The following is a 72,089-nucleotide window of genomic DNA, read 5'->3' as shown; positions in this document are numbered from 1 at the left end:
AATGATGCTATATTCGTTGTCATCGACAAACTCACCAAAGTGGCTCACTTTCTACCTATCAAAGAGTCGATCAATGCAGCTCAATTGGCGGAACTCTATACCTCTCGAATTGTCTCTCTGCACGGTATTCCACAAGTGATCTCTTCAGACCGTGGCAGCATCTTTACCTCCAAGTTTTGGGATTCTTTTCAGAAGGCCATGGGCACCAACATCCGCTTCAGCACAGCTTTCCATCCTCAAACTAGCGGTCAAGTCGAGCGTGTCAACCAGATTCTTGAAGATATGCTCAGGGCTTGTGTGATCTCCTTCAGCATGAAGTGGGAGGATTGTCTTCCTTATGCTGAATTCTCCTACAACAACAGTTTTCAAGCAAGTTCGGGCAAGGCCCCATTTGAAATTCTGTATGGCAGGAAGTGTCGTACCCCTCTCAACTGGTCTGAAACCGGTGAACGTCAGCTTTTGGGTAATGACTTAATCATAGAGGCAGAGGAAATGTGCAAAGTCATTCGTGATAACCTCAAAGCAGCCCAATCCCGCCAGAAGAGCTACTATGATAGTAAGCACCGTGATTTGGCTTTCGAGGTCGGAGATCATGTTTACCTCCGCGTCTCTCCTATGAAAGGTACTCATCGCTTCGGTATCAAAGGGAAGCTTTCCCCCAGATACGTGGGACCTTTCAAGATTGTCAGCAAGAGAGGCGACCTCGCCTATCAACTCGAGCTTCCTTCAAACTTTGCAAATGTTCATGATGTGTTCCATGTCTCTCAGCTTCGAAAGTGCTTCAAGACTCCTGACCGCACCGTCAACTTCGAGGACATTGAGCTCCAAGAAGATCTCTCCTATCATGAGCACCCAGTTGCTATTCTTGAAGAGACTGAACGCAAGACTCGCAACAAGTCAATCAAATTCCTCAAAGTCAAGTGGTCACACCATTCCGACCATGAAGCTACCTGGGAACGCGAGGATCACCTCCGTTCTGAGTACCCGGCATTCTTTCAGTCCTAGATCTCGGGATGAGATCCTTTCGTAGTGGTGGAGTGTTGTAACACCCCGGATATGACTTTCCCAATTTGTACTCCAACTCTTGCCATTTCCGGCGTTAAGTTATTTTATTTTCTCGGGTTCGGGTCTTTGTATCCGTGTGTTGGTATCGTTGTCATGCATCTCATATCATGTCATCATGTGCATTGCATTTGCATACGTGTTCATCTCATGCATTCGAGCATTTTCCCCGTTGTCCGTTTTGCATTCCGACGCATCGTTCTCCTCCGGTGGTCATTTCTACCTTTCTTTCGTGTGTGGGGATTAAACATTTCCGGATTGGACCAAGACTTGCCAAGGGGCCTTTGTTTACTACCGGTAGACCGCCTGTCAAGTTTCGTACCATTTGGACTTCGTTTGATACTCCAACGGTTAACCGAGGGACCGAAAAGGCCTCGTGTGTGTTGCAGCCCAACACCCCTCCAAGTTGGCCCAAAACCCACCAAAAACCTCTCCATCATCTAGAGCATTCGATCACAATCGCGTGGCCGAAAACCGCACCTCATTTGGACTCTCCTAGCTCCCTCTATGCCTATATATAGAACCCCCTCCGAAATTCACGGGCGAAACCCTAACTCTCTTCCTCTCCTCGCGACCGGACAAAATTCCTCCGCCGGACACGTCCGGATCCACCCGCCGCCGCCACTTGTCGCCTTCCGATTTGCCGCTGCCTCCACCTACCGCGCCGGCCCGGAGAGCCCGCGGAAGGCCCTCCCGGCCCGCGCGCCTCATCGCCCGGCTGCTTCACCCGGCCGGCCCCTCCTCATCCGCAACTCCGGCGAGCTTGACGAACTCCGGCCGACGAACATCGGGAAGCGTGCTGTCCGGATCTGGATCTAGATCTGTTTGTGTTGACTTTTTGCCCGAAACCCTAGCTCATATGCTCCTGTTCATTGCATCGTAACTCCGCACCCGTAGCTACGTTTTTGGCATATAGCATATCAAAATGTTCATCTCAGAGAGTACATCATTTCATTCCATTGCATCATTTTCATTTGAGTTCATCTTGATGCCCGGAATGCTGTTAGAAGAGGGCTACTTGAGTTAATTGTCAGATCTGCTACTCCATTTAGATATTTGTCATTTTTGCCATGATTATTGTGTGCATGATATGCCCATGAGTTCTACATATATTTTGTTAAGGGTTTTGCCATCTTTCCGGAGGTGCAACCCATGTATTTTTGTGATGTGTGTGGTGACTAGCACAAGCTTGCAAAGTGAGGCACTTGGTAATTCTGATTTCAGGGACTTAGCATTTCCACTAAGTCCTTGAGCTGTTTATCTCATTATGCGATATGTTCATGTTGTTTCCTAGTGATCCGTGCCTCGTTTGAGGATGATCAGTAAGGATGTTTTGTTAATCTTGTAGTGCTCTATCCATCCATGTCTTTGTTTGCAATTATGGAGCACCCTAGCTTGAGTCAATCAAGCTCTACTTTTGCTACTTCGTGAATCTTGGCAGATTGTCTACTTGTTAGCGATTTTGCCGATGATGTTGTAGTTGATCCGTGCATTTTGTGTATTCTTGATGGGTGTATGCTTAGAGTATCATGACATGCTCCGTAGTGAGTGCATCGAGCTCGTAAACATGCCTACTTGAGTTATGTTTTCAGCATGCTCCAGTTTTCACTAAGTCTGAGAACTGATTATGTTTTTGCCATGTTCACATGCTTGCAATTGTATTTTCTGATCCCTTTTGGCTCAAGGTCACTAAGGGACTTTTGTTAAGCTCTTTGAGTAGCTCCATGACATGCTTTACTTTTCCATGTTCAGGTCCTGTAGCATGTAGTTTTGTTGCTCCGAAGAGTGCTACCTGATCTGAAATTCCAGACAAGTGTTAATTTCACTAAGTCTGAAATCTGTTTGCCATATGCATTTTTGCCATGCTTGTTTGAACCTGTTAATGGATGAATTGGCCGTAGCTCAGTGCTAGACTTTTTTTAAGCATCTTGAGTGCATCCCTTCCATGTATTTTGTTGCCATGTTTGGGTGTTGTGTCATGTTCATCTCATTGCATTTAGATGGCTACTTGTTGTAAATCGTAGACCGGTGTCATATTTGAATTGCTTGCCATTTCCAAACCGTAACTCCGATTCCGGCGTTCTTTATATCATTTTCTAGTGATTTCATCTCATCTTTCCAGTGGCACACTTGGATTTCCAATTTGAGGCCAGGTTCTTGCATTTCCTGTCACATCTTGCATATGCATCCCGCATCGCATCCCGCATAGCATATCATCTTTGCATCATATTGTTTGAGCCTTGCACGTGGTTGATTGTGTCCTTGTTGCTTGTTTGTCTTGTTTGGGTAGAGCCGGGAGACGAGTTCGCTAACAAGGAGCCCGTTGAGTTTGCTTTCGAGGATCCAGTCAACTCTGACAACTTTGCAGGCAAGATGATCATACCCTCGAAATCACTACTATCTTTGCTATGCTAGCTTGCTCGCTCTTTTGCTATGCCAATGCTACGATGCCTACCACTTGCTTTCAAGCCTCCCAAATTGCCATGTCAAACCTCTAACCCACCATGTCCTAGCAAACCATTGATTGGCTATGTTACCGCTTTGCTCAGCCCCTCTTATAGCGTTACTAGTTGCAGGTGAAGCTTGGAGGCCGTTCATTGTTGGAACTTTTGTTTACTTGTTGGGATATCATTATATTGCCATGTTATCTTAATGCATCTATATACTTGGTAAAGGGTGGAAGGCTCGGCCTCTCTCCTAGTGTTTTGTTCCACTCTTGCTGCCCTAGTTTCCGTCATATCGGTGTTATGTTCCCGGATTTTTGCGTTCCTTACGCGGTTGGGTTATAATGGGAACCCCTTGATAGTTCGCCTTGATTAAAGCTTTTCCAGCAATGCCCAACCTTGGTTTTACCATTTGCCACCTAGCCCCTTTTTCCCTTGGGTTTCCGGAGCCCGAGGGTCATCTTATTTTAAACCCCCCCCCCCCGGGCCAGTGCTCCTCTGAGTGTTGGTCCACCTCGTCAGCCGCCGGTGGCCACCAGGGGCAACTCTGGGCTGGCCTACCGGAAGTTTGGACAATCTGAGTGTGCCCTGAGAACGAGATATGTGCAGCTCCTATCGGGATTTGTCGGCACATTCGGGCGGTGTTGCTGGTCTTGTTTTAACCTGTCAAAGTGTCTTGAAGAACCGAGGTACCGAGTCTGATCGGAACGTCTCGGGAGGAGGTCTATTCCTTCGTTGACCGTGAGAGCTTGTCATGGGCTAAGTTGGGACTCCCCTGCAGGGATTTGAACTTTCGAAAGCCGTGCCCGCGGTTATGGGCAGATGGGAATTTGTTAATGTCCGGTTGTAGATAACTTGAACCTTAACTTTATTAAAATGAATCAACAGTGTGAGTTACCGTGATGGTCTCTTCTCGGCGGAGTCCGAGAAGTGAACACGGTGTTGGAGTAATGTTTGCGCAGGTTGCTCTCTAGTTATGCGTTCGCGCTTTGCCTCCTCTTCTCGCTCTCTTTTGTGAACAGGATAGCCACCATATTTGCTAGTCGCTTGCTGCAGCTCCACATATTTACCTTGCCTTACCTATAAGCTTAAATAGTCTTGATCGCGAGGGTGCGAGATTGCTGAGTCTCTGTGGCTCACAGATTACTATTACACCAGATGCAGGGCCTGATGATTCCGCTCCAGGTGACGCGCTCGAGCTCAAGTGGGAGTTCGACGAGGACTCTCAATGATACTATGTTTCCTTTCCTGATGATCAGTAGTGGTGCCCTGTTGGGGGTGATCGGGACCGTGTCGCATGTTGGGTTATCTTTTATTTTGGTGCCGTAGCCGGGCCATGAGTGTTTGGATGTAGTGTTATTTATGTACTTGATTGACGTGGCGAGTGTAAGCCAGCTATGTTATCTCCCCTTTATTATTTATGTTACATGGGATGTTGTGAAGATTGCCTAACTTGAGACATTGCTTTCAATGCGGTTATGTCTCTAAGTCGTGCCTCGACACGTGGGAGCTATAGCCGCATCGAGGGCGTTACACCAGGGCATCCTCAAGCTTAGGATTTTGGTTGTCCTTGGATTTTACCTTGGGGTTCCTTGGGAATCCCCAAGCTTAGGCTCTTGCCTCTCCTTGTTCCATAATCCATCAAATCTTTACCCAATACTTGAAAACTTCACAACACAAAACTTAAAAGAAAATCTCGTGAGCTCCATTAGTAAAAGAAAACAAACCACCACTTAAGGTACTGTAATGAACTCATTCTTTATTTATATTGGTGTTAAACCTACTATATTCCAACTTTTCTATGGTTCATACACTCAAATACTAGCCATAGATTCATCAAAATAAGGAAACAACACACGAAAACAGAATCTGTCAAAAATAGAACAGCCTGTAGTAATCTGTAGGTTTCGAATACTTATGGAACCCCAAAAATTCTGAAATAAGTTTCTGTACGTGAGGAATTTATCTATTAATCATATGAAAAAAGAATTAAATAAATAGAACTCTCCATTAAAAAATGGCAGCAAATCTCGTGAGAGCTAAAGTTTCTATTTTTTACAGCAAGATCGCAAAGACTTTCCCCAAGTCTTCCCAAAGGTTCCACTTGGCACAAACACTAATTAAAAGCATAAAACCACATCTAAACAGAGGCTATATGAATTATTTATTACTAAACAGAATCAAAAATCAAGAAACAAAAATAAAGTTGGGTTGCCTCCCAACAAGCGCTATCGTTTAACGCCCCTAGCTAGGCATAAAAGAAGGATAGATCTAGGTATTGCCATCTTTGGTATTGGGAAAGAAAAGCGAAAATTTCTTTTCTATAGCATTTATCTTTCTATTTTGAGAGAGCACGTGGCCATTAAGGGTGATGCAGCAAAGTAGCGTAAGTATTTCCCTCAGTTTTTGAGAACCAAGGTATCAATCCAGTAGGAGGCCACGCGCAAGTCCCTCGTACCTACACAAACAAATAAGAACCTCACAACCAACGTGATAAAGGGGTTGTCAATCCCTTCACGGTCACTTACAAGAGTGTGATCTAATAGAGATGATAAGATAATATTTTTGGTATTTTTATGATAAAGATTAAAAGTAAAGATTGCAAAATAAAAGGTAATAGAAATAGTTTGTTGACGGAAGATTAATATAATGGAGAATAGACCCGGGGCCATAGGTTTCACTAGTGGCTTCTCTCAAGATAGCATAAGTATTACGGTGGGTGAACAAATTACTATCGAGCAATTGATAGAAAAGCGAATAATTATGAGAATATCTAGTCATGATCATCTATATAGGCATCACGTTCGTGACAAGTAGACTAACTCATGCCTGCATCTACTACTATTACTCCACACATCGACTGCTATCCAGCATGCATCTAGAGTATTAAGTTCATAAGAACAGAGTAACGCATTAGGTAAGATGACATGATGTAGAGGGATAAACTCAAGCAATATGATATAAACCCCATCTTTTTATCCTCGATGGCAACAATACAATACGTGCCTTGCTACCCCTGCTGTCACTGGGAAAGGACACCGCAAGATTGAAACCAAAGGTAAGAACTTCTCCCATTGCAAGAAAGATCAATCTAGTAGGCCAAACTAAACTGATAATTCGAAGAGACTTGCAAATATAACCAATCATACATAAAAGATTTCAGAGAAGAATCAAATATTGTTCATAGATAGACTTGATCATAAACCCACAATTCATCGGATCTCGACAAACACACCGCAAAAAGGGTTACATCGAATAGATCTCCAAGAAGATCGAGGAGAACTTTGTATTGAGATTCAAAGAGAGATAAGAAGCCATCTAGCTAATAACTATGGACCCGAAGGTCTGAAGTAAACTACTCACAGATCATCGGAGAGGCCATGGAGTTGATGTAGAGGCCCTCCATGACCGATGCCCCCTCCAGCAGAGCTCCGGAAAAGGCCCCAAGATGGGATCTCTTGGGTACATAAGGTTGCGGCGGTGGAAATAGGGTTTCGTCGTGCTCGTGGTTGTTTTCAGGGTATATGAGTATATATAGGAGGAAGAAGTAGGTCGGTTGAGCCACGAGGGGCCCATGAGGGGGGAGGGTGCGCCCTGGGGGGGTAGGCGTGCCCCCTGCCTCGTGGCCTCCTCGGTTGTTTCCTGACGTCCACTCCAAGTCCTCTGGATCACGTTTGTTCTAAAAATCACGTTCCCAAAAGTTTCATTCCGTTTGGACTCCGTTTGATATTCCTTTTCTGTGAAACAATAAAATAGGCAAAAAATAGCAATTTGCACTGGGCCTTGGGTTAATAGGTTAGTCCCAAAAATAATATAAAAGTGTAAAATAAAACCCATTAAACATCCAAAACAGAATATATAATAGCATGGAACAATCAAAAATTATAGATATGTCGGAGACGTATCACGCACCACCTGTAAGAAACCCCTTCCCCCTGTCGCTCGCTCTCTTATCCCTCTTTGTCGCTCTACTCCCTTCCTCCAACCTCCCCCGACTTCTCCGCCGTTGTCTCCTGCACTCGTGAGTGGAGTATCCGGCGTATTCCCCGCTCCTATTTCTGCCCCACACCCCGCTTTCCCTCCCTCAACCTCCTCTCTTCTCCTCTGAAGCAAAGCCGACAACTATCTGCGTGGTTCCAAGGTGCGCGCGGCATCGTGGGGGGTGGTAGAACCACCACGGATTCGTGCATCGGGGTAGTTTGTAGAGGTACGAATGCTGCCTCCCCCCAATGCTTGCTCTTAGTTTTCGCTAGATCTGTCGAGCTCTCTCTATCTTCTGTGTTCTCTCACATCCGCCTCCTCCCTTTTCTTCTGATGGTTGGATGTGAGATTAGGTAGGGTTCTTGTATGTGTGCTGGGTGGATTCCATTTCCCCATGGTTAATTTTATCTATGAGATGCTTGTGTGTGCTATTTTACCCTTCAGTCTTGTGTGGATTTCATTTCCCCTTTGGTAATTTCACCAGTGAGATGCATGTAAGAAGGGTGTCGTGTGGTGGTTGCTGCTGGATATGATGTATTTACATCCATTAATGTTATTGATTTCGTAGTCTAGATTGTGTCTGTCAGATGCTAGTTAGTTTATGGGTACTATTTTTGCGGTGCTTGCCTAGATATGCTACTGTTCATCTTCATAATTGTTGACGTGTTTTAGTTGTTTTATCCTAGGGTTTGATTTAGTTGCTTTTTGTATTGTTGTTTGATTTTCTACTTGCTAATTAGATGTAATGTCTTCCCTGTTTTTTGTAGGTGGATATAGGGTTTGGACTACCATTCATCAAGGAGTGGTGTTGTCATGGCTTCAAAACCTTCTGCAGGTATGTAAATGTATATGCATCTTGTATTTTAAATAGGAGTTTTCTTTTATATGTCTGCCCATATCTTCACTTGGTTGTCTTGTTGGACTGCCTATGTTTAAAAGTGTGAACTTCTAACGTAGATGATGTGTATGCATTTTAATCTTAGTTGAAGTTAGTAGAGTGTTGCTTAGATTTTTTTTGATGAATTGCCAATGAACTATGTCACCAAGTGCGTTTGGACTTCCCAATGTTTCATATTTTATTATATATCTTTGTATTTTTGTTATCATTTTCATGGTATTGAGAAGTAGTTTGGTTGTGAAAAAGTATTTCTCCTCATGCTTCATCTTTTTTATGTAGTACTGCCTTGGGTCACATATTTAAACTTCCGGTTTTAATTATTTGTTTATGATGAAATTTGGTTGAACTTCTGTTTGTGCATTGTTTTACTGCTTTGTTATGTATTGTTGAACTTCTGGACATTCAGTTATATGTAGTACTTCGTTTGGTGTAGGTTGTTTTATCTTTAGTACGTAGATTATAGATTGCGCATTGTTTTACTGCTTTGTTAGGTATTGTTGAACTTCTGGACATTGGACATTCATGTATATGTAGTACTTCCTTTGGTGTAGATTGTGGATTAAAACTCAGCTGCCTTTTTACTTCCATATTGTAGTTGGTGATGAATTTAATAGTTCTGAAAAGATGCATGTGATCAAGATGGAGCTTCAGAAGTTAATACTGATGCTCCAAGATCTGATGTGGCTAAACCACCTATTATTCCTTTGACTGTAATTGCTGAGGTTGCTTTGATCCTTGAGAAAAAATTAAGCCTCACGGATCTTGCTTCTGCAGCTCTTGCTTCACCTAGTATGTGAAACTCCTTTTTTAAAATTCTCGAGCCATGTTTTTGAACTTGTTCTTGTCGTGTGTTTTGTATTTGTTCCTAACTCTTTTCCTTTTGTTTTTTTTGTGTTCTTGCAGATGTATCCATAGAGGAGGAACCTGTGAACACCATCAACGATGTACTATCTAACTTGGTGTGCCAGATAACACTGCTGCGGCGGAGTAGAGGGCTCCATCAGTTGAAGTTTGTGATACCGTTCTGAAACCTTTGTGCTCTCTTCAGATGTCAGAGATGCAGTCCCAGTCTGTTGATGGCACTGAACCTGTCATGCAAGATGAGGATGTGCCCCTTCAACTTCTTCTAGAGGATCAACGCAAGAGGAAGAAGCAAGAAGATTTGGATAAGAAGATGGCGGCCCACCTTTAGAAAGGTTCTCATGTTTCCGAATCTGGCGATCTTGCTGAGCTCATAGTTGGGCATGGCACTGTTGCTGAAGAAGATGTGTCGTGTGCCACTGATGGCATGGTTGCCCCTGTGAAGAAGAAATTCAAGAATACCGTGGTGAGGAAGCATTTAGTTGGTGAAGTTACTCCTCGGAGGAGCCCACATCTTTCAAAGGATGCACGACCAAGTGTGGGTGAACTTCCTGAAGTGGAAGGCTAAGCTCGCGGTGGTACGCCATGTCGTAGTTGTAAGGGCATTTCCTGCCTTAGAGTTTTGGTGATGATGACAACACACGTGTGGACTAATTCTGCGCCATAGATTTCTCAGGTACACATTGAGTGGCGCAAGACGTTTAGGCCTGCCCTCTATGTGGAAAAGATCGAAGAAGGAGTGTCCGACGTTTTTATTCCTTTGGTCATAGGATATCCATACTATTAAGAGGGAATTCACGTTGGAAGGTATTGGGTGAATCTCGTCACATACACATTCTCTGCACCCACCAAATACCCTCCATTCGAGGAGAGAGAGGTTTCCCTTTATCCTCTGCCCTGTGCAATTCTGACCATGGCGGTAGTACCGCTCCATTGAGCGGTTGTACCGCTGGCCGGTAGTTCCGGTCTTACCACTGCTCTAAGTACCGCTCAGGGGTGACTCCCTTATGTACTGGGTACAGTGGTAGACCGGTGGTGGAACAGAAGTTCCGGTTTGTCTTGACAAACCGGTACTACCGGTGTTCAGGGCAGTAGTACCGCCTTAGACTCCACCATCCAGGGACTGCTGGCCCAGCGGTAGCTCCGGCCTAACCATCGCTTTATCTATCGGCCTGAGGTGTAAACCTTCTGGATGAGATGCGGTAGTCGAGCGGTGGTGGAGCGGTAGTTCCTGTTTATTCTGATAAACCGGTACTACCGGGTGCGCCACCGGAAGTACCGCTCTGGTGCCCTAGCAGGGGTTTCCGCATTCATCGGTTGTACCGGTGTCTATTGCGGAAGTACCACTCCTATGCATTTCTGCACATAACGATTGGATCTAAGGGGACCCTATTTAAGGAGGTGCTTCTCCTACCTCCCACCTACCTTTTTCTTCTCTCTCTCCTCCATTACTGCCATTAAAGCCCTCTTGCTCGATCTCTCTCTCTCTCTCTAGCCACTCAAACTTGTTGATTTGCTAGGGATTGAAGGAGGCGACCTAGATCTACACTTCCACCAAAGGATATTTGATTCCCTCATACTTTCTTGTGTGGATTTTGTTACTCTTGGGTGCTTGGGCGCCCTAGACGGAAGAGGTCACTTCAGAGCCACATTCCATTGTGGTGAAGCTCCGGGGTTTCGTTGGGAGCCTCCAATTAAGTTGTGGAGAGAGCCCCAATCTTGTTTGTAAAGGTCCGGTTGCCGCCTTCAAGGGCACCAATAGTGGAATCACGGCATCTCGCATTGTGTGAGGGCGTGAGGAGAATACGGTAGCCCTAGTGGCTTCTTGGGGAGCATTGTGCCTCCACACCGCTCCAATGGAGACATACTACCTCTCAAAGGGAAGGAACTTCGGTAACACATCCTCGTCTTCACCGGATCCACTCTTGGTTATCTCATCCCTTTACTCGTGCAAGCTTATCTTGTGTTACATCCCTTGCTTGCTTCTGTACTTATTGTTGTTGCATCATATAAGTTGCTCACCTAGTTGCATATCTATACAACCTACTTTGATGCAAAGTTTAAATAGGTAAAGAAAAGCTAAAAACTGTTAGTTGCCTATTCACCCCCCCCCTCTAGTCAACTATATTGATCCTTTCAATAAGTATCATAGCCTCGTCTCTTTATTAAGGACTTTGCCGTCTGAAGAGTATGGTTCACACCGTAGACGGTGAGGAGGAGCACCCCGGTGTGATTCTGTCCTCGTCTATGGCCGATGGGGGAATCTCGGTCTCACGTGAGGAGCTCAATGTGGCCTTGGACACATTTAAAACCTCCATGACGGCTGAGGTCAAAGGCGTGCTCAAGGATTTTCTTGACAGCCTTAAATTGTCCACCTCACCTTTGGAAGTGGTTGATCCCACTAACAAGGTGACGGTTGCTAACTCCGACAAGGGGGAAGCTTCTAGTGATAAAGTTCCTTTGTCTAGTGGTAAAAGTGGAAATGGCATCTTTGCCCATGTGGAACCTCCACTTACCTATGGAGGACCGATTCCCTCCACTCATTTAAATCATGCCGGTTCTCCTCCTAAGATTGTGAAGAATGAGGATTTTGACGCTTGGGTCTATCGCTTTAAACGTCATTTAAATCATGTTAACACTAACCTTTGGAGAATCATTGAGCAAGGTTTCTATCCGCATGACTCAGGCAACTTCACCCCAAGAGAAGTCGTGGATCATCAATTCAATGAGAATGCTCTCATCATCATCCAAGATGCAATCCCTCCCAAAGATATTGTGCATCTCCGACCATTCACCGTGGCAAAGGAAGCATGGCACCATGTTGTTTCCCTTTACAAGGGAAGCGCAAGCATTCAACGCTCCAAGTATGAAGTGGTGCAAGATGAAGCCGATGAATTTGCTATGAATGAAGGTGAAGAACCTCGTGAGCTCTACCAGAGACTAACCACACTCACAGTTTCACTCCAAGATCATGTGAGCAAGGATACAAATGACAATTGGATCAAGCAGAAATTTCTCAAAGCCATGATGCCTTACCATAAGGCCATGTCCTCCGTCATCCGTCAAAGGCCGGACTTCCACACCTTGTCCTCAAGTGAAGTGTTGGATGAGTTTGTGGCAATGAGTATCTTGGCCAAGACCGCCGACAATGCGGTATTGCATTCTCAAAGAGCAAAGAATCCCAACCTTGCTTTGAAAGCCAAGGCAGGTGTGGAAGAAGAGGAGGAAGAGGAAGAAGAGGAGAGAAACCCCGAGGATACAAAACATGATTATCATGAGCACATGGCTCTCGCTTCAAGACAATTTTGGAGCAAGAAGAACTCAAGGCCTAACTTCAACAAGAGCAACTCAAGTGGCGCCAAGGGCAAGCAACGTGTGAGGACGTGCTACAATTGTGGCAATGTGAGCCACTTTGTTGCGGAGTGCCCCTATGAGAAGAGGGAGGACAATGGTGGCAAGCTCATCCGGAAGGACAAGGCCAAGTCTTTCCCCAACAAGAACCACTTCACCAACAAGGCTCCTCCCAAGGGATTGGTGGCACAATAAGAGTACAATGAGGATGATGATGATGAAGAAGATGGTGAGATGGTTGCCATGGCCTCCGTGGCCATTGCGACAACCCCACAGGTGTCCCTCTTCGACTCACCCAATGAGAACATCACCGCCAAGTGCCTCATGGCTAAAGCCACCAACAAGGTAACCCCCAGCATCAAAACTACCATCATTATTCATCCTTCTTTGATGGATTGCATTGATGAAAGTGGAGGGTCCAACATGGAGGAAAATGAGTTTGAGTCTTTTATGAGTAAGCTTAAGGGTAAATCCAAGAAGCACTTCGTTGCTCTCTTGGAACAACTTGGTGAAGCCAATGACATGATCGAGGCTCACGAAGACACCATCTCTAAGATGGATGGGCATAGTCGTGACTATGCCGATGAGATATCGGATCTCTCTAATGCTCTTGAGGAAGAGCATGGTCATCGCTTGGATCTCGAGGAGTCACACAACGATGACCATGCTAAATTAAAGATAAAGATCTTGATCATGCTCTTCTTGTGTCTCGTGTGCTAAATTCTGAGAAGGCCAAACTTGATGTTGATATTGCTAGACTCAAGGAGGAGTTTGATATACTTGACAAGGCTCACAAGGCCTTGAAGAGTACTCACGCTAGTCTTAAAGAGTCATGATCAACTCCAAGTGAGGCTAACCAAGGAGAAATCCACTTTTCCTCATATGGTTTTAATTTACAATGCAAATGCTACTAACCCTTGTTGTGAGTGAGGGAGTCCTGGATTAGGGGGTCTCTGGACAGCCGGACTGTTAGACTATGAAGATACAAGATTGAAGACTTCGTCTCGTGTCCGGATGGGACTCTACTTGGCATGGAAGGCAAGCTAGGCAATACAGATATGGATATCTCCTCCTTTGTAACCGACCTTGTCTAACCCTAACCCTCTCCGGTGTCTATATAAACCGGAGGGTTTTAGTCCGTAGGACACAATAACATACAATCATACCATAGGCTAGCTTCTAGGGTTTAGCCTCTCTGATCTCGTGGTAGATCTACTCTTGTACTACCCATATCATCAATATGAATCAAGCAAGACGTAGGGTTTTACCTCCATCAAGAGGGCCCGAACCTGGGTAAAACATCGTGTCCCCTGCCTCCTATTACCATCCTCCTTAGACGCACAGTTCGGGACCCCCTACCCGAGATTCGCCAGTTTTGACACCGACATTGGTGCTTTCATTGAGAGTTCCTCCGTGTCATCGCCGTTAGGCTTGATGGCTCCTTCTACCATCGATAGCGATGCAGTCCAGGGTGAGACTTTTCTCCCCGGACAGATCTTTGTGTTTGGCGGCTTCGCACTGCGGGCCAACTCGCTTGGCCATCTAGAGCAGATCGAAAGCTACGTCCCTAGCCATCAGGTCAGATTTGGAAACTTAAATTACACGGCCGATATCCGCGGAGACTTGATCTTCGATGGATTCGAGCCCCTGCCTTGTGCGCCACGCGGTCACGATGAGTACGACTTAGCTCTACCTTCAGACCGCATTCAGGAGATTGCACCGGCAGCCGCTTCGAACCTCAATTCGGAGCCAGTTGCGCCATCCATAGATGGGTGGATAGACCCTGTCACGGAGGCCGTATCCTCAGCGGCGATCGAGCCGGATATCGACCTTACCCTCCATGAGAGTCGTGTTGTCAAAATGCCGGATCCTTCTCCGGCCACGGACTCCGAACCACCTGCGCCTGTTCCTAGTGAATCCGATTGGGCGCCGATCATGGAGTTCACCTCCGCGGATATTTTTCAGCACTCGCCCTTTGGCGACATACTGAACTCATTAAGGTCTCTCCTTGTCAGAAGGATCCTGGCCGAACTATGTCCGGCAGTATTGGGATGCGGATGACGAAGAAATTCGCTGCCCACCCACCACCCACTTAGTAGCCACTATCGACGACTTAACCGACATGCTCGACTTCGACTCCGAAGACATCGACGGAATGGACGACGATGCGGGAGACGAAGAGGAACCACTGCCCACAGGGCACTGGATAGCCACCTTATCATACGATATGTACATGGTGGACACACCCAAAGAAGGCAATGGCGACGAGACAGCGGAGGATGACCCCTCCAGGAAGCAACCTAAGCGCCGGCGTCAGCGGCACCGCTCTAAGTCCCGCCAAAGCAAAAACGGTGATTCCGGCACAGGAGATAACAACACCCCGGACAGTGCCGAAGACAACCGCCTCCAGCAAGATCCAGCACAGGAGGATGGAGAAGCCAGCCCTCATGAGAGAGCGGTAGATAGAGAGGAAGATGATAATAATTACATACCTCCCTCCGAAGACGAGGCAAGCCTCGACGATGACGAATTCGTCGTGCCAGAGGATCCCGTCGAACAAGAGCGCTTCAAGCGCCGGCTTATAGCCACGGCAAATAGCCTTAAGAAAAAGCAGCAGCAGCTTCAAGCTGATCAAGATCTGCTAGCTGACAGGTGGACTGAAGTCCTGGCGGCCGAGGAATTTAAACTCGAACGCCCCTCCAAGAGTTACCCAAAATGCAGGTTGCTACCCCGACTAGAGGAAGAAGTGTATGATGCGGTTGATCGGCCACCTCACGGCCGCGACAGAGAGGCATTCCAGCCAAAAGCTCAGCCTGCACCCCGACGCCATTCAAATAAAAAGGCATGGGGAAATACGCCAGACCTGCGAGACGTATTGGAGGACAAAGCAAAACATGCAAGATCGATCTATGGATGACAAGGATGCGCCACTACGCGAGACGATAATCGTCACGCCGGATACAGCAAAAGTACATCCTGTCGGGCCGAACACAGCGGGCAAGACTCGTTGGAGTTGCGTCACGATATAGCCCAGTACAGAGGTGCCGCACACCCCTTATGCTTCACAGACGAAGTAATGGATCATCAAATCCCAAAGGTTTTCAAACCCATAAATATAGAATCATACGACGGCACAACAGATCCTACGGTATGGATCGAGGATTTCCTCCTGCATATCCACATGGCACGCGGTGATGATCCACACGCCATTAAATATCTCCCACTCAAACTCAAAGGACCAGCTCGGCATTGGCTCAATAGCTTGCCAGCAGAGTCCATTGGTTGTAGGGAGGATCTGGAAGCCGCATTCCTCGACAACTTTCAGGGCACTTATGTGCGACCACCAAATGCCAATGACTTGAGCCACATAATTCAGCAGCCAGAGGAATCGGCCAGGCAATTCTGGACACGGTTCCTAACAAAGAAAAATCAAATTGTGCAGAGGATCTAGCAGCTTTCAAGCACAACATCCGTGACGAGTGGCTAGCCCGGCACCTTGGTCAGGAAAAGCCGAAATCTATGGCAGCCCTCACGACACTCATGACCCGCTTTTGTGCGGGAGAAGACAGCTAGCTGGCTTGCAGTAATAACATATCAAAGAACCATGGTACTTTGGTTACCAAGGACGGAAATAGCAGGTCACGTCGCAACAAACATAAGCGCCGCATTAACAGCGACAATACCGAGGATACGGCAATCAATGCCGGATTCAAAGGCTCTAAACCCGGTCAGCGGAAAAAGCCATTCAAAAGAAGCACTCCGGGCCCGTCCATTTTGGACCGTATACTCGATCGCTCGTGTCAAATACACGGCACCCCCGACAAGCCAGCCAACCACACCAACAGGGATTGTTGGGTGTTCAAGCAGGCTGGCAAGTTAATTGCCGAAAACAAAGATAAGGGGCCACATAGAAATGACGAGGAGGAGCCCCGGCAACCGAATATCGGAGGACAGAAGAGGTTCCCCCCACAAGTGCGGACGGTGAACATGATATACGCAACCCACATCCCCAAGAGGGAGCGGAAGCATGCGCTCAGGGACGTATATGTGTTGGAGCCAGTCGCCCCAAAGTTCAACCCATGGTCCTCCTGTCCGATCCCCTTCGATCACAGGGACCACCCCACTAGTATCCATCATGGTGGATTCGCTGCACTGGTCTTAGACCCAATTATTGACGGATTTCACCTCACTTGAGTCCTTATGGATGGCGGCAGTAGCCTGAACCTACTTTACCAGGACATGGTGCACAAAATGGGTATAGACCCCTCAAGGATCAAACCCACAAAAACGATCTTTAAAGGTGTCATACCAGGTGTAGAGGCCCATTGCACAGGCTCAGTCACACTCGAAGTGGTCTTTGGATCCCCGGATAACTTCCGAAGCGAAGAGTTAATCTTTGATATAGTCCCGTTCCGCAGTGGTTATCATGCACTGCTCGGGCGAACCGCATTTGCGAGATTCAATGCAGTACCGCATTATGCATACCTCAAGCTCAAGATGCCAGGACCTCAGGGGGTCATTAAAGTTAATGGAAACACAGAGCGCTCTCTTGAAACGGAGGAGCACACTGCGGCCCTCGCAGCGGAAGCGCAAAGCAGTCTCTTAAGGTAATCCACTAGTTCGGCGTTCAAGGACCCGAACACCTTCAACCGCGCCCGGAGTAATCGGCAGCTGGACCGCCTGGCACGTCCCGAGCTCGCATAACAATGCGGCCCCCACCCCGGCCCCAGCCAAACAGCGAAATTTGTGCCATGCGTACATAATTACGCATTAAAAATACCATGGGCACAGGTGGGGAGGGGGGCACAACTACGGCACACCCCAAGACGCGGCTTAAACCACACTAGGGGCTTCCAGCTTTGTTATTTTTCTTTCAGGACGTTAATCTCTGGAAACCCTATTCGGCAGCATGATTGCCGAACACATGATGCAGCAACCAAGGAGGCAGAAAGCTACATCACACCACGGAACCCCCAGGTGGATTACGATAAGAGTGAAATACTTGCGTTAATACTATTCCTCAGCTTGCCCTTGGAGGGGACATAGTCCTACTTTTCACTTATTGCACCGCATGTATCATTTTGCTTTAACGCACCTTTTTGAATAAACAATGCATAGCATTAAGGCTATTATTGCATTCTTCTTTTTTTATATATATGTTCATTCATGACATCCAGCACCCGTACACTTTGGTACGGCCAAAACACCATGGGCTTAAAGTACCCCACAATATGGTGTGAGAGGTCCGAACACTTTCATAAGTGCGGCACCCCGAACTTATAACATTATATGCATTAGCTCCGAATCATGTCTTTGGTCAATAGTTGGGTTTGCCCGGCTCCCATGTTTTGGTACCTTACGTTCCGCTATATCTGCTAAGGTAGCACTGGGAGAACTACTGCGATTGTGCCCCGGTTCTGCTGGGCTAAGCACCTCAGTAGAGAAAGCTAAAACTGACTGTCATGATAAGGTGAGAGACTGGTCGCTGTTCAAGAGGTTTTCGAGTCCTTAAAGACTTATGTCGCTTAGAGCCAGGAGTCGTCCGTGTCCGGCTTAAGGCGTGTATCGCGCCCCAGATTCGGCCTTCCGGATACCAGGGGCTTCACCAAAATTTAAAATTGTAGAATTCTATGGCTAAGTGAGAGTGATAAAGCATTATTAGTCCGATTGCCTTGTTCGTCGTGCTGAGCGCCTCCCTCGAAGGACCCAAAAATGGGAACAAGAGTGCTCAGGTTTATCCCGAACACCCCGGCACTCGTGGCATGGGGGCAGAAGCCGACGACTAGCCATCTCTCAGATTTGATAAACAGCCGAACAGAAGGTAATATTTTAAATTCAAACAAGCGTTGCATAGCGCATATGAACAAGTTTTCATAACTACAGGATTACATGAGCGAATTCACTCAAATACTATATCTTTCGTACACTCATCCACTACGAGACGAGCACCATTCAGGACACCCTCATAGTACATCTCGGGGTGGCGATGCGCCTTGCCCTCCGGCGGCCCTTCCTTGATCAGCTTCACGGCGTCTAGCTTGGCCCATTGCACCTTCACATGGGCGAAAGCCCGGCGTGCACCTTTGATGCAGACGGACCGCTTGACGACTTCTAGCCGTGGGCAGGCATCCACAAGCCACCTCACCAGGCCGAAGTAGCTGTTCGGAAGGGCATCGCTAGGCCACAGCCGGACTATAAAGCCCTTCATGGCCTGTTCGGCCGCCTTGTGCGGCTCGACCAGTTGCTTCAGCTGGTCGCTCAGAGGCATCGGGTGTTCGGTCCCAGTATACTGAGACCAGAACAACTTCTCCGTTGAGCTTCCCTCCTTGGCCCGGTAAAACTGTGCGGCATCCGACACACTGCGGGGCAAATCTGCGAATGCTCCTAGAGAGCTCCGGATTCGAGTAAGTAACAGGTAATTTACTTTCACGTGCTTGCTTTGCATATAGAATGCCTTACCCGCCGCTATCTTCTTCATCGCATCAATCTCCTGGAGGGCCTTTTGGGCTTCGGCCTTAGCACTCTTTGCGCTCTCGAGAGCCGTGGCAAGCTCAGACTCTCGCGTCTTCAAGTCAAGCTCCAATGCCTCGTGCTTCGTCACGAGAGCTTGGACCTCTTGGTGCACCTCGCCCACTCGTGCCTCATGCCTTTCCCGCTCGGTGCGCTCCTTGGCCTCTTTGTTTTCGGCCTTGGATAGCGCTTGCTTCAGGGTCGCCACCTCGGTTGTGGCCCCGGGCAAATTCACGATGATCCTGTCATTTTGCAATCGCGTCTTCTTTTATATATGCATATCTATAGACAGGGTATTACTTACCCTTGTTCTCCCCAAGCTACCTCTTGGCAAGGCCGAGCTCTTTCTTGGACCCCTCGAGGTCCTGCTTCAATGCGGCAACCTCCGCAGTCTGTGCGGCAGCGTCCAACAGCGAAGCCTGCATACGCATATAGACATACTTGTGTTAGACTCCTACGATATTGTTTGATCCTATATTCGGCTTTTCTTTTTGAACATCGAACAGAGCATCAGGGGCTACTGTCTATGCGGTAATATTTTTCCTATATTTCAAACACTTACCTCAAAGCCTGTTAGAAGGTTGGCACAGGCTTCAGTCAATCCGCTCTTGGCGGACTAAACCTTCTGGACCACCGCACTCATAATAGTGCGGTGCTCTTCGTCGATGGAAGCGCTGCAAAGCGCTCCCAGCAGATTGTCCGGTGCCTCTAGTTGGACAGAGGTCACCGGCACAGGCGTCTTGCCCCTTTTGGAAGGAGGCCGCCTGCCTGAGTCTGGAACCATTGGAGGTTCCGACGCGGTGTTCAGCTGAGGGCCGAACTCGGAGCCCTCGGGAGCCTTACTCCCTCTGCCCCCGGAGTCCGGAAGGTCGCCTTGAGGTGCCTCCGGGACTGTCTCCCCTCGACCCGGTGCCTCTTGAGACAATACCTCGGTGTTGTCCGTAGGGAAAGGGGAGGTGGCGGTCGGAAGTGGATCGCTATCCATATCCGACGAGCCCAGGGAGCCGTCCGACGATACATCGATACGGGCTCGTGGCGGTCTGCATAATCATAATTCGGTGTTAGGAGAAGCAGTGCGACAAAGGAATGCTATGAGTTACTCTGGTATTCGAATACTTACGACTTCGCTAGGGGCTTGGCCCTAAGCAGCCACCCGTCTTCGCCTTCGGCGGCGGTGGTGGAGTAATCCGGAAGGAAAGTCCTTCCCTTCATGGACCCTTTGCCCCCCCCCCCAGTAGGGGCGTCCTTCCTTTTCTTGTCTCCCCCGACTGGAGGGGGAGCATCTTCATCTTCCTCCTCGTCTTTAGGGGAGGAGTGCGTCGCGGAGTTATCGGACGATAAGCCCGATGATGCCTGGCGCCGGGAACTCTTTCGGGTTCCCTTGGCCTTCTTGGTCTTCTCCGGCACCTTATAAGGGGCCGGAGTCAGCATCTCCGCAAGGAGAGCGTCCGCAGTATCTTCGGGCAGCGGGGCCGGATAGTTAATTTGCCCCGACGTCTCCACCCAGTCCTGTCAAAGGCATGGAGATCAGACCCCGCGCATGATTAAGCTAGGGGAAATAAAATATCCTACCAGATGTATAGAACTCACCGAATGCGCTCGGCGCTTCGCGCTTAGCCCGCGGTCCTCGGTGAGAGAGGAAGGGACCTCTGCGCCCTTGAACATCACCTTCCAGACGTCCTTGTGCGTCGTGTCGAAGAGCTCGCTCAGAGTCTGGTGCTGGGCCGGGTCGAACTCCCACAAGTTGAAGTCCCGTTGTTGGCACGGAAGGATCCGGCGGACGAGCATGACCTGGACTATGTTGACAAGCTTGAGCTTCTTGCTTGCCATGTTCAGGATACATTTCTGGAGTCCGTCCAGCTCCACCGATGAACCCCACAATAAGCCCTTCTCTTTCCAGGAAGTGAGCCGTGTGGGGAATCCGGATCAAAACTTGGGGGCAGCCACCCATTTGGTGTCGCGCGGCTCGGTGATGTAGAACCATGCCGATTGCCACCCCTTTATGGTCTCCACGAAGGAGCCTTCAAGCCATATAACATTGGGCATATTGCCCACCATGGCTTCACCGCATTCTGCTTGTTGGCCGCCCACCACCTTCGGCTTGATATCGAAGGTCTTTAACCACAGGCCAAAGTGGGGACGGATGCGGAGGAAAGCCTCACACACGACGATGAACGCCGAAATGTTGAGGACGAAGTTTGGGGCCAGATCATGGAAGTCCAGCCTGTAGTAGAACATGAGACCACGGGCGAATGGATGGAGGGGAAACCCCAGTCCACGGAGGAAGTGGTGGAGGAAAACTACCCTCTCATGAGGTTCCAGGGTAGGGACGATCTGCCCCGCAGCGGGCAGCCGATGCGCGATATTCACGGCTAGGTATCCGGCTCCCGCGCAGCTTTTTGATGTGTCCCTCCGTAACGGAGGAAGCCATCCACTTGCCTCCCGCTCCAGACATGTTTGGAGAAGGTTGAGGAGAAAGATGTGGACTTGGGCGTTGGAGCTTGAGTGCGCAAGAGTGGATGAGCAAGGAGGAAGAAGGCATGGGTAGAAAAAGGTTAAACCTTGTCCCTTTATAAGGGCGGCCAAAACTATACGTCCCCACTAACCTGGTAAAACTCGCTTATCCCCCAAGCGCCATAATCGATGGCGCGGTTGGGTTACCCACGCCCGTATTGATGAGAATCCCGTAATAAGGGGGACACAATCTCTGCACTGACAAGACGTGTCAAAAAACCGCCTCGCGTTATGTGCGGGGCCAGCTAAAGGAAACGGTTCGAATAATCACCGGGCCATGGCATAATGTCGTATCGCCAAAACAAGTCAGCAAATTAGATTTGTGGAAATATTATTCTCTCTACGGTGGTATGTGGAACTTATTTTGCAGGGTCAGACACTATCCTTGTATTCAAATTCTACTGTGGTGTATTCAGAGGAGGAACCCGCCTTGCAATGCCGAAGACAACACTGCGCGCCGGACTCATCGTCATTGAAGCCTGTTTCAGGGGCTACTGAGGGAGTCCTGGATTAGGGGGTCTTCGGACAGCCGGACTATATCCTTTGGCCAGACTGTTAGACTATGAAGATACAAGATTGAAGACTTCGTCTCGTGTCCGGGTGGGACTCTACTTGGCGTGGAAGGCAAGCTAGGCAATACGGATATGGATATCTCCTCCTTTGTAACCGACCTTGTGTAACCCTAACCCTCTCCGGTGTCTATATAAACCAGAGGGTTTTAGTCCGTAGGACACAATAACATACAATCATACCATAGGCTAGCTTCTAGGGTTTAGCCTCTCTGATCTCGTGGTAGATCTACTCTTGTACTACCCATATCATCAATATTAATCAAGCAGGACGTAGGGTTTTACCTCCATCAAGAGGGCCCGAACCTGGGTAAAACATCGTGTCCCCTGCCTCCTGTTACCATCCGCCTTAGACGCATAGTTCGGGACCCCCTACCCGAGATCCGCCGGTTTTGACACCGACAGTGAGCATGTGCATGTTGTTGAGGAGAATGCAAAGTTGAAGGAGCAACTTGAGAATGGCCTTGTGTCGTGCATACAAGGTGAAAAGAACCTCAACGATCTTTCGAGAAATCAAAAGGAAGTTGTGGCCAAGGAAGGGATTGGGTTTGCACCCAAGTCCAAGAACAAGAAGAAGAATGACAAGGCCAAACGACCTCCTCCTCTCATGCAAACTTTTTTCAAAGAGGGAGAGGGTGCCTCTAAGGAGAAGAAGAACAATGTGAAGGGTGGTGGTGTCAAGAAGGGCGATGCCACCCCTTCCAACAAAGTCAGCGACTCTAACCCTTCCTATGTACTATGTCGTGCTAGTGATGGACATGTTTATGCTAAATTTGTTGGTTCTCCTCATGAGTACATTGAATGGTCTATTTGGGTTCCTAAGACCCTTGTCACTAACATCAAAGGACCCATTACAAAATGTGTACCTAAAACCAAGCATTGATCTCTTGTAGGTGTTTGCTTCCGGCGGGGGATCATGGTTGCTTGATAGTGGAGCCACTAATCATATGACCGGAAGCAAGGATTTGGTGGTGGACGTGCAAAAGATTCCATCTATCCCCACTAATGTCGAGTGGGGTGATGCCTCGTCCTCTAAGGTATTGAGGCTTGACAAGGTTGTCATTTCTCATGATCTCATGACCGAGAAGCTCATGCTTGTCGAGTCCCTTGCATATAATTTACTTTCTGTTTGTCAACTTGCAATCATGGGCTTTGCCACTTTCTTTGATATTGATACGTGGCCCTCTTGTGGAGAAAGACTCTTAAAGTAGCCTTTGTTGGGCATGTCGAGAACGGTCTCTATGTGATTAACTTTTCGAAGCGACACACTAAGACCGCGACATGCCTAATGGCTAAAGTTGACGTGGGATGGCTTTGGCATCACCGTTTAGCCCATGTCAATATGAGATCTTTGCAAAGTCTTCTCAAGGGTAACCATGTATGTGGACTAAAAATGTTAATTTTTCCAAAGATCGTGCTTGCAGTGCTTGCATTGAAGGAAAGCTACATGAGAAGGCTCACCCTCCCACGACTATCATTTACTCAAAGAGGCCTTTGGAGCTCCTTCACTTGGATCTCTTTGGGCCTCCATCCATTGATAGTCTTGGGGGTAGAAAGTATTGCTAGGTGATTGTGGATGACTATTCAAGATACACTTGGGTGTATTTCTTCGAGAGGAAGAGTGAGACCCAACAAACCGTCATTGACTTTGCAAATGAAGCTCAACGTCAACACAATGCAAAGATCTTGACAATAAGAAGTGACAACGACACCGAGTTCAAGAACTACACCTTGGATGAGTTTCTTAGTGATGAGGGGATCAAGCATCAATATTCCGCACCTTACACCCCTCAACAAAATGGCGTAGCAGAGAGGAAGAACCGGGCGTTGATGGATGTGGCAAGGACCATGATGGAGGAGTTAAAGTCTCCATACAACTTTTGGGCCCAAGCCATCAATACTGCGTGTCATGTATCCCATCGGCTCTATCTCCGCAAATGCTTGAACAAGACTCCATATGAGATACTCACCGGTAACAAGCCCAACCTCAAGTACTTCTAGGTGTTCAGGTGTAAGTGTTTCATTCTCAAGAAAGGTGTTTGCTTGTCTAAATTCGAGGCTAGAGCTTACGAGGGCATATTTGTTGGTTATGCTACAAACTCCCATGCTTACCGTGTCCTCAATAAGTCCACAAGGCTTATTGAGGAGATGTGTAACGTGGAGTTTGATGAGAATAACGGCTCCCAAGTGGAGCAAAGTGGTACTTGTGATGTAGGTGATGAAATTCCTCCCCAATCCATAAGAAGAATGGGTGTTGGTTTTATCCTACCCATTGAGGAACCCCTTGTGGCCGAAGGAGAAGGACAATGTTCCACTCAAGTGGAACCATCACCAACCCAAGACCCACATGCTTCCGAAGAACAAAGTGAAGGCCCTCAACCTCATGAACAAGACCAAGGGCAAGATCAACCTCAAGATGGCGGTGTACCACCAAGTGATGCCCAAGGTCAAGTTCTCTCCTCCGAGCAAGTTCAAGATCAAGAGCAAGCTCAAGACGACGCTCAAGATGATCAAGTAACCGCTCCTCAACTCACTACTGAGGAGGAATTGGAGCGTCGTGCCGCCAAGATTGCATCCAAGCTATCTACCAAGGGTCATCTCATGACAAATGTTCTTGGAAGCATACGAAAGGGGGTAAGAACTTGTAGACAATTGGCAAACTATTGTGAACATCACACGTTTGTCTCTTGTGTTGAACCCCAAAAGGTCTATGAGGCGCTCAAAGATCCGGATTGGCTTAATGCGATGCATGAAGAACTCAACAACTTTGAGCACAAAAAGGTGTGGATATTGGTGCCAAGGACAACGGGGAACCATAATGTCATTGGAACCAAGTGGATATTCAAGAACAAGCAAGTTGCGCATGGAATTACTGTCCACAACAAGGCTCGCTTGGTAGCTCGAGGCTACTCCCAAGTCAAGGGTATCGACTATGGTGAAACCTTTGCTCCCGTTGCTCGCCTTGAATCTATTCGTTTGTTGATTTCTTATGCTTCTCATCATAACTTCAAGTTGAAACAAATGGATGTGAAGAGTGCTTTTCTTAATGGTCCTATTAATGAGTTGGTGTATGTCAAACAACCCCCGGGTTCGAGGATCCCTATTTTCCCGATCATGTACCAACTCGATAAGGCACTCTATGGCCTTAAACAAGCCCCATGTGCGTGGTATGACCACCTTACCGAGTTGTTGCAAGATCGTGGGTTTGAAATTGGGAAAATCGACACCACTCTTTTTACTAAGAAGGTCAAATGGGAGTTGTTTGTGTGCCAACTATATGTTGATGATATTATCTTTGGTTCTCCTAACAAATCTTTCAATGAGGAATTGGTCGCTCTCATGACCTCGAAGTTCAAGATGTCCATGATGGGAGAGTTGAAGTTCTTTCTCGGGTTCGAAATCAAGCAACGAAGAGAAGGAACCTTCATCAATCAAGCCAAATACACTAAGACATGCTCAAGAGATTCAAGCTAAGTGATGTCAAGCCGGCTTCCACTCCAATGCCCGTCAAATGCCAACTTGACTTAGATCCCAATGGTAAAGCAGTGGATCAAAAGGTGTATCGCTCCATGATTGGCTCCTTGCTTTACCTTTGTGCATCTAGACCGAATATCATGTTGAGTGTGGGAATTTGTGCACGGTTTCAAGCCGCACGTAAGGAAAGCCACTTTGTGGCGGTGAAGTGAATCTTTCGATATTTGGCTTATACCCCAAACTTTGGCTTATGGTACCCAAGAGGAGCGAGCTTCAACCTTGTAGGCTATTCGGACTCTGATTGGGCAGGAGACAAAGTGGATTGGAAGTCAACTTCCGAAGGGTGCCAATTCCTTGGTTGCTCTTTGGTGAGTTGGTCTTCTAAGAAGCAAAGTTTTGTGTCTCTCTCGTCCACCGAAGCGGAGTATGTGGCCGCCGGTAGTTCTTGTGCACAACGTCTATGGATGAGGCAAACTTTAAAGATTACGATATCATTTGTGACAAAGTGCATCTTTGGTGTGACAATGAAAGTGCCATCAAGATATCTCTCAACCCGGTGCAACACTTCAAGATGAAGCTTATTGAGATTCGGTATCACTTCATCTGGGATCATATTAGGCGAGGGGAGGTTGAGCTCAACTATTTCAACACTCATGATAACCTTGCAGACATATTCACGAAGCCTTTGGATGAAGCAAGATTTCGCGAGTTAAGGCATGAGCTCAATATCATTGATTCGAGCAATGTGGCTTGAACCTTTGCACACCCCACCATACTCATCATGACGTCTTGTCCTAGGTCTAAGCATGGACATAGGGGGAGTATTGTTCTCTCAATGAACTCTTCCTCCCCCCCCCCATTATGCATAAATTGATCAATTCTTTCACATTAGCCATTTTTGATGGTACTTGTGCTTCAAAGACGAGTTTTGGTCATGGGCCCAAGGATAATTCTTCGCGGCGCCTGATAAATCTCCAACGTATCTATAATTTTCGATTGCTCCATGCTATATTATCTACTATTTTGGGCAATATTGGGCTTTATTTTCCACTTTTATATTGTTTTTGGGACTAACCTATTAACCGGAGGCCCAACCCAGATTTGCCGTTTTATGCCTATTTCAATGTTTCGAAGAAAAGGAATATCAAACGGAGTCGAAACGGAACGAAATCAACTGGAGAAGTTATTTTTGGAAGGAAACCTGCCGGATAGACTTGGACCCTATGTCAGAAGATGAAGGAGGAGCTCACAAGGGTAGGGGCGCGCCCACCCCCTGGGGTGCGCCCCCTGCCTCGTGGCCCCCCCTTCGGTCCATCGATGTACTCCTTTCACCCATATATACCCACGTATCCTAAAACTTCCAGAACGGAACATAGATTGGGAGTTCCACCACCAGAAGCCTCCGTAGCCACCAAAAACCAATCTAGACCCTGTTCCGGCACCCTGCCGGAGGGGGGATCCCTCTCCGGTGGCCATCTTCATCATCCCGGTGCTCTCCATGACGAGGAGGGAGTGGTTCTCCCTCAGGGCTGAGGGTATGTACCAGTAGCTATGTGTTTGATATCTCTCTTGTGTTCTTGAGATGATACGATCTTGATGTATCGCGAGCTTTGCTATTATAGTTGGATCTTATGTTTCTCCTCCCCCTCTTCTCTCTTGTAATGAATTGAGTTTCCTCTTTGAAGTTATCTTATCGGATTGAGTCTTTAAAGATTTGAGAACACTTGATGTATGTCTTGCCGTGGATATCTGTGGTGACAATGGGATACCACGTGCCACTTGATGTATGTTAAGGTGACCAACTTGCGGGTTTCGTGACATTGGGAACCTATGCATAGGGGTTGGCACACGTTTTCGTCGTGATTCTTCGGTAGAAACTTTGGGGCACTCTTTGAGGTCCTTTGTGTTGGTTGAATAGATGAATCTGAGATTGTGTGATGCATATCGTATAATCATACCCACGGATACTTGAGGTGACATTGGAGTATCTAGGTGACATTAGGGCTTTTGTTGATTTGTGTCTTAAGGTGTTATTCTAGTACGGACTCTAGGGCTGTTTGTGACACTTATAGGAATAGCCCAACGGATTGATTGGAAAGAATAACTTTGAGGTGGTTTCGTACCCTACCATAATCTCTTCATTTGTTCTCCGCTATTAGTGACTTTGGAGTGACTCTTTGTTGCATGTTGAGGGATAGTTATGTGATCCAATTATGTTAGTATTGTTGAGGGAACTTACACTAGCGAAAGTATGAACCCTAGGCCTTGTTTCCACACATTGCAATACCGTTTACGCTCACTTTTATCACTTTCTACCTTGCTGTTTTTATTATTTCAGATTACAAAAACTATTATCTACTATCCATATACCACTTGTATCACCATCTCTTCGCCGAACTAGTGCACCTATACAATTTACCATTATACTGGGTGTGTTGGGGACACAAGAGACTCTTTGTTATTTGGTTGCAGGGTTGCTTGAGAGAGACCATCTTCATCCTACGCCTCCTACGGATTGATAAACCTTAGGTCATCCACTTGAGGGAAATTTGCTACTGTCCTACAAACATCTGCACTTGGAGGCCCAACAACGTCTACAAGAAGAAGGTTGTGTAGTAGACATCAAGCTCTTTTCTGGCGCCGTTGCCGAGGAGGTTAGTGCTTGAAGGTATATCTTTAGATCTTGCAATCGAGTCTTTTAGTTTCTTGTTTTATCACTAGTTTGGTTTATAAAAGAAAATTACAAAAAATGGAATTGAGTTTGTTTCATACGCTTCACCTTTTTAATATCTTTCGTGAGTATGATGGAAAGGATAATTGTGCTCAAGTGCTAGAAGAAGAAATCTATAAACTGTTTGGCACTAAATATTTGAATGATGAGCATGATTGCAATGTTGTTAGTACGAATTCTTTGTACATCCATGATGCTAATGATGATTGCACTAGTTATGATGAAAATGCCTCCTATAAACATGTCAATTTTTGTGGAGTAGACTGGGTTTGCAAGTACACACCAAATAGGGAAGATAGATATTGCAAGAGGCATAAGTACTTAGAAACCAAATTGTTGCAAGAAGAGCTAGATGAGTGTGCTGAAAATTTAAGATATCTTACCCATACTTGCGAACTTTGCAATGAACATGGTCATTTAAATATCAAATGCAAATTGTTCCATGACCGTATCGTGTCCAAAAATTGTGATGACTTGATTTCCCTTGCACATCATAATGAACTTAGTTTTCTCTTGGGTCATGAAGAAATGAAACGTATAATTGAGGGTATTCCAAAATTTAATCTCGATAAACTTCTTGGTTTTGATCTAGAGAAGATTTATATGTATTGTGCGGTGAATTGCATTGAAAATCCTTATATTGCCAATTACATAAAGAAAATAAAACAAATAGAAGATGAAGAGAATACTAATGAAAGGGAAGTGACTTCCCAATATCCTCCTATTATTTCTTATGATGAATCAGGTAATGAGGAGGAGCCTCCTATTCAACCAATCTCATTAATAAGGAGCTCCAAAAAGAGGATTGAACCCACACATGATGTGGTGAAGAAGAAGAAAAGAAAAAGGAAGAGAGGTAAAAAGATATCTCTCTCAAATAATGCTGCTCCTATTAATATTGTGCCTCATGAAAATATAATTGTGGAAGATAATGATACTTCTTATGATCTTGAAAATCTTTTTGGCACTTGCTTGGAAGAATATGATAATTGCTATACTATTGGTGCTATCCATACTATTAATAATGAGAGTGATTTTGCTTATGATATGAAAAGGCCCAAGCTTGGGGATGCTATGTTTGATGAAGATGATGTTTTTGAGAATATATTTGCTGCAATTAATGTTTGTCCCAAGCTTGGGGATGCTATGATTAATGAAGATGATATTTTTAGTCTCCCAAGTTTTGATATGCAAGTTTATAATGATGATAGCATGCCTCCTACTTATGCTGATTATTGTGATGATACTTATGCTATAAAAAGTAGTGATTATATTTATAAAACTTGTCATGATTATGATTACCCCTTCTCTGAACATTACTCTTTTAATGTGGAAACAATTTATAGTATTCAAGTCTCTTATGATACTCCCACTATTCCGATTAAGAAGAAATTTGCTTATATGGAGAGTAATAAAATTTCTATGCTTGAATGCTTTAGGTGCTAGTTATATTGTTGAATTCATTCATGATGCTACTGAAAATTATTATGAGGGAGGAACATATTCTTGTAGGAACTGCAATAATATCAAGTTTCCTCTCTATGTGCTTAAAGTTTTGAAGTTATGCTTGTTTTACCTTCCTAAGCAAGTTGATTCTTGTTCCCACAAGTTGTTTGCTCAAAAAATTCCTATGCATAGGAAGTGGGTTAGACTTAAATGTTTTAGTCATATTCTTCATGATGCTCTCTTTTATAATTCTTATCTTTTATATGAGCATCATTGAAATCATCATGCCTAGCTAGGGGCGTTAAGCGATAGCGCTTGTTGGGAGGCAACCCAACTTTATTTTTGTTCCTTACTTTTTCTTCCTGTTTAGTAATAAATAATTCATCTAGCCTCTGTTTAGATGTGGTTTTATGCTTTTAATTAGTGTTTGTGCCAAGTAGAACCTTTGGGAAGACTTTGGGAAAGTCTTGTTGATCATGCTGTAAAAAACAGAAACTTTAGCGCTCACGAGAATTGCTGCCATTTTTATTTGGAGAGTGCTATTTAGTTAATTCTTTTTGCAGATGATTGATAGATAAATTCCCCGGGTCCCGAAATTTATTTGAGAATTTTATGAGTTCTATAAGTATACGTTTGATCCAGATTACTACATACTGTTCTGTTTTTGACAGATTCTGTTTTTCATGTGTTGTTTACTTATTTCGATGAATCTATGGCTAGTAAAATAGTTTATAAACCATAGAGAAGTTGGAATACAGTAGGTTTAACACCAATATAAATAAATAATGAGTTCATTACAGTACCTTGAAGTAGTGTTTTGTTTTCTTTCGCTAACGGAGCTTACGAGTTTTCTGTTAAGTTTTGTGTTGTGAAGTTGTCAAGTTTTGGGTAAGGATTCGATGGACTATGGAATAAGGAGTGGCAAGAGCCTAAGCTTGGGGATGCCCAAGGCAACCCAAGGTAATATTAAAGGATAGCCAAGAGCCTAAGCTTGGGGATGCCCCGGAAGGCATCCCCTCTTTCGTCTTCGTTCATCGGTAACTTTACTTGGAGCTATATTTTTATTCGCCACATGATATGTGCTTTGCTTGGAGCATCAATTTATTTTGTTAGGATTTGCTTGCTGTTATTTAGAACAATATTTTGCGTCTTCTATTTCAATAAAAGTGGCATTGATAGCCTTTACTATGCCTATGTTACAAGTATACATGTTGCTGTTTGAAAACAGAAAGTTTACAGCTGTTGCAATAATTCCCTAGAAAGGTAAGAATGTGATAAAATGTTGAAACCTTTTGAATATTAAGCTCTGATAAATTTACTACAGTGGGAATTTTCTTTCATAATTTTTGGAGCTAGGGAAGTATGGATGTTGCTGCATTCTTTACAGACTATCCTGTTTAGGCAGATTGCTGTTATGTTTGCATTGTTCGCATATGTTTGCTTCTTTAATGATTCTATTTGATGATAGGACTATTAAATATGCACACGCATTTAGTATGAAATGTTGAATAATAATTTTAGTGATTTTCTACAGTATAGTATGATAAGGTTTTTGCAATGGTTTATACTAACTTATCTCACGAGTCCTTGTTGAGTTTTGTGTGGATGAAGCTTTTGAGATTTAGGGAGACCGTGATATGAGAGGAATTAAGGAGACACAAAAGCTCAAGCTTGGGGATGCACAAGGCACCCCAAGATAATATTTCAAGAAGTCTCAAGCGTCTAATCTTGGGGATGCCCCGGTTGGCATCCCACCTTTCTTCTTCAAGAATTATCGGTTAGTTTCGGTTGATCCTAAGTTTTTGCTTCTTCACATGATGTTTGCTATTCTTACAATGTCATTTTATTTTGCTTTGCTTGCTGTTTGAATAGAATACCAAGATCTGAAATTATTAAATGTTAGAGAGTCTTCACATAGTTGCATAATTATTCGACTACTCATTGATCTTCACTTATATCTTTCGGAGTAGTTTGTCATTTGCTCTAGTGCTTCACTTATATCTTTTAGAGCATGGTGGTAGTTTTATTTTGAAGAAATAGATGAACCCTCATGCTTCACTTATATTATTTTGAGAGTCTTAAATAGCATGGCAATTTGCTTAAAATCCTAAGATGCTAGGTATTCAAGAATAATAAAATTCTCTTATGAGTGTGTTGAATACTAAGAGAAGTTTGATACTTGATGATTGTTTTGAGATATGAGGATGGTAATATTAGAGTCATGCTAGTGGAGTAGTTGTGAATTTAAGAAATACTTGTGTTGAAGTTTGTGATTCCCGTAGCATGCACGTATGGTGAACCGTTATGTGATGAAGTCGGAGCATGATTTATTTATTGATTGTCTTCCTTATGAGTGGCGGTCGGGGACGAGCGATGGTCTTTTCCTACCAATCTATCCCCCTAGGAGCATGCGCGTAGTACTTTGTTTCGATAACTAATAGATTTTTGCAATAAGTATATGAGTTCTTTATGACTAATGTTGAGTCCATGGATTATACGCACTCTCACCCTTCCACCATTGCTAGCCTCTCTAGTACCGCGCAACTTTCGCCGGTACCATAAACCCACCATATACCTTCTTCAAAACAGCCACCATACCTACCTATTATGGCATTTCCACAACTACTCTGAGATATATTGCCATGCAACTTTCCACCGTTCCGTTATTATGACATGCTTCATCATTGTCATATTGCTTTGCATGATCATGTAGTTGACATTGTATTTGTGGCAAAGCCACCGTTCATAATTCTTTCATGCATGTCACTCATGCATCATTGCACATCCCGGTACACTACCGGAGGCATTCATATAGATTCATATCTTGTTCTAAGTATCGAGTTGTAATTCTTGAGTTGTAAGTAAATAAAAGTGTGATGATCATCATTATTAGAGCACTGTCCCAGTGAGGAAAGGATCATGGAGACTATGATTCCCCCACAAGTCGGGATGAGACTCTGGACGAAAAATAAATAAAAGAGGCCAAGGAAGCCCAAATAAAAAAGGAAAGAAAAGAGGCCATAAAAAAGAGAAAAGGCCCAAATAAAAAAATAAAAAAAATGAGAGAAAAAGAGAGAACGGGCAATGCTACTATCCTTTTACCACACTTGTGCTTCAAAGTAGCACCATGATCTTCATGATAGAGAGTCTCCTATGTTGTCACTTTCATATACTAGTGGGAATCTTTCATTATAGAACTTGGCTTGTATATTCCAATGATGGGCTTCCTCAAAATGCCCTAGGTCTTCGTGAGCAAGCGAGTTGGATGCACACCCACTAGTTTCTTTTGTTGAGCTTTCATACATTTATAGCTCTAGTGCATCCGTTGCATGGCAATCCCTACTCACTCACATTGATATCTATTGATGGGCATCTCCATAGCCCGTTGATACGCCTAGTTGATGTGAGACTATCTTCTCCCTTTTTGTCTTCTCCACAACCACCATTCTATTCCACCTATAGTGCTATGTCCATGGCTCACGCTCATGTATTTGCGTGAAGATTGAAAAAGTTTGAGAACATCAAAAGTATGAAACAATTGCTTGGCTTGTCATCGGGGTTGTGCATGATTTAAATACTTTGTGTGGTGAAGATAGAGCATAGCCAGACTATATGATTTTGTAGGGATAGCTTTCTTTGGCCATGATATTTTGAGAAGACATAATTGCTTTATTAGTATGCTTGAAGTATTATTATTTTTATGTCAATATGAACTTTTATCTTGAATCTTTCGGATCTGAATATTCATATCACAAGTAAGAAGAATTACATTGAAATTATGCCAACTAGCATTCCACATCAAAAATTATCTTTTTTATCATTTACCTACTCGAGGACGAGCAGGAATTAAGCTTGGGGATGCTAATATGTCTCCAACGTATCTATAATTTTTTATTGCTCCATGCTATATTATCTACTATTTTGGGCAATACTGGGCTTTATTTTCCACTTTTATATTATTTTTGGGACTAACCTATTAACCGGAGGCCTAGCCCAGATTTGCTGTTTTATGCCTATTTCAGTGTTTCGAAGAAAAGGAATATCAAACGGAGTCGAAACGGAACGAAATCAACTGGAGAAGTTATTTTTGGAAGGAAACCTACCGGATAGACTTGGACCCTACGTCAGAAGATGAAGGAGGAGCTCACGAGGGTAGGGGCACGCCCACCCCCCTGGGGCGCCCCCCTGCCTCGTGGCCCCCCCTTCGGTCCACCACGTACTCCTTTCACCCATATATACCCACGTATCCTAAAAGTTCCAGAACGGAACATAGATCGGGAGTTCTGCCGCCAGAAGCCTCCGTAGCCACCAAAAACCAATCTAGACCCTGTTCTGGCACCCTGTCGGAGGGGGGATCCCTCTCCGGTGGCCATATTCATCATCCCGGTGCTCTCCATGACGAGGAGGGAGTAGTTCTCCCTCGGGGCTGAGGGTATGTACCAGTAGCTATGTGTTTGATCTCTCTCTCATGTTCTTGAGATGATACGATCTTGATGTATCGCGAGCTTTGCTATTATAGTTGGATCTTATGTTTCTCCTCCCCCTCTTCTCTCTTGTAATGAATTGAGTTTCCCCTTTGAAGTTATCTTATCGGATTGAGTCTTTAAAGATTTGAGAACACTTGATGTATGTCTTGCCGTGGATATCTGTGGTGACAATGGGATACCACGTGCCACTTGATGTATGTTAAGGTGACCAACTTGTGGGTTTCGTGACATTGGGAACCTATGCATATGGGTTGGCACATGTTTTCGCCGTGATTCTCCGGTAGAAACTTTGGGGCACTCTTTGAGGTCCTTTGTGTTGGTTGAATAGATGAATCTGAGATTGTGTGATGCATATCTCATACCCACGGATACTTGAGGTGACATTGGAGTATCTAGGTGACATTAGGGTTTTGGTTGATTTGTGCCTTAAGGTGTTATTCTAGTACGAACTCTAGGGCTGTTTGTGACACTTATAGGAATAGCCCAACGGATTGATTGGAAAGAATAACTTTGAGGTGGTTTCGTACCTAGCATAATCTCTTCGTTTGTTCTCCGCTATTAGTGACTTTGGAGTGACTCTTTGTTGCATGTTGAGGGATAGTTATGTGATCCAATTATGTTAGTATTGTTGAGGGAACTTACACTAGCGAAAGTATGAACCCTAGGCCTTGTTTCCACACATTGCAATACCGTTTACGCTCACTTTTATCACTTGCTACCTTGCTGTTTTTATATTTCAGATTACAAAACTATTATCTACTATCCATATACCACTTGTATCACCATCTCTTCGCCGAACTAGTGCACCTATACAATTTACCGTTGTATTGGGTGTGTTGGGGACACAAGAGACTCTTTGTTATTTGGTTGCAGGGTTGCTTGAGAGAGACCATCTTCATCCTACGCCTCCTACGGATTGATAAACCTTAGGTCATCCACTTGAGGGAAATTTGCTACTATCCTACAAACCTCTGCACTTGGAGGCCCAACAACGTCTACAAGAAGAAGGTTGTGTAGTAGACATCAGCGCCATATCTGTTGACTCAAACATAGGTGGCTTCGGCCACCGCCCTTGTGCAAATAGTGTTTTCCTTGTTGTATGTTTTCTTTTGCCTTGCTCTTTTGGTTTTCTTATATGTTTGAATTCTCTAAAGAGTGGATTTTATTGTTTGCTTCTTGCACTCTTGAGAGACTTCATCATCATAATTTAGTGTCGTGCTTCCATCCTAAGCCTTCTCCTCCCAAGCCATCTTTTCCAAATGTACACAAGTTTGATCTCTTTGTGCATGGGCTGATGCAACTTGGCAGTACAACCGGTGGTCGGGGCGGTTCTACCGGTCCTCCACTATGTTGTGTAGTCCCAGCGGTACTTCCAGTCTTGCACGAGCGATTCACTGCTCCTGCCCGCACCTGTGCCACTGGCCGGTACTACCGGTATTTGGAAGCGGTACTACCGCTGCTTCTGGAGCGGAAGCACCGCTCTCGAACATCGGGTAGCTATAGGATCGGTACTAACGCTCCTCGGAGCGGTACTACCAGCTGACATCTGGGGCTTATATAAGGGGCGCGGGCTGAAGGGGTTTTCTTTTTCCCCTTCGCGCTCGTCCCTCCTCTAATCCCTAGCCGCCGGTTGCTCCGCCCATCGCCCTGGAGCATCCTCAGGCCCTCCGGATCGGTCGGCCCTTCATCGGATCCACTCCGTTGAGGTCTCCTCCTCTTCGATCTACTCCCATGGATACCGGCAATGCCCTGTTTCTTCTCGTTCTTCGGGTTCCTTCTTTTGAATCCTTTCTCCGGGGCATTGCTTGTACTCCCGCATTTTTGGCCAAATGTTTGTGAGAGAGATCCGTATAAACTCCTTAAGTTTCATGTGTGTAGGTAGAAGTAGGAATAATGCATCTAGATTCGACATAGGGTGGTTCTCGTTCTTCCACTCGGCAGATTCGCTCTCAGCGGTACTACCGCTCGGGCGGTTCTACCGGTGAAACAACCGGCTTCTCTAAACCTATATGCACTGTTCTTCTTATACTTACATACATGAGATGTATTCCCCTACTCTTGTGTACATTATTCTCATCTTTGCTAGGGTTTTTGTGTGCTCTCTGTGTGCGTTTGCAGGTGGCTCTAGCTCTCGTGCTGCTCGGAAGCCTCAGAACACCAAGAAAAGGGCCCGTAGGGGCAAACCTTCGGATGACAGTGAGGATACTCACGAGGTGGTGATCCCTACCAAGTCCACTCGTTAGGAGAAGTCTACTGCTGCCAAGCAACGTGTTGCGTTGCCAATGCACAAATGGAAGATGTCAGAGTGGCAAAAGTTTCGTTTCCAGGATCCCTACACTACAGCACCGAATCCTCATTGGAACAACCCTCAGTTCCGGAATGAGTTACAGATAAGGATTGCGTCAGAGATTTTCGAGCGTCACAAGAACAAGTTCACCCGGATGTGGTCCATTGACATCGATCATTAGGGGAACAACCTTGACTACTTTGGAGAAGCTCTGGAGATCTGTGAGGAGTTTGATTTGATCAAGCTCATGACCGTGAATTGTGACTTCAATGTGCAGCTCATCCATCAGTTCTATGTAGAGTCCACTTCGGCTCTGATGATGAGCGCCACCTCTCCTTTATGTGGCGTGATGAGTTCTTTCATGTCCCATGGAGAGCCTTCTGCAATGCTCTTGGCTTTGAGGATACCGGGGTGGAGGGCCAAGGAGGCCTCCGTCCTCACGACCGAGCTCACCCCATGGATAAGGTGAAGCTTGCCCCTCTGTACATTCCTGGACATGGTATTGTGGGTAAGTCTAGTGATCTTCTGCCCGTCTATGACATTTTGCATCGTGTGTTCCACTGTGTCCTGCTTCCCAAGGTTGGGAATCAAGATGATATCACCACAAGGTACCACATAGATCGGTACCTTCCCAAAGTTGACAGTCTGTAGCAATCTGGATATTTCAAATACTTAGGTAACTTCAAAAATTCTGAAAAAAATAGGAGCACGTGATAAATTTGTATATTAATCTTCTGCAAAAGGAATTGGTATTTTATCACGCACCTGTTAAAAATGAGAATTATTTTCGTGAGCGCAAAAGTTTCTATTTTTCAGCAAGATCAAGTCAACTATCACCCAACAAGATCCTAAAGGCTTTACTTGGCACAAACACTAATTAAAACACAAAAACACAATCATAATAGTATAATAATTGTGCAAACACTCAAGAATAGAAAGGAAAAGACAAAAATAAATTTTATTCATTGGGTTGCCTCCCAACAAGCGCTATCGTTTTATGCCCCTAGCTAGGCATAACGCAAACATTCAAGTATTATCATCTTTAGTTTTATTTTTCTTAGAGGTGTTTTCCTCAGGAGGTTTTTCAAAAATAACATAAAACACCTTATCCATAGAGACTTTAGCACTATCATGTTGCTTACCATCATATGCCTTTTGATTTCCGGCAACAATCCAAGAATAGTGTTGATTAACATCATTAAAAACTTGTTGCATTATATCTAAAATAGGGACTTACTTCTTAAGATTTTCATCAAAGATTTGATTATCCCCAAGCAAATGTATTAGCACATAATCACTATTATAAAGAATTTCATCTATAACTGGTTTTTCATAATTCATACCATAGAAATCAAAAAATTCCCTAGCTTCCCGCATTATGTAATCAAATTCATTCATAAGAACAAGGGTAGCCAACTTTTTAGCTTTGGGATTCTTTATATCAGGTAGCTCAAAAAACAATCTTTGCAGTGTAGGATGTTTACGGATAAATTTATTTTCAAGTTTCAGAACTAGTGCTAAAATAGCTTCCGCATAAGATTTAGTTCTCTTAAGTATAGGAACATCTTCAAGACTTAAATTTCCAATACAACTGAAAAATTCTTGGATACGTTCTTTTACTATAATATTCCCTTGCCCCAAAACAAAAGTTTTAGCATCCAAATTGCTAGATCGTACAATTTTAGGAGTTAGGCCATCGTCTGTTTCTGCCATACCAAAGTCACTCATGGTGAATTTGACAAACAAAAGTTCCAATGAAAAACGCGAACGAAAGAGAGGGCGAATAAAACGGCAAATTTTTATGAAGTGGGGGAGAGGAAAATGAGAGGCAAAAGGCAAATTATGTAAATTGCAAGGAGATGAGATTTGTGATTAGGAACCTGGTAGATGTTGATATGTCTCCCCAGCAACGGCGCCAAAAATTCTTTTTGATGTGGCTTGAACTACGTCAGTATTTCCCTAAAGAGGAAGGGATGATGCAGCACACCTACGGTAGGTATTTCCCTTAGTGATGAGACCAAGGTTATCGAACCAGTAGGAGAACCACGCAACACCACGTAAACAGCTCCTGCACACAGAGAACAAATACTTGCAACCCGACGTAAGAGAGGGGCTGCCAATCCCTCACGGGTAAAAAGATAGGTAAAATTGTAGTAGGTTGGATAAGTAGATCTCGCGGGAATGCGAGATAAACTAAATAAATAAAAATTGCAGCAAGGTATTTTTGTATTTTTCGATTAACAGATCTAAAAATAAAAGCAAATAAAAATAGATCACGAAGGCAAATATAATAAAGAAGAGACCCGGAGCCGTAGATTTCACTAGTGGCTTCTCTCGAGAAAAATAGCATATGGTGGGTAAACAAATTACTGTTGGGAAATTGATAGAACTTCAAATAATCATGACGATATCCAGGCAATGATCATTATATAGGCATCACGTCCAAGATTAGTAGACCGACTCCTGCCTGCATCTACTACTATTACTCCACACATCGACCGCTATCCAGCATGCATCTAGTGTATTAAGTTCATGGAGAAACGGAGTAATGCGATAAGAACGATGACATGATGTAGACAAGATCTATTTATGTAGAAATAGACCCCATCTTGTTATCCTTAATGGCAATGATACATACGTGTCGTTTCCCCTTCTGTCACTGGGATCAAGCACCGTAAGATCGAACCCATCACAAAGCACCTCTTCCCATGGCAAGAAAAAATGATCTAGTTGGCCTAACTAAACCAAAGATTCGAAGAACATATACGAGGCTACAAGTAATCATGCATATGAGAGATCAAAGAACTCAAATAACTTGGATAAAAACATATATCTGATCAAACTCAAAGTTCATCGGATCCCAACAAACAGACCGCAAAAATAGTTACATCAAATAGATCTCGAAGAGACTATTGTATTGAGAATCAAAAGACAGAGAGGAAGCCATATAGCTACTAACTACGGACCTGTACATGTACAATGAACTACTCACGCATCATCGGAGAGGCACCAATGAGGATGATGAACCCCTCCGTGATGGTGTCTAGATTGGATCTGGTGGTTCTGGAACTTGCGGCGGCTGGAATTGATTTTCGTTGACTCCCCTAGGGTTTCTAGAATATTAGGGTATTTATAGAGCAAAGAGGCGGTGCGGGAGGCCACCGAGGTGGGCACAACCCACCTGGGCATGCATGGGCCCCCAAGCACGCCCTGGTGGGTTGTGCTCCCCACGGAGCCCCCCTCAAGTACTTTCTTGGCCCACCGTGTGTCTTCTGGTCCAGAAAAAATCACCAAAAAGTTTCACAGCGTTTGGACTAGGTTTGGTATTGGTTTCCTGCGAAATAAAAAACAAGAAAAAATAGCAACTGGCACTGGGCACTATGTCAATAGGTTAGTCCTAAAAAATGATACAAAGTTGCTATAAAATGATTGTAAAACATCCAAGATTGATAATATAACATCATGGAACAATCAAAAATTATAGATACGTTGGAGACGTATCAGTAGGACTATCTAATAATGTCACATATATTTTGCTTATAGCAGTGTTGTTGAACTTATGTGATACAAGTACTTGAACTTGACAGGCAGTAGTTGGAGTATCTAATAATGTCACACAAAATTTTCTAATAGCAGTGTTGTTGAACTTTTGTGGTACCAGTGCTTGAACTTCACAGACATAACTATATTTTTCTGAACATGTTACATGTATTTTTCTTACAGCAGTGTTCTTGAACTTCTATGATTCCTGTATTTGAACTTCACATCCAGAACTATATTTTTCTAAACACGTGACATATAATTTTGCTTCTTGTACTGATGTTGGACTTCTGTGCTACCAGTGTTTGAACTGCTTGGTTTACATTATTTTCAGTTAAAACCAGTATACCCAATATACACCCAAAGCTGAAAAGATGATGAAACTTGTTGAGTTTTTTTTGAACTTACCTATTAGAATGCAAGTTGGGTGTTTGTTGTTCATGCACCATACAAATGTATCGAACAACCACTTGAATGACTTTGCATCTTCGTCTCTGATCAGGGCAACATCAAATATCGTTGACTGCAAATGGTGGTTTGTTCCAACGAACACTCCGAGAGGCATATGAAATTTGTTAGTCCTATAAGTTGTGTTGAATGTTACGCAATTGCCAGAAAATGTTTTAATTGCATTGTGTTGTCTACTTTTATGTCATAGAAAAACTCATCATTGATGGCCTTCATGTCTTGAAAGAAAAATACAAGTTTCAATACATCATCCAGATCATCTTTCCTTGCATTCATAGCTTTCCTGCAAATTATATGCAAACATGCATTTGTTATTTTTCTAGCAAGGGTGGTGACTTAGGATGCTATGTACATTGCAGTATGTGCATTTTTCAATACTTACTGGTTTAGTAGGTCTCGTCCAGTCATGCTCAGGAAGTAGCTTCCATCTTCATTTTCTGATAGCATTGACATGATTGTTGTATGTTTGACATCATGGTACTGCAAGAGCTTAACGTACTCCGAAATAGTGGGGTCATAATTCTTGTGTGAGTGCAAGAATACCAGCATGTCATCAGTTTCGATGAGGTGGTGATTATGATTGTACTCAATGTCCACTACCACACATGTGTTCTCCTCTCTCACGTTCACCCTCATTCTTGCATTGCAGCCTATCCTCTGTGATATTTTGTTTCTCTTCCTTTTAGCTTCTGAAATAAAAGTTGTGTGTTTCCCTTGGAACACGCAAACAAAATACTTGTGATTCTCATTCCCTCCCATCTTCCTGGTTCCAAAACCAACGTGTTTGGCGTATCTGTTGTAAAATTCCCTGGCTTTCTCTACATTCTTGAATGGCATCTTTAGTCTTGGTATGTGACGCCCCCAATCGACTGTACACTAATCATATATGCAAACGTGTACGATCAAGATCAGGGACTCACGGGAAGATATCACAACACAACTCTACAAATAAAATAAGTCATACAAGCATCATATTACAAGCTAGGGGCCTCGAGGGCTCAAATACAAGAGCTCGATCATAGATGAGTCAGCGGAAGCAACAATATCTGAGTACAGACATGAGTTAAACAAGTTTGCCTTAAGAAGGCTAGCACAAACTGGGATACAGATCGAAAGAGGCGCAGGCCTCCTACCTGGGATCCTCCTAAACTACTCATGGTCGTCGCCAGCGGGCTGCACATAGTAGTAGGCACCTCCCGAGTAGTAGTAGTCGTCATCAATGGTGGCGTCTGGCTCCTGGGCTCCAACGTCTGGTCGCAGCAATTGAGTATAGAAAGGGGGAAAAGAGGGAGCAAAGCAACCATGAGTACTCATCCAAAGTACTCGCAAGCCAGGAGCTACACTACATATGTATGCATTGGTATCAAATGGAATAAGGGTATCATATGTGTACTGAACTGCAGGATGCCGGAATAAGAGGGGATAGCTAGTCCTATCGAAGACTATGCTTCTGGTAAACTCCATCTTGCAGCAGTAGAAGAGAGCAGAAGGTAAGTTCACCAAGTAGCATCGCATAGCATAATCCTAACAGATGATCCTCTCTTCGTCGCCCTGTGAGAGAGCGATCACCGGTTGTATCTGGCACTTGGAAGGGTGTTTTATTAAGTATCTGACTCTAGTTGTCATAAGGTCAAGGTACAACTCCGGGTCATCCTTTTACCGAGGGACACGACTATTTGAATAGATCAACTTCCCTACAGGGGTGCACCACATTTCCCAACACGCTCGATCCCCTTTGTCCAGACACACTTTTCTGGATCATGCCCGACCTCGGAAGATCAACACGTCGCAGCCCTACCTAGGCACAACAGAGAGGTCAGCACGCCGGTCTAAATCCTATGGCGCAGGGGTCTGGGCCCATAGCCCATTGCACACATGCACGTTGCATACGCGGCTGGTGAGCAGACCTAGCCTCCCTTATACAAGAGTAGGTGTTCCAATCCAACCCGGCGCGCGCCGCTCAGTCACTGACGTCACGAAGGCTTCGGCTGATACCACGACGTCGAGTGCCCATAACTGTCCCCACGTAGATGGTTAGTGCGTATAGGCCAGTGGCCAGACTTAGATCAAATACCAAGATCTCGTTAAACGTGTTATCTTGAAGTAACCGCGAACACCGACCAGGGCCAGGCCCACCTCTCTCCTAGGTGGTCTCAACCTGCCATGTCGCTCCGCCTCAAAGTAACAGTCGGGGGCCGTCGGGAAGCCAGGCCCACCTCTATCGGGATGGAGCCACCTGCCCCTTCAGCCCCATCTTCGAACAATATCATAAGTAATGTAACAATATAAGTATATATCATATGCCCGTGATCACCTCCCAAAGTGATCACGACCCAGTAGTATAGCATGGCAGACGGACAAGAGTGTAGGGCCACTGATGGAACACTAGCATCCTATACTAAGCATTTAGGATTGCAGGTAAAGGTAACAACAGTAGTAGCAAGGACAGGCTATGCATCAGGATAGGATTAACGGAAAGCAGTAACATGCTTCACTACTCTAATGCAAGTAGTAGAGAGAAGAATAGGCAATATCTGGTGATCAAGGGGGGGCTGCCTGGTTGCTCTGGCAAGGAGGTGTCGTCAACACCGTAGTCGGACTCGGGGTCGCCGGCAGTCTCGGGGTCTACCGGAAAGAAGTAACGGAGGGGGAACACAATAAATAACAGAGCAATCAAAGCATCACAAAGTGTAACATGGTATTACACGGTGCTAGAGGTGACCTAACGCGGTATGAGGTGGTACGGGTGAAGGGGGGAAACATCCGAGAAAAGATGCCCGGTGTTTCGCGTTTTCGAACAGATGAACCGGAGGGGGAAAGTTGTGTGTTCACTATGCTAGGGATGCGTGGCGGACGAACGGGCTGCGTATCCAGGTTCGTCTCGTCGTTGTGAGCAACTTTCATGTACAAAGTTTTTCCATCCGAGCTACGGTTTATTTTATATCAATTTTAAAAGATTTAAATCATTTTTAGGATTTATTTAATTATTTAATTTCAACATTATCCAGAATAGTGATTGCTGACGTCATCATGACGTCAGCTGTCAACAGAGGTGTTGACTAGGTCAAGCTGACGTGTGGGTCCCATCTGTCATTTACACATTTTAATTATCCAATTTTATTAACATAATCAGTATTAATTAGGGGTGGGCCCCACTATCATTGACTATTTAATTAACTAACAGTAGTTAGGTTAATTAGTTATTTTGTTAATCTGATTATGATTAATTAGTTTAATTAATTGTGTAGTTTTATTAATCAAGGTTAATTAAGTTAATTAAGTTAATTAATTATTTTATTTATTATTTATTTTAATTCTTCTTTTCTTCTATATTTTTTTCCATTTTCGTTCTGGGCGGGGCCCCTTTGTCATAGGGCCAGGGGGGCCTTGGCGGGGCGGGCCCACGGGCGCGGGCGCACGCGAGCGGGTACTCACCCGCTGGGCGAGACGAGGCCGATGGGGCTCCAACGGCGGGGCAAGCCGGGACCACGACGGGCGGAGGCGAGGCGCGCAGGCAAAGGCGAGGCGGGACGACGCGGGAGGAGTGGCGCGGGGCGATGCGGCAAGGAGCGGCGAGGCACGCAGGCGATAGGGGCGGAAGGCCACGCGGGGCAGGGCGAGCCCATGGGCGGAGCGAAGCGGGACGGCGGGCGACGCGGTGGCCGCGAGCAGCAGCAGGGGGTCGCGAGCGAGCGGTGCAGGCGGAAGCGGTGACGAGGGGCTGCGGGAGGCCGGGTCGAGGCCAGCGACATAGGCAAGGGGCGGCAAGGCGGCGAGCAGAGGAGGCGCGGTGTGGCGAGGCGACCCGGAGCGTGAGCTTCGGCACGCGGGCGCTGCGGGCGCGGTCCGGACGCGGGCGGCTGGGCGAGTGGAGGCACGACGGGCAGCGGTCGCGCGCAGGGCGAGGTCGCGGCCGTGAGCGCGAGCACGAGCGCGCGCGGGCGAGCGGGGTAGGAGAGGGTAGTCGGGGCTCACTGCGAGGAGTAGGGACTTGGCAGCGGTGCTTGGGAGGAGGACGGAGACGCGCGATGGTGACGGTAGGCGGCTCCGGCGAAGAAGTGGCCGGACGAGGCGGTGACGGTGTGCGGCGGCGACATGCGTGGACGGTGTCCGGTGAGGAGGAGGGCGTCAGCGAGGTAGAGGTGGGGCGGTGGCGCCAGGGGCGCCCTCGGGGGCGTGCGGCAGAGGGGTGGGAAGGGGGCGCTCGTCGATGCGGGGAGGGGGCGCTCGTCCCTGATCCAGATCGGGACGAGGAGAGGAGAGACGTGGGGAGTGGGAGGAGTGGGTTAGGGTTCGGTGTCCCCTGGGGGGTTAGTAGGTGAGGTGGGATGGGCCGGTCCGGCTGGGCCGGCCTGTAGCTAGCTGGGCCATTCGGCCCAGGGAGAGGGCTTCTTTTCTTTTGTCTTTTTTTGTTTTGTTTTCTGTTTTCTTTTAACCTTTAATATATTTTAGTTTAATTAAAGTACAATAATAGTCCCTAAATTAGTATTACTAAACATCCCACTGGCACAAGCAATATAGCACATTTTAGAAAGTAGTTTCTATTTGTTTATTAATTTACGGGCAATTAATTAATAGTTCCACCACTATTTTGTTTATTTTAGTGCATTTAACTACTTTATAACAGTGTGTCTTCTCCACCAATATTTATTATGAATTACTTGCTACATTTAGAACATATTAGTTTTGACTTTTGAAATTTTTTTCTAGTTTGACTTTATTTCAAATTTGAATTTGAAAGAGTTTTGAATCATCGTGAGATTATCAACAGTAATCGTGGTGACGTGACAACATTAGTAGAGGTTTACTGTAGCTTGATTATCCGGGCGTCACAATTCTCCTCCACTACAACAAATCTCGTCCCGAGATTTAAGAGGTACAGCAAGGGGGAAAGGTCTGGTTACGATATTCAATGAATCTTCTCGGTCTTGGTTGCCCTTCTAAAAAAAGTAGAACCCTCTTGTTGATGTCTTCATTTCTCTGCTTTAGGTCATCATGATGAAGTCTTCATCCTTTTCTTCGGGGGTCTCATCATACTTATGAAAAATGATCAAGGTTATCTTCAGAGGAACTGACCTCTACAAGGTCACGTATTTGGTAGAGAACATTAGGGAGGGTGACGAATAGTAACTCTCAAATTGAAACTTAAGAAATTATCGAGAGTAAACTAAGGAGGTGCAAAATAGAAGTTTCAAGCGCTTAGGCAATCGTTCGTTGCCTAAAACGAAGTGTGAAAGAGGGTTCAAAGCAATGGGAATAAGTATTGCGTCTGATACCATAATAGATCACTAGGCAGGTGGCCCGTGAATTACATATGAAGTCAAGCGTGGGGAATAACTTTGACAATAGGTTGTACTGGAGAGTCAGGTTTCTATCCTGGGGAACTGTGGGTTATGGGCCCACCATGTGGGTTAAAAGTAGGAAGGGTGATGACATCTTGCACGATCATGTGAGCAAGGCATGTTAGAGGATAGTCTGTCGGTTATGTCAGCAACACCATCGGTACCAAGGGCGAGGGACGAAGAGAACCATTTTCCTACTCGTTGAACGAGGTGGACCAGTAGGCAAAATTCTCGTCCATCGGCGGTTACCGGAATGTCATCAACAAAAGTAACAGGGTCTTTCTGACAGAGTTGTACACTGAGGTGTTTACAAAAGCAGGAGAATATTATTGCTTAGATCATATAGTCCTCAAGAAAGGTTAAACCAAACAATGGAAAGGAAAATATGATTATCAGATTAAACCGAATAATGGAAAGGAAAAATGTGTTTAAACACATATTCCAGGGGTATATCCTTCCCAAGGACAAGCAAAGATTAAATCATGATATTCGTGCCAGGATATAATGTAAGAAACCCTTTCGATAAGGGGAGAGAATTTTCATGACACTACCCATACAATGGTGCATGGATAATAGAGCAAGTAACATTTAGCATTGGGCTTCAAATGTTCTTGTTGAAAATCGGAGTACCACAAACATGCTTCGAGATAGTATCGACATGGTATCCAAGCAAAGGTCAGACTTCGGATACACAAAGGATCCATCAAGAACAACTTGTAGAATAAGTTATAAAATTTCCTCATGGAAGAATGGTTAACCCTGCTAAAAAGGAAACTAAAACATTTGGTCCTCTGGTCAGGTGTGCTAGGCACGACATCACCTTACCGGGTCATATAAGGACCAACGTTATGACTCTTGAAAAATGTTTCAACCATCATATCTGACCGAGGTTCAGATCCGATTGGTGTCAGGATACCTCAGACATTAGGATGCCTGAGAAGAAAAGGTGCAACACAAATTGACGAGTTGACATAACAAGATTCTCAGAAATAAAACTATGGAAGCGAGTTTCAAAACAAGAGTTCATCATTAAGACAAAGAGAGGATGAGGGGGGCAGATGGACTCCGCGACAATCCTCGAGATTTCCAAAAAGGTGGTTTTCCATAGTTATGTGAACAAGGAGATAACACTTGCCAGTTCAAATGATGTAATGATGTATGCTCGAGGAGAACATACACAATTAAACATTGGTTGAAAGGTGCACCCAAAATATTGGCTCAGGTAGCATGATCAATGTTAGACTGGTGATTCAATAACCAATAGTCTAATATTAAACTATTGACCATTAACTTCAAAGCAATAGGGTTGCTAGAAGTAAAGAATCCAAACATCACCGTTCAATTGATATCTTGGAAGGGGTCAAAATGTTGATGATGATCACAACAAATTTTGTCGAGAGGCTCCATGAGGATGCAATCGCTCGGCGATGACATCAAGCCAAGGGAATGGTGAAGCAAAAAGTTATTATAACCATGCCATCTCAGAATTTAGAGTTGTCTCTCAAGACAAACAATATGATGGTGAAAGTTTGATGTAAGCTTAGAGCACTGTCGGGATTGTGTCCCGAGGATGAAGGACATAGGTAGAATGGTCAAGCAGTCAGCCTGACAATGATGATGTGGTCAATCAGCTAGGAATGGCACGATCGAGTACAAACTCGTATGCATTGAAGATTACTAAGAGTTGTTGAATCACAGTGCGGACTCGATTCAGTTATCGATGTCTTTGAGTGTTAAATTACTCAGAGCCCATGAAAAATTGGAATCAATGAGAATGTAGCACTTGATGAAGAACTCATAAGAAGTTATGCAGTTCCGTGACAATCTTGAGATACCAGGGGGTAATACTCGACGACAAATCAAAGTAGAGGTTGGTCTGGGGTATTACTCCGCAGAAGACAAGTGCTTAAACTTGCACGAGAAATAGTATTTAAAGGAGAACATGGTCGGAACCACGATTGCAAAAGGCCAGATCCCAGATATAAGATGAACTTATACCAAAGGAATAATTAATTAAGAGAAGCTTTAATGATAAGATCTACATCATGTCCATGGGCATGAACGCAAGGTTCAAGGTCGACTCCCACTTCTTCAATGCATAACCTTTCATTCACTGCTCTAGTTAAAAATGATTTCAGTGTCAAAACCTACCTGGTGAATTACCAGAGGAGTATGACCCGTGAAAATTTTCGGGTTCACACAGATTAAGAAAGGCATAGGTTCAACCCGTCAGGGTATCGTGGAATCATATACCACAAGCTTCAATCGTAAATAACACCAGCTCGAAAACAGAGCATGGTTGAGAAAAACAGAGGATATAATTCACCAAAAGCATTATGTATCCAAGGAAAGGCTCACAAGGTTATTGAATAAGGAGGACACTGTCGAATAATAATCCAATAAAGGATCTGACGGTCCATAGCGGAGTTGATGTGAGCATCGGCACACTATCAATTGAAGAAAGGATGCAAGGGCATCAGATTATAGAACACCTGGATGATTCGGTGCTTAGTTATCAAAGGAATTATGATTCCCAAATAGAAGGATCAGAAGCAGACGCTCTGATCAAGGGTGGATAAGTACAATAGACCTAAGGGTACAATTGACGACAACAGATTGGTCGAGAACAAGCTCATGTTCAAAAATGGTGTCTGAGCCAGAAAGATAATTTTAAAGGATCAACTGATAATTGTGTGCATTCGCACTCATGTTGAATCAATAGGATCAAAACTACGATGTCTAAGGATACTAATGAATATTGCCAGACATATGGAAAGCATCCATAATGCAAGCAGACAAGTATTGCAGAGCAATAAGCTACTGAGGATTCTTGGAGGATCGAATAGTATTTCAAAGACCATTGTGAAACACATGAACAACTGGGGGAGTGAGCGGATACTCGATAAGTGCGGGAATTATCCATAGGGGTATTCAGGTGACAAAGAACAGCAAGGCAATAAGCTCAAAGGATTATCAAAACAACGACAAGTATTTCGGGGTATCTTCTAATAACAAGACCAACTGAGGATGAATGTAAGAATAACAACTGCAAGTAGTTATCCATAAGGGTTGACGGTGGAAGGGGAATTGTAAACATGATGAACACAAGTTCTCGGGTTAACAGCGGAGAGTATCTTTAGGGTCTTCACGTACAGCAGACGATCATTAGTAATAAGGGGCTCTCCGGGTGAAAGTGATAACGAGATCCTAATGTTAGATTTAGCAAAATTCATTTAGCCCGAATAGAAGAGAGTTCAGAGTCCCAGAGTAAGGATCGAGGAGTAAAAGATCCTAATACCACCCAGATGGCGACGTGGGCCCGTAAGGCACACAACCATGTTAGTAAAAGTTTTGAAATGTCTAGACTCAACTTCGGCCAAGGAGTGTGGAAGGGGGATTCCTACAGGCGGTCGGCTCTGATACCAACTTGTGACGCCCCCAATTCGACCGTACACTAATCATACATGCAAACGTGTACGATCAAGATCAGGGACTCACGGGAAGATATCACAACACAACTCTACAAATAAAATAAGTCATACAAGCATCATATTACAAGCTAGGGGCCTCGAGGGCTCGAATACAAGAGCTCGATCATAGACGAGTCAGCGGAAAAAACAATATCTGAGTACAGACATGAGTTAAACAAGTTTGCCTTAAGAAGGCTAGCACAAACTGGGATACAAATCGAAAGAGGCGCAGGCCTCCTGTCTGGGATCCTCCTAAACTACTCCTAGTCGTCGCCAGCGGGCTGCACGTAGTAGTAGGCACCTCCCGAGTAGTAGTAGTCGTCATCAACGGTGGCATCTGGCTCCTGGGCTCCAACGTCTGGTCGCAGCAATCGAGTATAGAAAGGGGGAAAAGAGGGAGCAAAGCAACCGTGCGTACTCATCCAAAGTACTCACAAGCCAGGAGCTACACTACATATGTATGCATTGGTATCAAATGGGATAAGGGTATCATATGTGGATTGAACTGCAGGATGCCGGAATAAGAGGGGGGTAGCTAGTCCTATCGAAGACTACGCTTCTGGTAAACTCCATCTTGCAACAGGAGAAGAGAGCAGAATGTAAGTTCACCAAGTAGCATCACATAGCATAATCCTAACCGATGATCCTCTCTTCGTCGCCCTGTGAGAGAGCGATCACCGGTTGTATCTGGCACTTGGAAGGGTGTGTTTTATTAAGTATCCGATTCTAGTTGTCATAAGGTCAAGGTACAACTCTGGGTCGTCCTTTTACCGAGGGACACAGCTATTTGAATGGATCAACTTCCCTGCAGGGGTGCACCACATTTCCCAACACGCTCGATCCCCTTTGTCCGGACACACTTTTCTGGGTCATGCCCGGCCTCGGAAGATCAACACGTTGCAGCCCTACCTAGGCACAACAGAGAGGTCAGCATGTCGGTCTAAATCCTATGGCGCAGGGGTCTGGGCCCATCACCCATTGCACACCTGCATGTTGCGTATGCGGCCGATGAGCAGACCTAGCCTCCCTTATACAAGAGTAGTGTCGGATTTCGGGTTCCGGCAGACCCTTGAGGTTCGAACACTGGGGTGCGCGTGGAGATTGCGCCTCCTACCTACCTGCACCCCTCCGCCTTGCTAGGATCTGAACTAAGGAAAGAACAACGCAAGAGACACAAGGTTTATACTGGTTCGGGCCACCGTTGTGGTGTAATACCCTACTCCAGTGTGTGTGTGGTGGATTGCCTCTTGGGCCGATGATGATGAACAATACAAGGAAGAATAGCCTCGCGAGGGTCTGTTCTTGGCTGGGGTGATGAACTACTGGGAGGAGCTCAGTCACCTTTCTCTCTCTCTCTCTCTCTTTCTGATCTTCTCTCTCTCTCTTTCCCTGCCTCTGCCTACTCTCCGTCTTGTTTTTTTTGCTCTGTGGGTGGCTGGTCCTATTTATAGAGGCCCTGGTCCTCTTCCCAAATATCGAGCGGGAAGGGAGCCAACAATGGCGGGCTAATTTGAAGGGGGACAACTAGTATCAACTATCCTGACAAAAGTAGTCTTCGCCTGTGCAAAGCTCCGGTGATGATGTCGTCTTGGGCTCCACGGTGACCTCTGTCTCGTAGTCCTCCTGGTCTTGGTCTCGTTGCACCAAAATGGCAACCTTTGCCTGATGCCTCGGTACTCCGCGGCTGCGCTTGCCCCCTTTGCACCAAAGGGGAAGGGAGGACGCTGCGCGGGCTGGCACCCCCGGTCGTCATAGCTTGCGTCACGGGCACCTCGTGAGGTGCCCCGCCTTGATCTCTCCGCCTCCTCGTGAGCCAGCCTGACGAGGCCGCGCCTGAGGAAGCTCCGCGTCGTCCGCCCCGCGAGGCTTGTCCCCTCGCGAGGGTCTTGGGTTTGTGTTGGTGAAGATGGGCCGCGCTGGGCCCCCCTTTGAGCCACGCCGCAGGCAGGCAAGTCTGGGGACCCTCGTTCCCAGAACACCGACAGTAGCCCGCGGGCCCAAGGCGCGCCCGGACTTGGCCGTGTAGGGAGGCGGAAGGGCAAGGGCGAAGCGCCGCGGGCCCTAACAGCCTGCGGCCTTGGGCGCCGCGTGGCGGTTGATTGGACGTGGGCGTCTCCACTTCCCCATGGCGCCTCGGCAACTGCACGGATTGGACAAGTCCCTGCATGCAAAGCGGGTCATAATTACCTGCGATCGTGGGGGCCGTTGGTTGGCCATCGCCAGTTATAAGTACGGACCGGCGTGCGCCCCTCCAGTTCATCCCTCCTTGCTTCTCCCTTTCTTCATGGCCCCGTCAAGGAGGTTCTCGGCCGCAGAGAAGGGGAAGGCTCACCAGGTTGAGCCCGCCTCTACCCCACCCAAGCACGGCCGAGGGCGCCCTCGTAAACATCCTGTGGCCACCACGGTGGCTCCCCGCGGCCATGGAGGCGATCTTCAGCACAGCGATGGGCGGATTGCTGCGACCGGGGGGGGGGGCGCTCCGGCTGCGCGTCCCCCTAGGCCGCGCTTTCGCGCTGCTGAAGTGCTACCGGAGTTCGTCGTGTGGTCGGCGGGGCCGACCAGCACTCGGCTTCCGCTTCCTTGCTTCCTCCTTGGCGAGCTCCCGGCCGGCGCCCCGGGCAGCCTCTGGCTTCAGGCCGACGGCTGCTGCAGCCGGGCCTCATGGGTCTCACTGGAGGTCTCCGCGACCGGGAGCCTGTTCCTGGCCCGCGGCTAGCAGACGTTTGCCCGCGCGTGTGGCCTGAGCCATCGGTGCACCCTACACTTCAAGTTCGATGACGATGCCACCCTCTACGTGAGGGTGTTTGGGAAGATGGTCGCCACGCAGGGTGTTGCCCCGAGGGTGACGACCGCGGCTGGGAACCCAGCTCCAGCGATGATGGAGAGGGCAGCGCTCGTGCGGCCGGCAGCGCTCAGGGTTCCTCAAGCTTCTCCGGTTCTTCTTCAGGCGGTGACTCTTCTAGCGGTGGCCGCGGTCAGCCTCCGCGCCGCCGTATCTGCTTGGGAGGTGGCAACGTGTCCGCCCACCGTCGCGCCCTGGTGAAGCACGAGAGGGAGTCCGCCTGAGCTTCGGAGGCAGCTCGGGCCTTCCCTGCGGGCCGGTGTGAGGCGAGCTGCACCAGATTTGTTCTTTCTTTTTCCTTTTCCCTGCGTAACAAAGACAATAGTGTGGAGCCCCGCGGGGGCGTGTTTGGGTTATTGCTGTTAATCATCGTTTTGCTTTCGTTACCATACCTTCCGGCTACGTGCCCGAGCGTGGATAGTTCCCGGCCCCGGCCGTGGGGGGGCGACCGACCCAGGCCCTTTGTTTGTGTCGCGGTGCCCGTGGGGCACGGACTGGAGGGGTGCTCCTGTAAGGGGCCCAGGTCGCGAGCTCCTTGAATGACTAGGATAGGAACACTCGCGAGGGCGCTCAACTGCCCCCCTCGTGAGGCCTTGCACAAGAGAAATCGAGGCAAGAGAGTGAAAAGTCGAAGAACCACAAGCCAAAGACGGCAACAACTTCAATAAAACTTCGAATGAGAAGGAACAAGCCAACTGCGGAAAGCAAATGAAAAGCCGCGTCCGGCACCTAATCTAGTCTTCGACATCTTCTCACCAGCGCGGAGCTAAGTGCTGCCACTAGGCATGGGAGGGAGCCCCAGGGCCTGAGGCCGGCGCTCCTGAGACTCCAGGGCGTGTATAGCCCCAACTCATTATTACGTGAGAGTGTCACGGGTGGCGAGCTTCACAGGTGTTGGCCTTCTTCACAGGCTCCAGGCCTTTTCACAAACGCGATAGCTTCACAGGCATTCGCCTTCTTCACAGGCTCTAGGCCTTTTCCAAAACGCGATTGCTTCACAGGCATTCGCCTTCTTCACAGGCTTTGGGCCTTTTCCAAAACGCGATAGCTTCACAGGCATTCGCCTTCTTCACAGGCTCCGGGCCTTTTCCAAAACGCGATAGCTTCACAGGCTCTGGGCCTTTTCCAAAACGCGATAGCTTCACAGGCATTCGCCTTCTTCACAGGCTCCGGGCCTTTTCCAAAACGCGATAGCTTCATAGGCATTCGCCTTCTTCACAGGCTCTGGGCCTTTTTAGGGGTAGAACCTCCGGAGGTGCTGGATGTTCCATGCATTCTGGACTGGCACCCCCTCCGAGTCTCCAAGCCCGCGGAGCCGGGCCTGGAAACATGAACAACTTTGAACGGGCCCTCCCACATGGGAGAGAGCTTGTGCAGCCCCTCCCTGGAGAGAACCCGCCTAGGGACGAGGTCTCCTACCTCGAGAGTTTTGGGGTGGATGTTGCGGCAGTGATATCGCCGCAGTGCTTGTTGGTACCTCGCCGCTCGTAGCGCGGCTTCTTGGCGACGTTCCTCCCCCAGCACGAGGTCCATCCCCCGCGTGGCGTCCTGCTGCGCCTCGTCAAACGCCAAGACCCGCGCGGAGCGACGTCTGACCTCGTGAGGGAGGACCGCTTCGGCTTCGTAGACCAGGAAGAACGGGGTCTCTCCAGTCGGCTTGGTCGCGGTTGTGCGGATGGACCACAACACGGACTGAAGCTCGTCGTACCAACCTCTGCCGCAGGCCTCCAGCTTCTTCTTGAACGTCCTGGTCTTGAGGCCCCTCAGGACCTCCGCGTTGGCTCGCTCGGCCTGGCCGTTGCTTCGGGGGTGCGCCACCGAAGCGTAGCATATCTGCGTTCCAAGGTTAGCACAGTATGTTTTGAAGAGGTTACTGGTAAACTGCGAACCGTTGTCCGTGATGATGCGATTCGGCACCCCGAACCGGCTCACAATGCCCTTGATGAACTTGACCGCGGAACCCGCGGGAATGGCGCGGACAGCCTCTACTTCAGCCCACTTGGTGAACTTGTCCACGACGACGTAGAGGTAGCGGTAGCCCCCAGGCACCCGAGGAAACGGGCCCAAGATATCCAGCCCCCAGACTGCGAATGGCCACGAAAGGGGTATAGTCTGCAAGCCTCCTGCTGGCTGATGGATCTGCTTGGCGTGGAACTGGCAGGCCTCACAAGCTTTCACTAGTTCGACGGCATCATTGAGCGCGGTGGGCCAAAAAAACCCACTGCGGAACGCCTTGCTGACGAGGGTCCGTGATGATGAATGATGTCCACAATCTCCGCCGTGTATATCTTCCAGCAGTTCCTTCCCTTGCTCCCTGGAGATGCAGCGCAGGGATACATCGTTTGGCCGCTTCCGGTATAGCTCTCCATCCTTGATGCAGTATGCCGTGGCCTGGCGTGCCACTCGCTCCGCTTCCTCCTCCTTCTCCGGCAGGGTCCCTTGTGTTAGGTAACTCCGGAGCTCCGCGATCCAACATCCCTCCTGAGGTTCCATCATCAGGAGCAGGCGTGCTCCTGAGGCCGGGCCACAAGCCGGAGCCCCTGAGGCAGGTGGCTGGGGGAGCTCCTCTCGGGGCTGAGCCGTGTTCGATAATGACGGCAGGGCTGATGGCTTGAAGAGCCGCTCCTTGAAAACGCCAGGCTCCTGAGTTAACCGCCTGGACGCCCGTTTGGCGATGTCATCGGCCTCCTGATTGGTGCCACGGGGCACATGCTGCAACTCCAGCCCCCAGAACTGCTTCTCCATCTTGCGGACCTCTGCTAGGTAGGCTTCCATGTGCTCATCCTTCGGCTCGTACACCTTGTTGGAGAAATTGACAAGGAGCTGCGAATCGCCCTTGATGGTGAGGCGTTTCACCCCCAGGGCAGCCGCGGCCTTCAAGCCCGCTATTAAACCTTCATACTCTGCTATGTTGTTGGAGACCTTTTCACCTTGCTGGAAATAGAGCTGCACGGCGTAATAGAGCTTGTCCTGAGCGGGCGATATAAGCACTGCCCCAGCCCCAGCGCCATGCCTGGAGAACGCCCCATCGAAGTACATGACCCAGCCTTCTGGCGCCTCGCTTCCCGGGGACAGGGACCGATCCTCGTCAGCCTTGAGGCCTGGCGCCTCCGTCCATTCTGCCACAGAATCTGCCAACGCTGCTCCCTTGATGACTCTGGTCGTGCTGAATTCGAGCTGAAACGCTTACAGTTCTATGTTCCACTCAGCTACCCTTCCAGCTGAATTAGGGCTCCTGAGTACTCTCTCCAGGGGGTACGACGAGACGACCTTGATGGGGTGACCCTGAAAATAGTGCCTTAGCTTGCGCGAGGCCATCAGTAGCGCGAGGAGGAGTTTCTGAGGCATGGGGTACCGTGCCCTTGCATCCCGCAGCACCGTGCTGACGAAGTACACTGGGTGCTCAACGAGGTGGAGTGCGTCAGTGCTGGTGGCTCCCTTCGGAGACCGTGGTGCTTCTTGAGGCAGTGAGGCCTCCTGAGGCTGGCCATCTGGAAGAGGGGCCTCTTTCGCCTCTGGTGCGCCCCTCTGCGGCAGCTGATCCTCCTCAGCCGCGGTGGCGGTTTCTGTAGGCCTTCCTTGTCCCTGTTCTGCCTTGTCCCGGGCTACTGCCGCGGTTTTGATTCGGCGCTCCTCTCTGACTGCCACTAAGGCTACGCTGGCGGAGTAGGTAGTGGCGGCGAGGTAAAGCACCAGGGGCTCTTGAGGGCGCGGAGCCACCATGACCGGTGGGCTGGTCAGGTATCCCTTGAGATCCTGGAACACCTTGTCGGCCTCTTCAGTCCACTCGAAGGGCCCCTTTTTCTTCATTAGCTGGAAGAAGGGCAGTGCTCGTTCCCCCAACTTGGAGATGAAGCGCCCTAGCGCGGTCACGCGCCCCGTGAGCTTCTGCATTTCTCTGAGGGTCTTTGGCGGGCTCATGTCTTCCACCGCCTTGACCTTCTCCGGGTTAGCCTCGATGCCTCGGTGGGACACGAGGAAACCCAAGAGCTTGCCCGAGGGGACTCCGAACACACACTTCTCTGGGTTGAGCCATAGGTTCACTGCGTTGAGGCTCGCGAAGGTTTCCTCCAAGTCTTGAATCAAGGTCCTGGCCTCCCGAGACTTTACCACAATGTCATCGACGTAAGCTTCAACATTCTTCCTGAGCTGTGGGCCCAAGGTGATGTGCATCAGCCGCTGGAAGGTCGCCCATGCATTACGCAGCCCGAATGGCATGCATGTGTAGCAGTACACCCCACACGGGGTTAGGAAGGCTGTCTTCTTGACATCTTCTACCCCCATCTTGATCTGGTGATACACAGAGAAGGCATCCAAGAAGCATAGTAGGTCGCATTCCGCAGTGGAATCGACGATCTGGTCGATGCGGGGGAGCGGGAACGGATCTTGCGGGCATGCTTTGTTGAGGTTGGTGAAGTCGACACACATGCGCTCCTTCCCTCCCTTCTTTGTCACAACAACAGGGTTGGCCAACCAATCCGGGTATCGGACCTCGCGAATGACCCCAGTGGCTTCTAATTTGCGGGTCTCTTGGACGATGAAGGCCTGCTTTTCTGTGGACTGCCGCCTGGCCTTCTGCTTCACAGGGCGCACGTTGGTGCACACGTTGAGGTGATGCTCGATTACACTTCTAGGGATCCCTGCCAACTGGTCAGGCTCCCAAGCGAATACCTTCTTGTTTGCACGCAGGAACCCGACCAAGGCCTTCTCCTGCTCGGGTTTGAGGTGGGCGCCTATGGTGAAAGTGGCGTTGGTGGATCCGTCCTCATCGACGGGTATCTGCTTGGTTTCTGCCTTGTCTTGGGTGAACAACTGTTTCTTCTTGGCGGGTGCAGCCCCCTTGGGCCCGGGGGTCTCCAAGTTGGCGGGCCGTGCCGACGCTGCCGTCTTGAAGGGTCCCCGTGCACAGTGAGGACGCCGCTACTCCCGGGCATCTTCATGAGGTTGTACGTCGGGTGCGTCGCGGCCATGAACTGGGCCAGCGCTGGGTAGCTGAGGATGGCGTTGTAGGGGAGGCCGATGGGGGCGATGTCAAAGTCGACCAGCTCAGTGCGGAAGTTGTCGTTGGTGCCGAAGGTTACGGGGAGCCGGATCTGTCCCAAGGAGCTGGACGACTTGCCCCCAATGCCTGAGAAGGGCCGGCTGGGTTGCAGCCGTTCCAGGGGTATGCAGAGGAGGTTGAAGGCCTCAACCGAGAGCATGCTGAGGCCCGCTCCGCCATCAATGAGGGTTCTGGTGACGGCCACCTGGCAGATGGTGGGGGTGCACAGCATGGGGAACGCACCCGAGCAGGCCGAGTTGGAGGGGTGGTCCTCCGAGCTGAAGGTCAGGCCGATCTCGGGCGTCGCCCGGTCCAGGGGAGCCCCCTGCCGCGTGGAAGCGGCGCTGACCCAGCGGATGAATGGCTTGACGTGGTGACTTGTAGGCGGTGCCTGCGAGCCGCCCAAGAGGGCCACGACGACCGGGGGTGTTGGTGCAGCGCGATGGGCGGGGGAGAGGTTGCGGGGCTCCGTGGGCGCGCGGAGCGCGCGGGACAAAGAACTGGCTGGGGTGAGCGAGGGAGTTGCGGTGCGGCCATCTTGCCGCACGGGCGGATGCTGGGACGATGCTTGCTGCTCGCCCCCCGCCGGGCCGGTGGCGGTGTTGACGGCAGGTGACGGGGAATGGCGAGGACGCCCGCCGACAGGGGCCGTCTGGGCGACGCGGGAAGCGAGTGCGGCCCAGTGCTCGGCGCGGGCCCGACGAGCGTCAGACATGGGCGTGATGGTCGGAGGAGAACGGGGTGGTGGAAGACGAATCCCAGCGCACCCCTACCTGGCGTGCCAAATGTCGGATTTCGGGTTCCGGCAGACCCTTGAGGTTCGAACATTGGGGTGCGCGCGGAGATTGCGCCTCTTACCTACCTGCACCCCTCCGCCTTGCTAGGATCTGAACTAAGGAAAGAACAACGCAAGAGACACATGGTTTATACTGGTTCAGGCCACCATTGTGGTGTAATACCCTACTCCAGTGTGTGTGTGGTGGATTGCCTCTTGGGCTGATGATGATGAACAATACAAGGAAGAACAACCTCGCGAGGGTCTGTTCTTGGCTGGGGTGATGAACTACTGGGAGGAGCTCAGTCACCTTTCTCTCTCTCTCTTTCTGATCTTCTCTCTCTCTCTCTCTTTCCCTGCCTCTGCCTACTCTCCGTCTTGTTTTTTTGCTCTGTGGGTGGCTGGTCCTATTTATAGAGGCCCTAGTCCTCTTCCCAAATATCGAGCGGGAAGGGAGCCAACAATGGTGGGCTAATTTGAAGGGGGACAGCTAGTATCAACTATCCTGACAAAAGTAGTCTTCGCCTGTGCAAAGGTCTGGTGATGACGCCGTCTTGGGCTCCACGGTGACCTCCGTCTCGTAGTCCTCCTGGTCTTGGTTTTATTGCACCGAAATGGCAACCTTTGCCTGATGCCTCGGTACTCTGTGGCTGCGCTTGCCCCCTTTGCACCAAAGGGGAAGGGAGGACGTTGCGCGGGCTGGCACCCGCCTGGCGCCCCCGGTCGTCATGGCTTGCGTCATGGGCACCTCGTGAGGTACCCCGCCTTGATCTCTCCGCCTCCTCGTGAGCCAGCCTGACGAGGCCGCGCCTGAGGAAGCTCCGCGTCGTCCGCCCCGCGAAGCTTGGCCCCTCGCGAGGGTCTTGGGTTTGTGTTGGTGAAGATGGGCCGCCCTGGGCCCCCCTTTGAGCCACGCCGCAGGCCGCAGGCAGGCAAGTCTGGGGACCCCCGTTCCCAGAACGCCGACAAGTAGGTGTCCCAGTCCAATCCAGCGCGCGCCGCTCAGTCGCTGACGTCACGAAGGCGTCGGCTGATACCACGACGTCGGGTGCTCAAAACTGTCCCCGCGTAGATGGTTAGTGCGTATAGGCCAGTGGCCAGACTCAGATCAAATACCAAGATCTCATTAAACATGTTATCTTGAAGTAACCGTGAACACCGACTAGGCCCAGGCCCACCTCTCTCCTAGGTGGTCTCAACCTGCCCTGTCGCTCCGCCTCAAAGTAACAGTCGGGGGCCGTCGGGAACCCAGGCCCACCTCTACCGGGATGGAGCCACCTGCCCCTTCAGCCCCCGTCTCCGAACAGTATCATAAGTAATGTAACAGTATAAGTATATATCAGATGCCCGTGATCACCTCCCGAAGTGATCACGACCCAGTAGTATAGCATGGCAGACGGACAAGAGTGTAGGGCCACTGATGGAACACTAGCATCCTATACTAAGCATTTAGGATTGCAGGTAAAGGTAATAACAGTAGTAGCAAGGACATGCTATGCATCAGGATAGGATTAACGGAAAGCAGTAACATGCTTCACTACTCTAATGCAAGTAGTAGAGAGAAGAATAGGCGATATCTGGTGATCAAGGGGGGGCTTGCCTGGTTGCTCCGGCAAGGAGGGGTCGTCAACACCGTAGTCGGACTGGGGGTCGCCGGCAGTCTCGGGGTCTACCGGAAAGAAGTAACGGAGGGGGAACACAATAAATAACAGAGCAATCAAAGCATCACAAAGTGTAACATGGTATTACATGGTGCTAGAGGTGACCAAACGCGGTATGAGGTGGTACGGGTGAAGGGGGGAAACATCCGGGAAAAGATCCCCGGTGTTTCGCGTTTTCGGACAGATGAACCGGAGGGGGAAAGTTGCGTGTTCACTATGCTAGGGATGCGTGGCGGACGAACGGGATGTGTATTTGGGTTCGTCTCGTCATTCTGAGCAACTTTCATGTACAAAGTTTTTCCATCCGAGCTACGGTTTATTTTATATTAATTTCAGAAGATTTAAATCATTTTTAGGGTTTATTTAATTATTTAATTTCAACATTATCCAGAATAGTGATTGCTGACGTCATCATGACGTCAGCTGTCAACAGAGGTGTTGACTAGGTCAAGCTGACGTGTGGGTCCCATTTGTCATTGGCACATTTTAATTATCCAATTTTATTAACCTAATCAATATTAATTAGGGGTGGGCCCCACTGTCATTGACTATTCAATTAACTAACAGTAGTTAGGTTAATTAGTTATTTGGTTAATCTGATTATGACTAATTAGTTTAATTAATTGTTTAGTTTAATTAATCAAGGTTAATTAAGTTAATTAATTCTTTAATTAATTAATTAATTAATTAATTATTTTAATTCTTCTTTTCTTCTATATTTTTTTCCATTTTCGTTCTGGGCGGGGCCCCTTTGTCATAGGGCCAGGGGGGCCTTGGCGGGGCGGGCACACGGGTGTGGGCACACCCGAGCGGGTACTCACCCGCTGGGCGAGACGAGGCCGACGGGGCTCCGATGGCGGGGCAAGCCGGCACGGCCAGCCGGGACCACGACGGGCGGGGGCGAGGCGCGCAGGCAAAGGCGAGGCGGGACGACGCGGGAGGAGCAGCGCGGGGCAATGCGGCACGGAGCGGCGAGGCACCCAGGCGATAGGGGCGGAAGGCCGTGCGGGGCAGGGCGAGCCCATGGGCAGAGCGAAGCGGGACGGTGGGCGACGCGGTGGCCGTGAGCAGCAGCAGGGGCGAGCGAGCGGCGCAGGCGGAAGCGGGCGACGAGGGGCAGCAGGAGGTCGGGTCGAGGCCAGCGGCGCATGCAAGGGGCGGCAAGGCAGCGAGCAGAGGAGGCGCGGTGTGGCGAGGCGACCCGAAGCGTGAGCTTCGGCACGCGGGCACTGCGGGCGCGGTCCGGACACGGGGGGCTGGGCAATTGGAGGCACGACGGGCAGCGGTCGCGCGCAGGGAGAGGTCGCGGCCGTGAGCGCGAGCACGAGCGCGCGCGGGCAAGCGGGGGAGGAGAGGGTAGTCGGGGCTCACTACGAGGAGTAGGGACTTGGCAGCGGTGCTTGGGAGGAGGACGGAGACGCGCGATGGCGATGGTAGGCGGCTCCGGCGAAGAAGTGGTCGGACAAGGCGGTGACGGTGTGCGGCGGCGACGTGCGTGAACGGCGTCCGGCGAGGAGGAGGGCGTCAGCGAGGTAGAGGCGGGCCGGCGGCGCAAGTGGCGCCCTCGGGGGCATGCGGCAGAGGGGTGGGAAGGGGGCGCTCGTTGATGGGGGAGGGGGCGCTCGTCCCTGATCCAGATCGGGACGAGGAGAGGAGAGACGTGGGGAGTGGGAGGAGTGGGTTAGGGTTCGGTGTTCCTTGGTGGGGTTAGTAGGTGAGGTGGGGTGGGCCGGGCTGGCCAGGCCGGCCTGTAGCTAGCTGGGCCATTCGGCCCAGGGAGAGGGCTTCTTTTCTTTTGTCTTTTTTTGTTTTGTTTTCTGTTTTCTTTTAACCTTTAATATATTTTAGTTTAATTAAAATACAATAATAGTCCCTAAATTAGTATTACTAAACATCCCACTGGCACAAGCAATATAGCACATTTTAGAAAGTAGTTTGTATTTGTTTATTAATTTACGGGCAATTAATTAATAGTTCCACCACTATTTTGTTTATTTTAGTGCATTTAACTACTTTATAACAGTGTGTCTTCTCCACCAATATTTATTATGAATTACTTGCTACATTTAGAACATATTAGTTTTGACTTTTGAAAACTTTTTCTAGTTTGACTTTATTTCAAATTTGAATTTGAAAGAGTTTTGAATCATCGCGAGATTATCAACAGTAATCTTGGTGACGTGACAACATTAGCAGAGGTTTACTGTAGCTTGATTATCCGGGCGTCACATGGTATTAGATAATCTGACAGATCCGGCATCTGTAGAAAAATAAAAAAATCCAAACGGTAAGTTAAAATGCAGTTTATAAATTTGTTATCCTAGAGGGAGCAGAAAAATTACAGATCATACAAGATGCATATATAAATACTTAAATTTTGTTCAGTTACGTGCGTGTATGATTGGAACTCCAGAGGAGTCTGCTGCTGGCCCTATGGGATGGGGCACGGCAGAGTCATCACACCAGGGTGCAGGAGTGGATCACGAGGAGAAAGGAGGGCTGAAGATGGCCTCTCTCTTGTTTGCGTCCTTTTTGCTTGTGGTGGTTGTGGAGGTATGGCGATCCTGGTTTTAGTTTGCTCGTTTGTACTGTGAAGCAATCCATCTACCTCATGTCTCGTACGATCCTGAGTTGTAGTAGCAGTAGCAGCATCAAACGGCGGTAGTGTGCAGAGCACTCTCCTACGTGTGTGTGTTCCTGTTGGATTTGTCCTGGCATCTGGTTTACTTGTTGCCATTTCACATTGATGAGCCACACCAGGATAACCTCTAGAGTTATACGCAGGACCTGAGCTAACACCCTCCTCCATCAGTGTGCTTGGAAGTCTGCTGGTGGATACAAAGAATCCGCTGGGGATTTCCGGCGTCACCCAATTAGGTGGAGGCGCAAAGTGGTGCATTTCGGACTGTGACCCAACATCTTGGAAGTATGCATGTGTTTAGGGTGTCACCCAATTTTGGTGTGGAGTAGATTGGGAATGATGTTGGTGCGTTTGAGGTGTGACCCATTGAGGGGGCTACACAACGCGTACATGCTTAGGGTTGTGTAATTGCTGTTGGGAAGTTCTAACCTTCTTTCTGCGTCTCTCATCCTGCTTGCATAAAAAAAGAATGTGTTAGCACACAAGTCAAAAAGAATGTGTTAGCACACAAGTCACATCTTCCTATACTGGTGTAGCTGAACTGAGCATTATTCACAGCCTGAGCTTCTCATAAAACTATTGTTCATGTACATATTTTTCCTAGGACAGGTATCACACTCTGAACTGAGCTGAGCATGTGCCTATACTTGTGTACCTGAACTGAGCACTCTTCACAGAATAAACCTCACATTCTGAATTCTACACTATTGTTTTTTTACCTAAACTAAGCACTCTCGACATACTAAGCTTCTGGTTTGTAAAGGGGAAATACTATCTACAGTTAAAAACCTGACCTTCGTGAGTTTGAATGGTTGAACTTACTAGTGCATACCAACCTGACCATCATGTGCTTGCAAAGGGGAAATATTGTATATAGTTAAAAACCTGACCTTCATGAGTTTGAATGGTTGAACTTACTAGTGCATACCAACCTGATCTTCATGTGATCACATGTTTGTTTTATTTTTCCTTTTTTTGCACACAACTAGATACATACCAACCTAAACTCTAGCACACTTACTAGTTGATCTTCACATGTTTTTTTACATATGAATGTAGGCAGATTTTTAATTTTTGCAGCCTATACTGAGGCTCACACACTACCAGAACTTCACATGGCTGAAAGAAAATAACAGACACCAGGAAGTTCAACCATACCTTGCATAGAAGTTTGGCCAGCCTTTTTCCAGTAGTAGATAGGCCACCTTGAGAGCAATTCGTCGGAGAGTTGAGAGAGGAATCCCATGGCATTCCATGCCTTGCGGAGGGCGCGAAGTTCATCTGCATGAAGCAAGAAGATCAGGTAAGGAAAGATTGAAGGAGGAGCCAAGAATATGGAGGAAGTCCATGTACCTATGGTGCCGCATTCATTGCCCGAATTGAAGGCGTCACCGATGCGGCCTCTGCGGTTGAGATGCCCCCTTGGCCGTGCCGCTCGCCGTACCTTGCGCCTTGGCCGTCATTAGCTCTGCTAAGCCCTCGGGAGGTGATGATAGAAGGAGGAGGCCTCCGAAAGTCCATCGCGGCTTCGTCAAAGAAATTCCGGTGGCTTCGCCGCCTCCAGGCGACGCGGGCTCCCTCACGCCGACGTCCGCCATCACTCACTCGCCCATGTAGGGAGTCAGACGGGAGGTGGAGATGGAGGGGATGCACTGGATCCGGTCGGTCGGGAGCTGGAGACGGAGGGGAGGCGCTGTATTTGATGGAGTTCGACGGCGAATCACGGCGGAGGCCGGTGATCGAGGGGAGGAGCGGCGAGGAGGAGGGCTAGGGCAGACTGGATCGGGATCGGGAATAGGTGGATCCTGTCGGGGCAGGCCAGCGGTTTGGGAAGTTCAGGAGGGAACAATAGGGCCCTTATAGGGCTGGATGTGATCCAAATAGTTATTCTAATCCCAGGATTAGCATAGTTCCACTATACATATATATAGATATATCCCATTGAATGTAGGTGATCATGAGTTATTATTGTTGATATTACCCTTGAGGTAAATAAGTTGGGAGGCGAAACCATAAGCCTCTATATTTCTATGTGTCTGACTAAAACTTTTGCTCTATAAATATGCCTTGAGTGTCAGCAATCATAGAAGACTAAATGATAGTTGAGTATGAGAACTTGATAAACAAAGCTCTTACATAGACTCTTTCTAAAATATGATGGATTGTGATTGTTTCAATGACTAAAACCATAGTTTGTCAGTTTCCAATAAAGTTTATGTTTCATACTTTAGCTTGTGAATGAATTGTTACTCTAGCATGATAATTTTTATGATGATATATTGTTGTTGTGATAATGACCATGATGCTTTCATGTCTGTATTTTGTTTTTATCGACACCTCTCTCTCTCTAAACATGTGGTCATGATTATCGATATCGTCTTCGCTTGAGGACAAGCAAGGTCTAAGTTTTGGGGAGTTGATACGTCCATTTTGCATCATGTTTTCCTATTGATATTTATTGCATTATGGACTATTATTCCACTTTATGATACAATTCTTATAATTTTCTGTCTTATTTTGCAAGTTTCACATGAAGAGGGAGATTGCTCCCAGCTAGAATTCTGGATCGAAAAGGGCTATATCGGAGACACCTTTTCTGCACAACTCCAACTGACTTGAAAATTGAGGAGAATTATTTTGGGATATATAAAAATTATTAGCGAACGAATCATCAAAATGGGGCCCACCAGGCAGCCATAAGCCTAGGGGCGCGTCCCCTGGACTTGCGGGGGCCCTGACTTGCATTTGAAGCCCATCTTCTGCTATATGGTGCCATTTGACCTAGAAAACATCAGAAGGAAGGTTTCGGGATGAAGCGCCACCGTCTCGAGTCGGAACCTGGGTGGGAGCACTTTTTCTCTCTAGCGGAGCGATTCCCCTGGGGAAACTTCCCTCCAGGAGGGGGAAATCGAAGCCATCATCATCCCCAACGATCCTCTCATCATGGGAGGATAAATCTTCAATAACATCTTCACCAGCACCATCCCATCTCAAATCCTAGTCCATCTATTGTACTCAATCTTTGTCTCAAAACCTTATATTGATACATGTGGGTTGCTAATAGTGTTGATTACATCTTGTAGTTGATGCTAGTTGGTTTATTTGGTGGATGATTATACGTTCAAATCCTTAATGATATTCAATACCCCTCTAATCTTGAACATGAATATGATTTGTGAGTAGTTACTTTTATTCTTGACGACATGGGAGAAGTCCAGTTATAAGTAATCACGTGAATTTGGTATTCGTTCGATATTTTGATGATATGTATGTTGTTGCTTCCTTTAGCGGTGTCGTGTGAATGTCGACTACATGACACATCACCATACATGGGCTTAAGGGAAAGCATTGTGGAGTAGTTAGATGATGGATTGCTAGAATGACAAAAGCTTAAACCCTAGTTTATGCGCTATTCCATAAGGGGTTGATTTGGATCCATATGTTTCATGCTATGGTTAGATTTATCTTAATTCTTCTTTCATAGTTGTGGATGCTTGCGAGAGGGGGTAATCATAAGTGGGAGGCTTGTTCAAGTAATAACATCACCCAAGCACGGGTCCACCCACATATCAAATTATCAAAGTAACGAATGCGAATCAAACAAACATGATGAAAGTGACTAGATGAATCCCCATGTGTCCTCAAGAATGCTTTGCTTGCTATAAGAGAAAGTTTTGGCCTGTCCTTTGTTATAAAAGGGATTGGGCTACCTTGCTGCACCTTTGTTATAGTTGCTACTTGTCACTTGTTACAAATTATCTTGCTATCAAACTACCTATTACCTACAATTTCAGTGCTTGCAGAAATTACCTTGCTGAAAATCGCTTGTAGTTTCCTTCTGTTCCTCGTTGGGTTCGACACTCTTACTTATCGAAAGGACTATGATTGATCCCCTATACTTGTTGGTCATCAGTGAGGCAATTGAAGTTTGCTGAACATTTTCATTGTTGAGCCTCTTGAAGCGGTTGAAGAGATTGCGAAGCACATCAACTCGAGAATCATGTTGAGTGGAAACTCCTTCATTGACCTTAGAAAGCCTATTCTAGATAAGATTTGACATTTCTAGTACACTCACCCTGTTGTACTATCATTTGTTGAGATGTCCACATATGATATTCTTCACTTGAGAGTCAAGTTGCTTGAATCTCTTCATATCTGCACCACTGATGCTAGGAGCAACAGAGGGGACACCATTCTCAATGATGAACATCATTGTCAATTGTCTGAAGATGCATGCGCATCTTGTTCTTCCAGTAAGGATAGTTTGTGTCATCGAAGATAGGGCACGTAGCAGATACCTTGATCATACCTGCGGTCGAAATAACTAAAATTCCAGGTGGTTAAACCAAAATTGCACAGAACAAGGGAGTACCTTGCTTTGATACCAATTGAAAGTGTAGATTTACTCCTAGAGGGGGTGAATGGAAGATTTTTAGAAATTCGTCAAACTCCAAAGAATTTGACGAAGATCTGAGTGAAGGAATAGAAACACGAGACAACTAGTTCATCACAAAAGTGGAAATCAGACAAAGAAGATACATATATATAGGTGAAGAACATGCAATCATATGAGCATGAAGCATGAATAAGATGAACTGAAGAAATTAAAGATAACATGATAGAAGTCTTCAGTTCAAAATCGTCAGAGGGTAGATCACAATTTATTCAGCAGTGGAATGAAATAAAAGGTAGCGGTGAGGAATTTGAAACCGGGTCGGCTCGGTGAACACGCGTCAATTTGGTAGACCAATTCCAGTTGTTGTATCAACTGTATGTCTGGTTGAGGTGGCTGAGACGAACTCAAAGGACACAGAGTCCTCACCGTATTCCTCTTGAGCTAAGGTCACTTACACCTTGCCCAATCACTCATGGTAAGTCTTCAAGGTAGACTTTCAAAACCTTCACAAACTTGTTCATCGGCAGACCACAATGACTCTTGAGTGCTCAGAACTTGATGCCTAACTATCTCGAATAATGGAAGTCTTCAAACTTATTAGGCGTCGGATCACACAAATCAGTCTCTTCTGTGATGCTCAATCACTTTGGCTCTGGTGGCTTTTTCCTCACTTAGGATTCTCTCAAAGCCGTCAGAGGATGGGTTGCTCTCAAATGACAAGTGTCAAGTTCTTTCTAAGCAGCCAACCAACAAGTGGTTGTGGGGGCGACTATTTATAGACAGGGCAACCCTGAAGGAAATATGCCCTGGAGGCAATAATAAAATTGTTATTTTACATTTCCTTATTCATGATAAAGGTTTATTACTCATGCTAGAATTGTATTGATTGGAAACTTAATATACATGTGTGAATACATAAACAAATACCGTGTACCTAGTAAGCCTCTACTAGACTAGCTCGTTGACCAAAGATGGTTAAGGTTTCCTAACCATAGACGTGTGTTGTCATTTGATAACAGGGTCACATCATTAGGAGAATGATGTGATGGACAAGACCCATCCGTTAGCTTAGCATATTGATCATTCAGTTTATTGCTATTGATTTCTTAATGTCAAATACATATTCCTTCGACTATGAGATTATGCAACTCCCAGATACTAGAGGAATACCTTGTGTGCTATCAAACGTCACAACATAACTGGGTGATCACAAAGATGCTCTGCATGTATCTCCGAAGGTGTCTATTGAGTTGGCATAGATCAAGATTAGGATTTGTCACTCCGAGTATCAGAGAGGTATCTCTGGGCCCTCTTGATAATACACATCATAAGCTTGCAAGCAAATGAATAAGGAGTTAGTTATGAGATGATGTATTACAGCACGAGTAATGAGACTTGCCAGTAACGAGATTGAACTAGGTATGAAGATACTGATGATCGAATCTCGGGCAACTAACATATCGATGGTCGAAGGGAATTACGTATGTTGTCATAACAGTTCGAGCGATAAAGATCTTCATAGACGATATAGTGTTATATGAGTTATATGATTTGGTGACCGAATGTTGTTCAGAGTCCTGAATGAGATCATGGACATGACAAGGTGTCTATAAATAGTCGAGAGGTAAAGATTGATATATAGGACGACAATATTCGGACAACGGAAGTGTTTCGGAGTGTACCGGGTGATCATCGGAGTACCGGAGGTGGTACCGGGCACCCCTAGAAGGGTGATGGACCTATTGGGCCATTAGAGGGGAGCACACCAGCCCACAAGGGACGGGCGCGCCCCTAATGCAGCCGACCCATGGGAGAAAGGAAAGGGAGGCTTCGGCCTCCCCCTTCCTTCCCTCTCCCCCCTTTCCTTTCCCCCTCCAACAAATAAGGAAGGGGGCGTGGCCAAGGGCATGAGCCCAAGTAGGATTCGGTCCTACGGGGTCACACGGCTAAGCAATTGTTGTGGTTGTGCTAGGCGCCCCCTCCCACATATATATAGGTGGGGGAGAGGGGAGAGGCCAAGGGGCGCCCCTAGATTCGATATGAACTCCTTCATCCAGACTCCTTCATGTGCTGCTTCCAAAGCAGCTATGTACTCCACTTCACACATAGATCCCGCCACGACGCTCTTCTTGGAACTGCACCAACTCACAGCTCCACCATTCAATATAAAAACGTATCTGGTTTGTGACTTAGAGTCATCCGGATAAGTGTCAAAGCTAGCATCAATGTAACCATTTACGACGAGCTCTTCGTCACCTCCATAAACGAGAAACATATCCTTTGTCCTTTTTAGGTACTTCAGGATGTTCTTGACCGCTGTCCAGTGATCCACTCCTGGATTACTTTGGTACCTCCTTCCCAAACTTATGGCAAGGCACACATTAGGTCTAGTACACAGCATAGCAGACATGATAGAACCTATGGCTGAGGCATAGGTAATGACTTTCATTTTCTCTCTATCTTTTGAAGTGGTCGGGTTTTGAGTTTTACTCAACTTCACATGTTGTAACACAGGCAAGAACCCTTTCTTTGACTAATCCATTTTGAACTTCTTCAAAACTTTATCAAGGTATGTGCTTTGTGGAAGTCATATTAAGCATCTCGATCTATCCCTATCGATCTTGATGCCCAATATATAAGAAAATTCGCTGAGGTCTTTCATTGAAAAATTCTTATTCAAGTATCCTTTTATGCTATCCAGAAATTCTATATCATTTCCGATCAACAATATGTCATCCACATATAATATCAGAAATGCTACAGAGCTCCCACTCACTTTCTTGTAAATACAGGCTTCACCGTAAGTCTATATAAAACCATATGCTTTGATCACCTCAACAAAGCATATATTCCAACTCTGAGATGCTTGCACCAGTCCATAGATGGATCGCTGGAGCTTTCACACTTTGTTAGCACCTTCAGGCTCGACAAAACCTTCTGGTTGCATCATATACAACTCTTCTTTAAGAAATCCATTAAGGAATGCGTTTTGACACCCATTTTCCACATTTCATAATCATAAAATGTGGCAATTGCTAACATGATTCAAACAAACTTAAGCATCGCTATGGTTGAGAAAATCTCATCGTAGTCAATTCCTTGAACTTGTCGAAAACCTTTTGCAACAAGTCAAGCTTTGTAGATAGTGAGATTACCTTCAGCGTCAGTCTTCTTCTTAAAGATCCATTTATTCTCAATGGCTTGCCGATCGTCGGGCAAGTCCACCAAAGTCCATACTTTGTTCTCATACATGGATCCTATCTCAGATTTCATGGCCTCAAGCCATTTATCAGAACCTGGGCTGATCATAGCTTCTTCATAGTTCGTAGGTTCGCCATGGTCCAACATGACTTCCAGGACAGGATTACCGTACCACTCTGGTGCGGAACATGGTCTGGTTGACCTACGAGGTCCAGTAATAACTTGATCCGAAGTTTCATGATCATCATCATTAGTTTCCTCTCCAGTTGGTGTAGGCATCACGGGAACAATTTTCTCTGATGTGCCACTTTCCAATTCCAGAGAAGGTATAATTACCTCATCAAGTTCTACTTTCCTCCCACTCACTTCTTTCGAGAGAAACTCCTTTTCTATAAAGGACCCATTCTTAGCAACAAAGACTTTGCCTTTGGATATGTGGTAGAAGGTATACCCAATAGCTTTGGGGTATCCTATCAAGATGCACTTCTCCACTTTGGGTTCGAGCTTATTAGGCTGAAGCCTTTTGACATAAGCGTCGCATACCCAAACTTTTAAGAAATGACAGCTTAGGTTTCTTGCCAAACCACAATTCATACAGTGTGATCTCAACAGATTTAGACGGTTCCCTATTTAACGTGAATTCAGTTGACTCTAATGCATAACCCCAAAATGATAGTGGAAATCGGTAAGAGACATCATAGAATGCACCATATCTAATAAAGTATGGTTACGACGTTCGGACACACCATTACGTTGTGGTGTTCCATGTGGCGTGAGTTGTGAAACAATTCCACATTGTTTCAAATGAAGGCCAAACTCATAACTCAAATATTCGCCTCCACGATCAGATCATAGAAACTTTATTTTCTTGTTATGGTGATTCTCCACTTCTCTCTAAAATTCTTTCAACTTTTCAAATGTATCGGACTTGTGTTTCATCAAGTAGATATACCCATACCTACTCAAATCATCTATGAAGGTCAGAAAATAATGATACCCACCCCGTGCTTCAACACTCATCGAACCGCATACATCGGTATGTATTATTTCCAATAAGTCATTAGCTCACTCCATTGTTCCGGAGAATTGAGTTTTAGTCATCTCGCCCATGAGGCATGGTTCCCAGGTATCAAATGATTCATAATCAATTACAGAAGTCCATTTGCATGCAGTTTCTTCATGCACTTTACACCAATATGACCTAAACGGCATTGCCACAAATATGTTGCACTATCATTATCAACTTTGCATCTTTTGGCATCAATATTATGAATATGTGTATCACTACGATCGAGATTCAATAAACCATTCACATTGGGTGTATGACCTATAGAAGGTTTTATTCATGTAAACAGAACAAAAATTATTCTCTGACTTAAATGAATAACCATATTGCAATAAACATGATCTAATCATATTCATGCTCAACGCAAACACCAAACAACATTTATCTAGGTTCAACCTTAATCCCGAAGGTAGAGGGAGTGTGTGATGGTGACCGTATCAACCTTGGAATCACTTCCAACGCACATCGTCACTTTGCCCTTAACTAGTCTCTGTTCATTCTGCAACTCCTGTTTTGAGTTATTAATCTTAGCAACTGAACTGGTATCAAATACCCAGGAGCTACTACGAACACCGGTAAGGTACACATCAATAACATGTATATCAAATATACCTTTGTTCACTTTGCCATCCTTCTTATCCGCCAAGTATTTGGGGTAGTTCCGCTTACAGTGACCATTTCCTTTGCAGTATAAGCACCCAATTTTAGGCTTGGGTCTAGCTTTGGGCTTCTTCATGGGAGCGGCAACTTGCTTGACATTCTTCTTGAATTTCCCTTTCCTTCACTTGCTCTTTTTTTGAAACTAGTGGTCTTATTAACCATCAACACCTGATGCTCTTCCTTGATTTCTATCTTCGCTGATTTCAGCATTGCGAAGAGCTCGGGAATTGTTTTTGTCATCCCTTGCATATTATAGTTCATCAGGAAGTTCTAGTAGCTTGGTGATAGTGACTAGAGAACTCTGTCAATCACTATCTTATCTGGAAGATTAACTCCCACTTGATTCAAGTGATTGTAGTACCCTGACATTC

Source organism: Triticum aestivum, chromosome 7A (assembly GCF_018294505.1).
Source record: "Triticum aestivum cultivar Chinese Spring chromosome 7A, IWGSC CS RefSeq v2.1, whole genome shotgun sequence".
In the NCBI taxonomy this organism is placed as follows: domain Eukaryota; kingdom Viridiplantae; phylum Streptophyta; class Magnoliopsida; order Poales; family Poaceae; genus Triticum; species Triticum aestivum.
Note: the sequence above shows the minus strand (reverse complement) of the source record.